The sequence below is a fragment of the Zea mays genome, chromosome 5, assembly GCF_902167145.1.
Source record: "Zea mays cultivar B73 chromosome 5, Zm-B73-REFERENCE-NAM-5.0, whole genome shotgun sequence".
Taxonomy (NCBI): domain Eukaryota; kingdom Viridiplantae; phylum Streptophyta; class Magnoliopsida; order Poales; family Poaceae; genus Zea; species Zea mays.
In genome coordinates this window covers 98,570,706-98,641,060 of record NC_050100.1, presented here as the reverse complement: position 1 = coordinate 98,641,060, position 70,355 = coordinate 98,570,706, and the positions used below count along the sequence as shown (strand labels likewise).

Below are 70,355 nucleotides of genomic sequence, written 5' to 3'. Positions count from 1 at the left end.
TGGCTGCCACCCAAGAGGTCGACCCCTTTTTAAAGGCGACTCACCCCACTCACGTTCTCAGGCGTCGCGGACTAAGTCTTCACCAACGCGCTCTAGGGTCCTCCCCCTACGACACGGGGGCTGGGTCCCACACGACGTGCAAGCTGGCCCAGCACAGAAGAAGCCAAACTGCCGCGCGCGAAGCGTGTAACCGCCCAGCGGTTACAAGCACTCCTCCATCTTCGCCTAAACCAGCGGGTGAAAGGGAGGACCACCATGCAGGCGGCATGCAACCGCACCACGGGGAGGCACCCTTTCGACTTTGACGCGTCCAGCATGGAGTCCCAGGCCCACACGTCATGTAACCGGCGCTCCGGTTACTACGTGCGAAAAACTGCACCGCCACTTACGCCAATGCTGAGCCTTCTCGACTGCAGAACCGGTGCCGCGATTCGAGGCAACCCTGCACATGGACCAACAGTGCCAGCCAAGCACAACGTTCACGGGTCAGTCAGCCGCGGGAGAAGGCGCGACGGTCGATATGGCCAGAAGTGGGCCGACAATAATGGCGGCAACAGGCGAGCGGAAGTGGCGGTCAAATCGTCTGCAGGCTCACGTCCCCTCTTGGAGCAGCAGGAGAGCCCTCTCCCACGGTGTGAAGACGAAACGCCCGTTCCTCAAATGGCTCGCGCAACGGCTGCCCCGCGAACCACTCGTCCTGTCGCTTTAACTCCGCGGCAGGGCAGGCGACTCCTTTGGCAGGCGAGGCGGGCGACGCTTCACCTCCGCCATAATGACCACGTCAAAAAAGGTGCGCCACATCGTTCAATTTTGTATCCTTTTCCTCTTCCCCTTTCTCTCTCTTGCTACAGGGACCGGGAAAGGGGATACTCCGAAAGGGATCCTTCTCTGCGAAGGAAGCGGACCCCAAGCCCTCCTACTGATCAGGGGTTCGAAGGCTGGCCCCTCGGAAGGGTTCGACAGCCACCTCAGAGCACTCGGGCTCTGCGCCCACTACTGATCAGAGGCTCGGAGGCTAGCCCCTCGGAAGGGTTCGACAGCCGCCTCAGAGCACTCGGGCTCCGCGCCCACTACTGATCAGAGGTTCGAAGGCTGGCCCCTCGGAAGGGTTCGACAACCGCCTTAGGCCACTCGGGCTCCGCGCCCACTACTGATCAGGGGTTCGAAGGCTGGCCGCCCGAAGGGTTCGACAGCCGCCTCAGAACACGCAGAGCGAGGGATGACTCTAGGTACGTTCGATACATGGCCGAGGCTCGGGCTACGCTCCCGAGGTACCCTAGGACATTTCCAAGACCAGCAGGAGCGATTCTGTAACGGAATCCCATCAGAGGGAGGCATCGAGCCCTTGGACCCTATCAAATGGGACCGGGTCCGACAAATCACCTGCAGGTACTTTTGGAGCGCGCCTCTGGGCCACTAGCCGACCCTTATCGAACGGGGCACGGGCGTCCACTCGGATCACCCGTTAGCAACTCACTGGAGACACCATGTTCGGCGCCCTCCGAGGGCAACAAGGCGCTCTCCCCCCCTCCTTGCGGAAAGGCGACTAAGGGGCGTATGAAAAAAGTCGAGTCAGTCCTTGACCGTCCTCTCACCCTGTGCAGAGGCTTGGGGGCTACTCTCGCAAACCCGGCTCCGGCCAAACCGTTGACAGCGTCAACATACCAGCCCGAGAACTCGGAACCTGACTATGCACCTAGGCTACGACCAGTTCGCATGAGGGAACAACCAGACCGGCTGAGGCATCATGAAAGGCATTAAGACCTCGAAGGAGTCAAACCACTCCTCCGAGGCCTCAGGGGCTACTCCCGACAGGTGCGCTCGCGCGCACCCACCGGAACAAAATGTTACCGAGAAAGGCCGGTCCCCTTGCAAAAAAGTGCGACAAAGCCTCCAAGCGAGTACCAACACTCCCTTTGAGGCTCGGGGGCTACTGTCGGGGACCATAATTAGGGGTACCCCCAAGACTCCTAAACTCGGCTGGTAAACACCATCAGCACAAAGCTGCAAAGGCCTGATGGGCGCAATGCAGGTCAAAGCTCCATCCGCTCAAGGGACACGATCTCGCCTCGCCCGAGCCCGGCCTCGGGCAGGAACAGTAGACCCAGGCAGATTCACGCCTCGCCCGAGGGCCTCCTCAAGCAACGGGCGCACCTTCGACTCGCCCGAGCCCCAGCTCGGGCAGGCTTCGCAGTGAAGCAACCTTGGCCAGATTGCCTCGCCAACCGACCAAATCGCAGGACCATTCAATGCAAGGATCGCCTGACACCTTATCCTGTCGCACGTTCTTCAGTCGATAGGGCCGAAGTGACCGCCGTCACTTCGCCCCTCCACTGACTGACCTGACAGAAAAAAAAAGTGCCGCTTGCGCTGCTCCGACTGCTGCGCCACCCGCCAGGGTGAGGCTGACAGCCGCCAAGTCCGGCCTCAGGCGCCATAGGAAGCTCCGCCTCGCCCGACCCTAGGGCTCGGACTCAACCTCGACCTCGGACGACGGTCTCCGCCTCACCCGACCCCAGGGCTCGGACTCAACCTCGACCTCGGACGACGGTCTCCGCCTCACTCGACCCCCGGGCTCGGACTCAACCTCGACCTCAGACGACGGTCTCCGCCTCGCCCGACCCCAGGGCTCGGACTCAACCACGACCTCGGAGCAGTCTCCGCCTCGCCTGACCTTGGGCTCGGACCGACCACGTCGCAGGGGGGTACATCATTACCCTACCCCTAGCTAGCTCAAGCTACGGGGAACAAGACCGGCGTCCCATCTGTCTCGCCCCGGTAAAACAAGTAATGATGGCACCCCGCATGCTCCTATGACTACGGCGGTTCTCAGCCCCCTACGAAAGCAAGGAGACGTCAGCAAGGTCCCGACAACCCTGACAGCTGTGCTTCTACAGGGATCAAGTGCTCCTGCGACGGCCACGACGCCACATGCACAGGGCACTAACACCTCTCCGACAGCCACGTCGGCATGTACAAAGGACTCCGGCTCCTCTCTGCCGGACACGTTAGCACACTACTACACCCCCCATTGTACACCTGGGCCCTCTCCTTACGTCTATAAAAGGAAGGTCCAGGGCCCTCGTACGAGAAGGTGGCCGCGCGGGAGGACGGGCTGACGGACAGGCTCTCTCTCTCTCTCTCCCTCGCGAACGCTTGTAACCCCCTACTGCAAGCGCATCCGCCCTGGGCGCAGGACAACATGAGTTGCGGTTCCCCTTATTTTTCCCCCTTGTGTTCCGTCTCGCGCCGACCCATCTGGGCTGGGACACGCAGCGACAATTTACTCGTCGGTCTAGGGACCCCCCGGGGTCGAAATGCCGACACCATCATAAAGTTAAAGTTGTAGCAATAGCATAGCTACTAGATTCAATCATAAACCCAGGTGAAACAAGGAATAAGGTTGGAAATGTTAGGAGTATCTGAATAGGTAACCCATCAAATTATGCATATATATCAAAGAATAAACTTTATTAAATGTATTATTTGGGATCAAACATAATATGCAGAGGGAGAAGTCCACTTGCCTTGCTTATTGAAAATTTGAGGTTCTTCCACGGAATAGCACTTGATTATCAACTATTAGATCAATCACTGAATATCACACAAACAAACAAGAAGAAACAAACACCACTCAATAACATACAACATTCACTATACGTAAAGCTAAAAGAAAGCCTAACGAAAAGAGTGTTCGCTTTTCAAAAACATTACACGCAAGGGTTATAAAAAAAGTATTCTTTTTCAAAAATGTGTGATCTATACTTTATAAAACAAGACATGAGCTTAAAAGTATATTAATTAAAATATACAAATATTAGGTTCACCAAATTGATCTTTTATAAAACGTCATATGTGATATGTCTTAGATTAAGGGTTTATAAGATGATAAAACATGTTATAACAATATTAAACCTTTTTAGAAAAGATATAGGTTATATATCTAGGATTAATGCGTTATGAAATACATTGTTAATTTATGAAGCATTATGGAACATATAATTCATTGTTAAACCTATCACTTATGATAAATTAAGATATAAGTCTAAGTAGGTTTTATGTGAAAAGGTCATTATTATTATTAAACACCTATTTATGGAAAGTTATGATATATGCCTTAAATGAACTTTTATTTAAAAAACAATGAACAAACAACTATCTTTTAATTTCATTTGAAAACACATAGCCTATATTATTATATTCGAAGTCAATATATAGAGTAACATTTTAAGTTATAAAAGAACTTAAACTCTTATTACTTTATTTTATCCTTTAGGAAAAACTAAGTGATCCGTATATAATGTGAACTAAATTCTATGGAAACATTAATCATGCCATAAATCTAATTAAGAACAAATTAACTATAGGTTTAATTAATACATTATGATAAAGGATAATCTCTACTACTTATTAAGTAAGCAATAGTAGTCTGCCTCTGACTGTTCTGCCTTTGACCTGTTCTGCCACCGATCCGTTCTGCCATCAACGGACAGTCCCGCGCCGCCAAAAAATCTGAGTAACATACAACACACTAACGCTATTAGTCTGAGCAACAGAAAACACACACTAACGCTTATAAGCCATGTTTCGACGCTCTCCGTGGCCGGTATGGCACTAATAAAAAAACCCCATAGCAGCGTCGCGGTTTATACAGCCCAGTGGTTTGTGCGGCCCAACAGTTGGTGCGGCCCATTGTGCAGCCCAGCCTATAGCGCCTGCCATCCTCTTCTGTGTGGGTGGTGCCCTCCATTCCACGACGGCGCGCTGCACTCCTCGACCTCCTCCCCACGAGCACAACCTCAACCGCTCCGTCAGCTCCACCACTTACGCACGCACGACCTGCACTACACCACGCGGCGAGGATGGATGGAAGAGGATAAAGCGGACGTGCAGCAACGAAAACCACCTCGGAGAGAGCGATTCCGATTCAGTCCACAGAGAGGAGGGAGAATACTACAACGGGACAGTTCATCGCGAGCGCGCGGTGCCGGAGTCGACGCCCACACACCACCTCGGCGTCGTGGCCGCCGCCGCCGCTGTAGTTGTTTGATTCCCCTGAGGATATGTTTCCGCTGGTGGTGCCGCTGTCGTAGCTAGAGAGCAAGGCGCCGTTTGATGCGGCCCCGCCGTCGCCGACGCCGAGCTCCCTGGTGAACGCGAGCGCCGCGTCGAGAAGGCCCGCGTCGAAGACGTCCCCCGTCCCCGCGCTCAAGAACGCGAGCGGGTCAGCGTCCATTCCGGTGCTGCCTTCGACGGCACCCGCATTCGAGCTCACCAGCTGGTAGTTCTATTCAGTTCTAGCATTTGAGAATTTAGCCTCTTGCTCCTAGGCCTTCACAATACTTGGTCTGTTCTGCTCCTACCCCCAATTTTCAGACTTTTAGTGCTATAGAACAATGAAGATATTCAATTAGTATTCACTATGAATTTTAGTGCTACAGGCTTTTAGTGTTTGAGACATGCTGCGAGTCCTCGTAATCACTATGAATTTCAGAGTTTCAGACTTTTTATAGGTTGTCAAAGTTACATTTTCTCTAAAACAAAATACAGTCTGCCAACAAATTCATGCCCTGTCACCTATTTAGAGCCACAAAACCATGAAGTGATCAGCTTCCATATTCTTGTTTCTGTGAATGTGATTCTGTCTCTACATATTTTGATGCAGATGAATTGTGCGCACCTTGAAAACTGTTTACATGAAGCAAGAGAAGAGGCCCGAACAAACAAATGTTCAGCTGACAGAAGGGTTGTTGAGTATGATGCTCTGCGGTCGTCTGCTTTGAGGATACATGGTTTGTTCGAAAGGCTAAATAACTGCATCACTGCACCAGGTGTGACTGGCTTTGCAGAGTCACTGCATTCTTTGGCTGCCTCCTTGGCAAGGTGTGTTACTGCCATTCACATTTTTATTGTTCATAGTAAATAGTCTTGAGGGGACAGCTATGATAAAATATCCTCTATTTCATTCCAGCTCTGTAAAGAAGGATGAAGCTCATACCACTGTTCAGTTTCAACAATGCATCAAGATCCTGGCGGACAAAGTTTATTTACTGACACGACAGAGTGCTGAGCTGCTAGAACGCTATTCAGCTATGCAGGCAGTACATGGAGGTATCACAAAAGAGCTGGATGAGAAGAAAGAGCTGATTAAGAATCTCTACAATAAACTTCAACAAGAAAAATAGGTTTGTCTTTTAGCATATGTATCCATAAATCCAGTACCAGTTACTGTTCTTCATCAGATGAACAACACAAGGCAAAATTTTCATCGTGAATATGGTAAAAAATGAATTCGTCAAAATCATGATCTGATTGGACATCAATATACTCATGAGTTTTGTTACCTCAATTTCTGCATATTGAGTTGTTACTACAATTTCTGCATCTGAAGTTTTGTTACATTAATTTCTGCATCTGGCAATGAATTTCCATGGCTGATGGGTAGAACCTTTTACAATTTTGCTAATTGTGCTAACGAGCAAATTTGCTATGGGTGTCTCTTGGAAAACTGTTTTAATAGGCCAGCAAAGAGAAGATATCATTTGGTCAGTTTGAAGTCCATGAGCTTGCTGTCTTTTTCTGAAACCCTGCTGGGCACTATGAGGCGATCAACCGGAACTGCTCAAACTATTATCTGTCTGAGGAATCTGTCGCCTTGTTCACAGAGCAACACTCGCAGCACCCAGTGTACATAATCGGGCAAATCGTTCATATTGAGCGGCGCATAGCGCGCCCAGACCAGATGGGAGGAGCTCCACGCCCTGATAGCAGTGGCGGCCATCGGTCGTCCGCATCCATGCTCAACCCCTACAACCTACCTGGGAGCTGTGAGTACTTCGTGGTGACTGTTTCCATGCTGCCTGATGCTGCCAGTTAAAACAAAACACCTTCCTGATCCTGCCTAACAATTGGCTGTTAAAATGAAGGGAGAAAACTGTCAAAGTGTCAACTGTATATATACTGAAATTTATTGCCATTTGACTCTCAATTCTCAGTTGCTTCCTCAAGTGTTGTTTGTATATATGGTCATATTCACTATGTAAATAAACTCGGCTACTAATGCTAGGCATCTCTTCGTTCAAACTATTTATTCTCCTCAGTGCCAAATCACATACTGATTTTATTAAGAGTCTCTTCAACGGGGCATTAAAATAGATTTCAGTCACACGGTTTGGTACCCTGATAACTGCTGGCTTTTTAGCACTCACTTCATCAGGTATGTCATCTATTACTTCGACAACACCATCTAGGCTCCTCACGAATTTATCCACATTGTACATGTCTTAGAATTTTCTGTAAACAAAACTTATGTCATCAGTTGAGATGGGCAAGAATTGTGACATTTACGAGAACATTTTTGAATTCCTAGAGGTAAAGGCCCATACTGTATGGACAAACATTTGCATTATTTATGTATCTACAACAAGGTTCATCTTAAGGAAATTGAAAATTGTCTTCTTGTCAAAGAAGCATACCGCTTATTTCCTAATTCATTTCCTCTGATGTCTAGGAGTACAAATGTTGCACCTAGATACCTCGCAACAACCACAGCATCTGTGATCTGCAGATACAAATTGGGAAATGGTGTTCCAAGTATTCAATCAAATAGAATATGTAGGTGTGTAGCTTGATTTTTGCTTACACAATCAATGATGCCAAAAAAGTCCAGAGTTACAGGCTCACCCGTGAGATGTGATATTCAGGGCCCATAGTCAAGGAGAATGTAACAAAACCATTAGATGGCTGATTTTCTGCAGTAATCAGTAATATCAGTAACCACATTGTTCAGGTTAAAGGTTCAGATCTGAAAATTTTGTAGGTTTTAAAATGCGGAGTTACTTGGACTTGGTTTGGTCCAGCAAGGTTTAACTTCCTCGATAGTGTCCATCAGGTCCTCCACTCCAGCCGTATCGACACTGTTCATTTCAGCATTGTTATCAAGCTTCATTGTGTTCGATCGTGCACCTGTTGCCTTCAAGCCCATCTCCTGCAAACATGGATTTTGGTTATGGCATGCCTGAACCAGTTGGAAAAATGAAACTTTGCTTGTATGTTGTATGCTGCTCGTGCGTTTTGCTCATGGGCTCCATGTTTTTACTCGGAATGTTGTCTGCTGAGGTGCGAGGGTTCAAGATTAGTCCATGCAGTTTTAGGGAGCAGTGGGAATTGGTGCTCTGGTGGGTGCTGCACAAGTGCACAATTATTTTGTGCTGTGAATTGTTTCAGGAGACTGATGCTACGAGAGATTTCACAGATTCAGGGGCGATCACCGAGTAGTTGGTGCCTCCATTAGAGGAATACCAATGGATTGAAAGTTTCGTGTTGTGGGTTGGAGAATGAGTGAACTGTGAGTTCATATGATAGGGTAAGGTGACTTACTGGAATTGGTTATGCCATGGAAAGGGAAGCATGCGTTGCAAAATGGTATATGTGACCTTTAGCAATAAAACACGTCATAAAAGTGTATGTAGTAATTGCAGACCTATTAGTTTAGTTAGTTACCTTAATCTCATAGATGTTGTTTTATTTCTCTTCATTTTGTTGATTTCCTTCCAAATTTCATCCCATCAGTTGCTTCTTAACCTACTGATTTCAGGAACAAGCTTTGTGACTTATTTTGGATTTGAGCAGCACGGTCATAACATTGCTGGTAAGAGATCTCTTGGTCTTGATTGAAATGGCAGTCATTATTGTCTGCGTAATTGATTATGTTTGCATTATTTTCATAGCCACACGAGAACTCTTTAATTCTTCATGCTCTTACGAATCTATTTCATTCATATGTCCAGTGAATCTTTTCTCTAGCAAGGTAACTATGTTCTTAATCTTCATTATATTTAAAATATGTTGCTACTCTAAATAGTTGTTTCTCTCTTTTACCAAAATAATGTCATGCTTGAGCTTCTGTTTGCAGATGCCAAGAAAGATGATCCTCTAGGTTTACAACATCTTGCACTGTGTCATGCGCGTTACAGGCCAAACGACAATGCCGTGGAGTACGGCGACAACAAGAACTACCTCTGCAGGAACCGGTTCAACGAGTACTTTGACGACGCGTGGGTGGAGCAGACCTGGTGGGCGGACAACTGCGACTGCGTCATCGTCCAGCACAAGCACCCCTCGCGCGACGTCGACTACGACGATGAAGATCTGGCGGCGCCCGTACTTCATGCCAATCCAAGGACGACGAGCACCAACGAGACCAAGTTAAAGCATCCTCTTCATTCTGATTCGATTGTGCTGGGCTTTCCTACTATTTCTGAATTCTGGGGCGCGGCGTCGGTTTTGTTCCGTTCCTGATACAGGCGAGCGGCGACCAGGGGACGACTGCAGGCCTCCCCCTCTTTCTCGCCTCCACTCACCCACCACCACCACCAACGGCGGGGGAGTGAGAGATCGACAGCATCTCAGGGCCTGGCAGGGCAACTGCATTGCGCTATGGCGGCCATGGCCGATCTGTACGACGAGGATAAGGGCCCATCGCTAAAGAGCCAGCAGTCGTGCCCTGGCCTCCGCCTCAAGCTCGCCATTGAGATCTTTAATTATTAGGTCTTCATGCTTATTTTGATTATACACTACCTTGGTTAATTTTTGATCATCTCCATGGGTACACTTTTTCTTAGTTGCTTAAACTAGCACTATTTCGCACAAATTGTATTAGTACAAGGTTTGATGTAAAATTCTAGGCAAAAATGTATACTGCAAGGGTGGCATTAGTGGTGAACTGGTGATTGCATGCAGGCAAAGGTCACCAAGGAGATGCAAGGTTCGAAATCCTCCCTCCCTCATGTGTGCAGCTTTCCCTGTGTCAAGTAGAGTTAGTACACAAAACATTGTGTTGGCTTGCAGCTGCTTAGCAGTAGTTGGGAATAGTTTCTCCCAACTACTATCAAATCAATAATTCCATCAACAACTTTGAATGGTAGATAATAGTTTCTCCTCAAGTTTGCTAATATAGCTGAGAAGGTAATGCTGGTAGATAACATTTCCTTTTATTTTGATATTTTTGGTGAACTTTGAATGATAATTCATCCCTTTTTCCCTCTTTTGTTGCAAATCCTAATCTTTTATAGCCATGACAGTTTATTATTTGTAGAGTATGTTTTATCATTGTTGGGGGCCTTCGGCTTCCGAAGGTCCTCAAAAACAGGATTTAACAGTATTTCTGGAGTATAATGTGTGAACAGGTATCTTCGGACTCAAGTCGGCATCACAACAGACCAGAATAATACGAAGGTTGATACAGCGCCGAAGGTGTGAGCAGGAAAGCTTCGGCGTGGCAGCAAAAAGTGAAACCGACTTAAAGATGAAAAGGCTATTCAGACCTCGATAGATTACTATAGAATTATTATCAAATGTAAAGGGCATGAATGTAATTTTGTATGGGTTGTGTCCCGTGCCTATAAATAGGTGAACAGTACCCCCCGTACTGTTTACGCGGATTTGGCATTCGCTTTTTGCGTCACGCTTGTACTTTCATCTCCTTCAAGTTGAAGGTACATTTGTAATTCATCGTTATTTCTGTTTATACATGATAGTAATATATAATTGTTTGTGTTGTCCTTTATATTCCTTACAATTCATCCTTCGTCACTGTATAGTGAATTTATGAAGGTACGCCCTTCATAACCTTCGTCCGAAAACCATTATATCCTAAGGGGAATAATGCTTCGAAGGACGAAGGACTTTACCGATTAATATTTTCTATGTTGCCTTGTTCTTGACTCATAGCATTTGAGAACAAGTCCCCAACATTGGCGCCCACCTCCGGTGAACTCACTTCCACACTCTGAGTTTTCTGAACACCTTCGGCGATCATAAACCTTCGTTATGGCGCCGAAGAAAGCTTCAGCAACTGGCACTGCAGCTCTTCAACTGCTGGACCACAATCAGGAGACTGTCTCTCTTCGGGAGGCCCGAAGCCAGAAAAGGAAGGCTGTCAGCCCGACACCACCAGAGGACGAGATAGATCAAGAAATCAGAGACATGGAAATGCTTCATCAACAGGTGCAGAGGAAGAAAGAAAAGATGGCCAGGCTAGCTGAACTGCAAAGGCAGATAGACGAAGCCTCTGAAGAAGTTCGTCATCTTGCTCAGGATGAGCAGCACCGAAGGCCTCAGCACCAAGACCTTCATCAGGAGGGTTTCCTCAACGAAGATGACTGGTATGATAATTTCCATCATCATGGGAATTTTGTTTTCGATGATGCTTCTCCTTTGTCCGCTGAGCTGCAGGCTACACCTTGGCCTCCGTCTTACAAGCCGCCTCAGCTTCCCGTATTCGATGGCCACTCAGACCCGAAGCAGTTTTTGATGAGCTACGAAGCAACAGTATCTTCGTATGGTGGCAATGCTGCAGTCATGGCCAAATCTTTTGTTATGGCTGTCAGGAGTGTTGCTCAAACCTGGTATTCCTCCCTTCGACCAGGAACGATCACTTCATGGCAGAAGCTGAAGGACTTGTTGTTAACTAGCTTCCAAGGGTTTCAGACGAAGCCGGTCACTGCTCAAGCTCTATTCCAGTGCACCCAGGACCACGAAGAATACCTTCAGGCGTATGTCCGGAGGTTCTTGCGTTTGAGGGCACAGGCACCAACGGTGCCCAATGAAATTGTCATTGAGGCCATGATCAAGGGGCTTCGGCCAGGACCGTCAGCTCAGTACTTCGCTAGGAAGCCTCCTCAAACTTTGGAGAAGCTGCTCCAGAAGATGGACGAGTACATTCGGGCCGATAATGATTTTCGCCAAAGAAGGGAGGAGGCTTTCAGGTTTTCTGAAATGACCAGGGGCTTTGGAGGAAGGTTCTATCCGAGGCACGTTAGATCAATTCATAACTCTACCCAAAATGATGATCGAGGGAGCCAACAGTAAAGGCCACAGTGTTCCTCACAGGCTTCGGGGCAACAGCAAGGCTCCTTCCGACCACCAGCTCCAAGAGGCAGAAGCGCTAGGGGCTTCGGCGGAAGATTTGGAGATCAACCAAGAAAAATCTTTTGCTTGTTTTGCGGTGAGAACAAAGGCCATACCACCAGGATGTGCCATGTTACCATCCAGAAGCAAAAGGAAATAGCCGAAGCCGCAGCACAACAAGCTCAGCCGAAGCAGGTCATGCATACTGCTTCGTATCATTCGCCCTACATCCCAGAATATGTGGGCAATCACCCTGCAGTTTCTGTTGCTTCGGCGAGTCAATCTCAAGCTTCCTGGCAACAGCCTCCGCCTCCACCTCCGCTGCAACAAGGCCAGCAGCCAGAAGGGAGCCAGTATGCTCCACACCAAAGGGACTTCAGAGAGCAGTCCGAAGCTCGTACAGTCAACAGCACTGTGCCAGAGTCAAAGCACATCTATTGACAAATATCCTACCTTAATAGCAGTCTTTCTTATTCAGTCTTATTTTCTGTGTAATAAAGGACATTGTTTAGATTTCATGTAAACAGTTTCGTTGTTTGCCACAAGGAAAATATATTTTCTTCACAGGCTTAAGTTGTTGAAGTTTAAAGATTTGTGATAACAAAGAGGACCTTCGAATTATCGAAACTTCTTCGAAGCAACAAAAAGTCGTTCTAAGGAACGCAGAGTAAGTTTGTCGAAGTCACAAAAAGCCGTTCCAAAGGGAGCGCAGTGTAACTTTTCTGCTCCAAAGTCGTTCCAAAGGGAATGCAGAGCATACAGCGAAAAGTCAAGGCTGATACCGCCTAAGTAAAAGGCGAAGCGCAAAAAGTCAACGCGAATACCGCTGAAAGTAAAAGGCGAAGAAGCTCCTAAGGGAGGCTTACAGCGAAAAATAAACGCTGATTCCGCTGAAGTAAAAGGCAAAGAAGCTCCTAAGGGAGGCTTATAAAAGATTGTGTTTTATTGCAGGGATGCGTGTGTATCTTCGGAATAAACATCACCTCACATAACATAACATCATCGCATCATTTCGCATAGCATAAGCATCATACATCATGTTGCATATGGCACAAGAGGTGGACACAATATCGATCTACAGAAGAATGTTTTGAAAAAAGGGAAAAATCATGATGTCACAAGGAGATACATTATTGATCTTCGGAAGTATAGCTTCGGAAAATATCTTCACGAAGCCTGGATATTATTCAGCAGAACACTGAATATTGTTGGGATAAAGAAAAATTCTTCTTCACGAAGCATGAAAAGAAGGGAAGGTGTTTTTTCGTCAAAGACTCAAAAGCGGTACGTGTAAAGTTTCATGCATCGTAAAGAATTGAACAATAAAAACAGGTATATTACATTCAGGATTACAAAATGTTACAATATATCACATTTCAGAAGTTTTTACAATAATACTTAATCTTCTCTCAAGACGACTTCTGCAGCCTCGTTCAGGAGCCGATTGACAACTTCATCCATGATAACTTCAGCCATCTTTTTAATTTCGTCGTCTCCTTTCGGGGGAGGTCCCGAAGACGCTTTAGTAGGATCTGAAGGAGGACAGGATACGGCTACATTGCTATTACAAATTGCGAACGAAGTTTAAAATCGAAAATTACAACACAATAAAACCATTAGTCGATACCTATTTGCCCTTCGGGCTCTGCTTTTTTTTCAGCAGCCTCAGCCACTTCTCTAGCATCGTGAATGCCCTTTTCACTTTTTCGAATAATTTCTCCGGCCATTTCTCGGCCACCATTACCCCAGATATCGGTGAAAAATTTTCCACCAATCATGCTAGCTTCGGCCGAAGGATCTCTTGCATCTTCGAAGGACAAAGCAGCTTCGGATTGCGCTAGAATCTTTACGTGTTCGCAGCCCTTTTTCTCTAAAATAGTGGCAATTCCTCTGGCACCCGAGAAAGCACATATATCCCCACGGCTATTTAAAATTTCCTCGAAGGCCTCAGCTTCGTGATCGATCCATTCGATGGGACCTTCGGGATTGCCTCGTGTAAAGTTTTCTTCGCTTGAGAATGCGCCGACTCTGGCGAAGCTAGCTTTTAACTTCTTAACACACTCTATAGATTTGTTATAGCATCTCTTCTTGGACGAACGAAGCTCTTCAACAGTTCCTTCTAAGTGATCTGCCCATTGGTCGCTGAGTTCTCGCTTTGTTTCTTCAAGTATGCGTTCTTCCTTGGCTCTGGCCAGTTGTTTCCGAAGATCTTCAATTTCGCGCTTCTGAGCTTCAGCTTGACCTTTAAAAGCAACTTCGTCTTCCTTTATTTTATTTATCAATGAGTGTAATATTTTATCTTTTTCGAGACCTTCGTTCCTCAGTTCAATTACTTCGGAACGAAGGTTGCCCAGGGCTATAGCACACCCTTCGTCTTCAGCATCCTTCTGTGCCCTGAGGGCATTGCTAAGTATCAGGCCCTGCAAAGAGAAATATGTGTGCGTCAATAGATTTAAACAAACGAAAAATTTTGGTCTCAACAAAAAATACAAAGATCCCATTTGTTGCACCTTTAAGCTATTATAGGCCAGGCTGTCGGCCAGATCGTTCTTCGACAGCACCGAGAGCCCGTCTTCTAATGTTGGGAATCCGAAGCTCTTGCTCATCTCCCGATAGACAGAAATCTCCTTGCTGTCAGGGAGACAATACAAAAAGTCTTCTTCTCCACTGCCATTGAATATTAACGCCCCCTTTGGATACTTCAGTTTTTGGGCGTAGCGCTGGGCCTCTTGCTCTTCTTTTTCTGATAGTTTTTTCCCCGAAGCATGACGAACAATATAATCACGGACTTTGGAGGATGCTTCGGGGGCAATGACACCGATTTCTTCAACAAAAGTTGGCTCTGTTATTTTTTCTTCTTCAGTTTCCAAGGATTTTATCTTTGCGGGCTCTGAGGACCCAGCTTCGGCTTCAGTTTCTTGCTCCGGAGCTTTAGTATCAGAAATTTCAGTTGTTGCTTCAGGAATGGCAGCAGTCTTCTTCGGAGGTGTGCTTGAAGATTTAATTGTTTCCAGTACATCTAGCACATTAGCCATTCTCTTTCTTTTCGGAGTTACTGTTGGCACTTTTTGATTTTTTACTGTCTCAACATTTGCTGCAGGACTCAAAACTTCTGATGTTTTTTCTTCAGTTGGTTTTTTCACTTCTTCCATTTTTTCTGTGGATGGCGCTTCGGCCATCTCTTTGGTTTCTGGTAGCAAAATCTTCGGTTCTTCCAATTCTATCCTCTTTGGCGCTTCGGCCATTTCTGCAACTTCTGGCAGCAAGGTTGGTTTGGTTGGCTTTTCAGCCTCGGTGGCCGAAGAAGTTTCTCCGGTAAACTCAGGCACCGAAGCTGGTTCAATATAGCGCGGCCGATGTGTGAGGACCTTTATCCTCTTTCTTTTCGGTTCTGGCTCGCTGGGAGCGATTGCAGCTTCTTCTTTCGCAGAGCTTGTGTTTTTTCTTTTCTGCCCTCGAATGGGATAACGATAGTCAGGGTAGACAAACCCGATTGCATCAAATACCCGATTCAGCCTCTTCTTTTTTCGGCCTCCGAAGGCTGCTGACAGTGCAGTATCTTCGGCCTTCGAATAAGCCCCAAGCAGTTCATCACTTAAATTTTCAATACTTTTTAACCAATCATCATCTGGCTCAACGAATTTATCTCCGAACTTAAAAGTGTACTTCAGCCTGATAAGTCCACCTTCGTCGGCCTCTTTTATGGTTTCTTGCGGCATTTCCCATTTCTCCGCGAGCGGCCATACCCTGAAGGCAATATGCTCTTGTACTAAATCTCTCGTTCCAATAAAAGAACAGATAACGCCGAAGGCTCTCCAGCATTCTTTGCCAGCTTCATTCATTTCAACCTTCAGCCTCCGAAGGCCGAAGCTTTGCCAAATAGGGTGCATAATTATACCTTTGATATCTTCTCGTGCTTTCAAATCATTTTTCACATAAAACCATTCTGTCATCCAGTCGCCGGGCCATCTCTTCCGAAAGGTTGGCACGGGGCAGCTTGACCCGGACCAAGAAACGAAATTGTAGCAGCCAAAATTATTGTGATACTGTTCCTTACCCCAAGGTTTTGTTTCGTATGATAGTTCGTGTATATTGCAGAAACTTTTGGCATCAGGCTTCAGACCTTGGCTTCTCACGGCCCACACGAAGATATTCAGCCTTATGATTGCCTCGGGGGTAAGTTGGTTGTAACGCCCCGAATTTTGCAGTTGAATTTTTTTTCTTTTCTTTACTCGCCAAAATTCGGGCGTTACCTTTTCCTTTTCTTTTTCCCTTCGCTAAACCTTGACCTTTTCCAAAGTTCTAAGCGGGATTCGGTTTGGAATTCCCGTGTAAGAAAAAAAACCCTAAATACTTTATGTTGTTTGATGCACCATGCCGAACCTTGCATTTCTTTTGATTGTTTTGAAAGCGCAATTGCATTCATGTAGAAAGATCGGATTTCGAAAACAGGGAAGTAATCTTTCCTTTTTTCTTTCTCTCTCTTTCTCTCTTCTCTTCTCTTTTTCTCTCTCTCCCGCGCCGTGGGCCGACCCCGGCCGACCCAGGCCCCTGCGCGCCCCCCCCTTGGGCCCAATAGGCCCAGCCGCCCCCCCCCCCTCTTTCCCTTATTCCCTAACCCTCTCCCTCTCCCCCCTCATTTTCTCCCTCCCCACCTAAGCCGCCGCCCCCTACCCCCTACCCGCCCCCTGCCCTAGGTCGCCGCGCCGCCCCCTGCCGCCGGCCGCCCCTCGCCGTCGATCCCCGACACCGGTGAGCCCCCCCCCTCCTCCCTCTCTCCCTCCTCCCTCTCTCCCCTCTCCTCCCTCCCCTTCCCCTCGCCGCTCGGCCCCATGGCCGGTTCGGCCGCCCGCCCCACCCCGCCGGCTCGGCCGCTCGGCCGCCCCGCGCCCTGCCCCGCGCCCCTGCGCGCCCTGCGGCTCGGCCGCCCCGCCCCCTGCTCGGCCGGCTCGGCCGCCCCCTGCGCCGCCCGCCCTCCCCAGCCCGACCCCCCCCCCGCGCGCCCGCCTGGCCGCCGGTTCAACCGGCCGGCTCAGCGGCTCAGCCGCCCGGCCAGCCCCGCCCGCGCCCGCGCCCCGCCTAGGGCCGGTTCAACCGCCCTAGGGCCGGTTCAACCGCCCCCCCCCTTCTGTTTTTTATTTTTTTTATTTTATTTTATTTACTTTCTGTGATCATAATTACTGTATTTTAAGTAGGCTAATCACTGTTCATGCTATGGGAAAATAGGAAGTTTAATTTAAAATTCCGTTATGTTATTGATTCACGTAGTTAATTGTTTACCCTGTGCAATGTTGATCAACTAAAAGTGATTAGGTTTCCATCAGTATATATAAATATATATAACAGAATTATTTTGTTAAAAAACCAATTGTGTCATTAGTGCATAAGATTTAACCCCCTGCGAGACCTTTCCCGTTTCTTTCTAACCATAACAAATGCGTTATCGAATGTCATATTTGATGCATATTCGCTTTATTTGTTATCTTGTATGGTGTACTGTTCTTTTGTATTGAATATGTGGATGTATGTATGTATGTTTGCGCTCGCATAGAGAACGATCCGGTCGAAGAGCCCGAGGAATTCGCAGGAGAAGCCCCTGAGCAGCAGTCGTTTGGTGGAGGCAAGTGTCCTTTGACCTATCCATGTCCTATTCATTCTTTAATTCACCTCCCGCATTACACATTTATACCTAAGGATTGACTAGCTTTTGTTATCCATGTCCTTGTTTACCTATTTGGGTTGGATTATTACTGTTTAGCTTTATGCTATTGCTCAACTCTAATCAATGAACATGATGTGATTATCTATGATACGCTGTTTTCCCGTTCTTCTTTATGATTATACTTGTGGTTTTCAAGGGGACTCGAGCGGTTTCTCGAGTGCCTCTCCGTAAGGACCTGTTCTATGGATGACCGCCCGGGAAAACAGTGCAACCATGAGGGTGGAATGGGGTGCCCTTAGCTGAATAATTAGAGGATCCGGGATGTAGTTCACTTAGCCGTCGTGCCGTCAATGGGGCTCGGTGTATGCGGCTCGCTCTGCCAAGTTTGGGTTCGCCCCTTGGGGAGGAGTGCGGTGCATTTAGGAAACCTAACGGGTGGCTACAGCCCCGGGGAATCTTTGTAAAGGCTACGTAGTGAAACCCTGCCTATTCACCTTGGTAGTGTTTAAGGGTTTGATCGGCCCGAGGCAAGAGGGAATCACGGCTTGTGGGTAAAGTGCACAACCTCTGCAGAGTGTTATGAAACTGATATATCAGCCGTGCTCGCGGTTATGAGCGGCCAAGGGAGCTCCAGTGATTAGTGATACTTGAATCAGAGACATTGTGGTACAGGTGGCAATGAGATTGATGGTTCTGGTTATGATTATGGTGCTGGTAAGCGGTATTCTTTCCGTTTGGAAAGGGTACATCGGGTTAATAACTTGGGTTAATGCTAAAACTTGGCTTTCTACTAGTAAATAATAATCTGACCAACTAAAAGCAACTGCTTGACTTATCCCCACATAAAGCTAGTCCACTACAGCCAAACAGGATACTTGCTGAGTATGTTGATGTGTACTCACCCTTGCTCTACACACCAAACCCCCCCCCCAGGTTGTCAGCATTGCAACCACTGCTCAGGCGAAGATGAAGCTGTGGAAGGAGACTTCCAGGAGTTCCAAGACTACGACGAGTTCTAGGAGTGGGTTAGCGGCAAACCCCCAGTCGGCTGCCTGTGAAGGCCGCGTTATCTACGTTTCTTTTCCGCACTTTGATTTATTGTAAGAACTATATGGACGTCTCAGACGTATGATGTAATCGACTATTTCCCTTATTAATACTATTTTGAGCACTGTGTGATGATGTCCATATTATGTAACTGCTGTGTACGTGAATAACTGATCCTGGCACGTACATGGTTCGCATTCGGTTTGCCTTCTAAAACCGGGTGTGACATAAGTGGTATCAAAGCCGTGCTGACTGTAGGACCGCTAACCTAGAGTAGAATGGTCGTTCTAAGGACTATAGACCTCTGTCTCTGCCTTGACTTTGATATCCCTTCAAAAGTTGGTCATACCGACCAAACCTATGTTCTACTATATATTATACCTTGCTGAAAATCATGTTTTATTCTAATCCTTCATCTATTTATGATTCATTACTTGCTGGTCATATTAATTCTGTTCTCACCCTTTTGCTTGCGATGTCTTTTGTAGATGGCTCGACTTAGACACACTGCACGAAAGTCAGTCATCCCCTTCTTACCCTCCCGTCTTGCTGAGCGTCCGCTTCGCCGTCCCGTGGCCGGACAGTCCAGCCACTTGGAGAGACTACACCACCGCCTGCGTGAGGAGCAGGAGCGTCGACGACAGGAGCAGCAGAGCTCTTCCTTCTCGCTCCACCAGGAGATAGAGTCTGTGAGGAGCTGCTCCCCTGTGCTTCCTCTGGAGCCGCCCCCTGCACCACCACTGGGCGCCCCAGCTTCTGGAGTAGCTGCTGGAGGAGACCCAGACGACGGAGATGGCGACGACAGCTCGAGCCACGACACCGACTTCTCTGCTAACCCTGAGCCGGAAGGATGGGTTGCTCGACCCATCACTCGCGACGCTGCTCGCGGGTGTCACTTCCACGATGCGCTCGACACCCTGCTACGTCGGGCATTTGACCGGCATACTTGGTCCGTCGAGTATCGCTGTGTGGTCTACCAGCATAGTCGCGGGGTCTACCCGGACCGCTGGGAGGCGACTTGCTTGGTGCGCTGCCCGGAGGACAGTCTCCAGGGTGCAGAGGCCTGTTCAGAGCACTATTCTATCTCTGAGCGGGACTCAGCTGAGGCAGCCATGCAAGATGCTGCACGGCGTGCGCTTTCGCACTACTGCTCGGTTTTCGGTGGGGCAGCTGACGGTCTTGACCTGAAGTATTACCCCCGCCGTTCATCTGGCAGCACAGGAGGCGTGATTGTCTCACCTGTCGGTGAGGGCAATCCTAGGTTGAGCAGCACAGTCAACCTAGCCGCCGTGCTAAACACGGAGCTGGACCATGCATTAGACGAGCTGAGTAGGGCTCGTGCTGAGATCGCCCAGCTGCGGGCTGAGCGCGCGGAACGTCGTTATCTGGACGGTGGTTCCCCCGCTCCCGTCGGGACTCAGCACCCGTACCGCTCACCTCAGCGTGGACACCAGTCTTATGGCAATCCCGCCTGCAAGACCAAGATAAACCTAGAACCATAGATCGTTAGAGTTGGATCTTGTAATTAATACGAAATAAACATATACATGGAAGCTTCAGTCTTAGCGTTAGTCTCGGTCTTAGTTAGTTTTAGTTAGACAGGGTAGTTTGCTATATCCTGTGCATTTACGTTTGTCATGATGAACTATGTTTGGTTTGGATCTTTGTAATGATTGTCACCAGAGTGTGGGTATCCCCTGCATTTTGGTTTACATACTATGTCAATAAAGTTAGTTATATAGTTGGGAAAACCTTTATTCTACTTTCCTCTTTATCTGAGAAGCTGCGTGGTCTGTGTTGGAGATCAGTGAAGATGCTCATCTGTTCAGTGCTGTTGGAGAATTCTATACTCTTTTCTTATGCTGCAAGCTTTGCCAGATCAGTTCTGATGTGTGGTTGCGTTCTGCAGATGTCAGAGAACAGGCGTAGAGGAGGAAGGCGTGCTCAGCAGGAGCGAGCCGCTCCGCAGGATGAGGTGCCCCAGCAGCAGCACCTGCCGCCCCCGCCCCCGATGTCGATCGAGCAGATGTTTCTGATGCAGACTCAGGCAGTTCAAGCCATCGGTCAGACTCTGGCCGCCATTCAGCAGCAGCAGCAGCAGCAACAGCAGCAAGCACCACCCCAGCCTCAGATGCCTCAGATGCCTAGAGACAAGCGTGCTGAATTCATGAGAGGTCATCCACCAACGTTCGCTCACTCTTCTGACCCCATGGATGCTGAAGATTGGCTGCGCACTGTGGAGCGGGAGTTGCATACCGCTCAGTGCGATGACCGGGAGAAAGTCTTGTATGGTCCCCGTCTGTTGAAAGGAGCAGCCCAATCGTGGTGGGAGTCTTACCTCGCCACCCATGCCAACCCCGACACCATCACCTGGGAAGAATTCAGAGGTAGCTTTCGTCAGTACCATGTCCCTGCGGGTCTGATGACAGTGAAGAAGGAGGAGTTCCTGGCCCTTAAGCAAGGGTCATCGTCTGTCAGTGAGTATCGAGACAGGTTTCTGCAATTGTCTCGCTATGCTCCTGAAGATGTCAACACCGACGCCAAGCGACAGTACCGTTTTCTGAGAGGCTTGGTTGACCCTCTGCAGTATCAGCTGATGAATCACACCTTCCCGACATTCCAGCACCTGATTGACAGAGCAATCATGACAGAAAGGAAGCGTAAGGAGATGGAAGATCGTAAGCGCAAGATCAGTGGACCCCAGCCTGGAAGCAGCAGCCGTCCCCGTTTCTCAGGCAATCAACCTCAGCAGTTCAGGCAGAACCAGCGTCCACCTCAGCAGCATCAGCAGCGTCAGCAGTATCAGCAGTTCCAAAGGCAGTATCCTCAGCATCAGTACCAGAACCGTCAGAGCAATCAGTCAGGAGGTCAGTTTCAAAAGCAGAATCAGCAAGCACCTCGTCTTCCTGCCCCAGCAAATCAGCAGAACAGTCAGGCAGCACCAGCTCAAGTTGGAAACAGAGCGTGTTTCCACTGTGGAGAGCAAGGCCACTGGGTGATGCAATGTCCGAAGAAGGCAGCCCAGCAGCAGTCAGGCCCCAATGCCCCAGCAAAGCAGAATGTGTCTCAGCCTGGAGCAGGCAACCGCTCTCAGCAGCGCTATAATCATGGAAGACTGAATCACTTGGAAGCTGAAGCAGTTCAGGAGACCCCCGACATGATAGTAGGTATGTTCCCAGTCGACTCCCATATTGCAGAAGTGTTATTTGATACTGGAGCAACGCATTCTTTCATTACTGCATCATGGGTAGAAGCACATAATCTTCCAACTACTACCATGTTAACCCCCATTCAAATTGACTCAGCCGGTGGTAGAATTCGAGCCGATAGCATTTGTTTGAATATAAGTGTGGAAATAAGGGGGATAGCGTTTCCCGCCAACCTTATAGTAATGGGTACTCAGGGAATAGATGTCATCCTAGGGATGAATTGGTTAGATAAGTATCAGGCAGTTATCAGTTGTGATAAAAGGACAATCAAGTTGGTGTCCCCACTAGGAGAGGAAGTGGTGACCGAGTTAGTCCCGCCTGAGCCAAAGAAAGGAAGTTGTTATCAGATGGCTGTCGATAGCAGTGAAGCAGACCCAATTGAGAGTATCAAGGTTGTGTCTGAATTCCCAGATGTGTTTCCAAAGGATTTACCGGGTATGCCACCAGAGCGGAAAGTTGAATTTGCTATAGAGCTTCTTCCTGGAACCGCCCCCATCTCTAAGAGAGCTTACAGAATATCTGGACCAGAGTTGGATGAACTTAAGAAGCAAATTGATGAGCTGTCAGAGAAAGGTTACATCCGGCCAAGCACCTCGCCTTGGGCCGCCCCTGTCTTGTTTGTGGAGAAGAAAGATGGCACCAAGAGGATGTGTATTGATTATCGAGCTTTGAATGAGGTCACGATAAAGAACAAGTATCCTTTGCCCAGAATAGAAGATCTGTTCGACCAGTTGAGAGGAGCCAGTGTGTTCTCCAAGATCGATCTGAGGTCAGGTTATCATCAGCTCAGGATCCGACCTTCGGACATTCCGAAGACGGCATTCATTACCAAGTATGGTTTATATGAGTTCACAGTGATGTCTTTTGGTTTGACCAATGCGCCAGCATTCTTCATGAACTTGATGAACAGTGTATTCATGGATTATCTTGATAAGTTCGTGGTGGTATTCATTGATGACATTCTGGTTTATTCTCAAAGTGAAGAAAAGCATGCAGATCATTTGAGGATGGTATTGCAGAGATTGCGAGAGCACCAGTTGTATGCAAAGTTGAGCAAGTGTGAGTTCTGGATCAGTGAGGTCCTGTTCTTGGGTCACATAATCAACAAAGAAGGATTGGCTGTGGATCCGAAGAAAGTGGCAGACATTCTAAACTGGAAAGCGCCAACGGATGCTCGAGGAATCAAGAGCTTCATTGGAATGGCCGGATATTATCGGCGATTCATTGAAGGGTTTTCGAAGATTGCGAAGCCAATGACAGCGTTGCTAGGTAACAAGGTTGAGTTCAAGTGGACCCAGAAATGCCAAGAGGCCTTTGAAGCGCTGAAAGAGAAGTTGACAACAGCGCCTGTCCTAGTCTTGCCTGATGTGCACAAGCCCTTCTCGGTGTATTGCGATGCTTGTTACACAGGTTTGGGATGTGTGTTGATGCAAGAGGGAAGAGTTGTGGCTTACTCGTCCCGACAGCTGAAGGTTCATGAGAAGAACTACCCAATCCATGATCTAGAGTTGGCAGCAGTGGTTCACGCACTGAAGTCATGGAGGCACTATCTGTATGGACAGAAATGCGATGTTTACACAGATCACAAGAGTCTGAAGTACATATTCACTCAGTCAGAATTGAACATGAGGCAACGAAGATGGTTAGAATTGATCAAAGACTATGAGTTGGAGATTCATTACCATCCAGGCAAAGCAAACGTAGTGGCAGATGCTCTGAGCAGAAAGAGTCAAGTCAATCTGATGGTCGCTCGTCCGATGCCTTATGAGTTGGCCAAAGAGTTTGACAGGTTGAGTCTCGGATTTCTGAACAGTTCGCGAGGAGTCACAGTTGAATTGGAACCTACCTTGGAGCGCGAAATCAAAGAAGCGCAGAAAAATGATGAGAAGATCAGTGAGATTCGGCGATTGATTCTAGATGGCAGAGGCAAAGACTTTCGAGAAGATGCAGAAGGCGTGATATGGTTCAAAGACCGCTTATGTGTTCCCAATGTCCAGTCTATTCGGGAGTTGATTCTTAAGGAAGCTCATGAGACAGCCTATTCGATTCACCCTGGCAGTGAGAAGATGTATCAGGATCTGAAGAAGAAATTCTGGTGGTACGGAATGAAAAGAGAAATCGCAGAGCATGTGGCTATGTGCGATAGTTGTCGAAGAATTAAGGCAGAACACCAGAGACCAGCTGGATTGTTGCAACCGTTGCAGATCCCTCAGTGGAAATGGGATGAAATTGGTATGGATTTCATAGTCGGATTGCCTCGCACTCGAGCCGGCTACGATTCCATTTGGGTAGTAGTGGACCGCTTGACCAAGTCAGCCCACTTCATACCTGTCAAGACCAACTACAACAGTGCAGTATTGGCAGAATTGTATATGTCTCGGATCGTTTGTCTTCATGGTGTGCCAAAGAAGATAGTGTCAGACAGAGGAACGCAGTTCACCTCTCATTTCTGGCAGCAGTTGCATGAAGCCTTGGGCACGCATCTGAATTTCAGTTCAGCTTATCACCCGCAGACAGATGGTCAGACTGAAAGAACCAATCAAATTCTTGAAGACATGTTGAGAGCCTGTGCGTTGCAAGATCAGTCCGGATGGGATAAGAGATTGCCTTATGCAGAGTTTTCCTATAACAACAGTTACCAGGCCAGTTTGAAGATGTCACCGTTTCAAGCGCTCTATGGAAGGAGTTGCAGAACTCCGTTGCAATGGGATCAGCCTGGAGAAAAGCAAGTGTTTGGGCCAGACATTTTGCTCGAAGCCGAAGAGAACATCAAGATGGTTCGAGAGAATCTGAAGATAGCGCAATCGAGGCAGCGAAGCTATGCAGACACAAGAAGAAGAGAGCTGAGTTTCGAAGTCGGAGACTTTGTCTATCTGAAAGTGTCACCGATCAGAGGAGTCAGAAGATTCGGAGTGAAAGGCAAGCTAGCACCCCGCTACATTGGTCCGTATCAGATTCTTGCAAAGCGAGGAGAAGTGGCTTATCAGCTCAGTTTGCCAGAGAATTTGTCTGCTGTGCATAATGTCTTTCATGTGTCTCAGTTGAAGAAGTGCTTGCGTATGCCGGAAGAGCAGTTGCCAGTGGAAGGTCTTGAGGTCCAGGAGGACTTGACCTATGTTGAGAAGCCAGCTCAGATCCTTGAGGTTGCAGATAGAGTCCCCCGAAGGAAGACCGTCAGAATGTGCAAAGTCAGATGGAGTCACCACTCTGAAGAAGAAGCAACCTGGGAGCGTGAAGATGATCTGATGGCCAAGTACCCGGAGCTCTTTGCTAGCCAGCCCTGAATCTCGAGGGCGAGATTCTTTTAAGGGGGATAGGTTTGTAACGCCCCGAATTTTGCAGTTGAATTTTTTTTCTTTTCTTTACTCGCCAAAATTCGGGCGTTACCTTTTCCTTTTCTTTTTCCCTTCGCTAAACCTTGACCTTTTCCAAAGTTCTAAGCGGGATTCGGTTTGGAATTCCCGTGTAAGAAAAAAAACCCTAAATACTTTATGTTGTTTGATGCACCATGCCGAACCTTGCATTTCTTTTGATTGTTTTGAAAGCGCAATTGCATTCATGTAGAAAGATCGGATTTCGAAAACAGGGAAGTAATCTTTCCTTTTTTCTTTCTCTCTCTTTCTCTCTTCTCTTCTCTTTTTCTCTCTCTCCCGCGCCGTGGGCCGACCCCGGCCGACCCAGGCCCCTGCGCGCCCCCCCCTTGGGCCCAATAGGCCCAGCCGCCCCCCCCTCTTTCCCTTATTCCCTAACCCTCTCCCTCTCCCCCCTCATTTTCTCCCTCCCCACCTAAGCCGCCGCCCCCTACCCCCTACCCGCCCCCTGCCCTAGGTCGCCGCGCCGCCCCCTGCCGCCGGCCGCCCCTCGCCGTCGATCCCCGACACCGGTGAGCCCCCCCCCCTCCTCCCTCTCTCCCTCCTCCCTCTCTCCCCTCTCCTCCCTCCCCTTCCCCTCGCCGCTCGGCCCCATGGCCGGTTCGGCCGCCCGCCCCACCCCGCCGGCTCGGCCGCTCGGCCGCCCCGCGCCCTGCCCCGCGCCCTGCCCCGCGCCCCTGCGCGCCCTGCGGCTCGGCCGCCCCGCCCCCTGCTCGGCCGGCTCGGCCGCCCCCTGCGCCGCCCGCCCTCCCCAGCCCGACCCCCCCCCCCCCCCCCCCCCCGCGCGCCCGCCTGGTCGCCGGTTCAACCGGCCGGCTCAGCGGCTCAGCCGCCCGGCCAGCCCCGCCCGCGCCCGCGCCCCGCCTAGGGCCGGTTCAACCGCCCTAGGGCCGGTTCAACCGCCCCCCCCCCTTCTGTTTTTTATTTTTTTTATTTTATTTTATTTACTTTCTGTGATCATAATTACTGTATTTTAAGTAGGCTAATCACTGTTCATGCTATGGGAAAATAGGAAGTTTAATTTAAAATTCCGTTATGTTATTGATTCACGTAGTTAATTGTTTACCCTGTGCAATGTTGATCAACTAAAAGTGATTAGGTTTCCATCAGTATATATAAATATATATAACAGAATTATTTTGTTAAAAAACCAATTGTGTCATTAGTGCATAAGATTTAACCCCCTGCGAGACCTTTCCCGTTTCTTTCTAACCATAACAAATGCGTTATCGAATGTCATATTTGATGCATATTCGCTTTATTTGTTATCTTGTATGGTGTACTGTTCTTTTGTATTGAATATGTGGATGTATGTATGTATGTTTGCGCTCGCATAGAGAACGATCCAGTCGAAGAGCCCGAGGAATTCGCAGGAGAAGCCCCTGAGCAGCAGTCGTTTGGTGGAGGCAAGTGTCCTTTGACCTATCCATGTCCTATTCATTCTTTAATTCACCTCCCGCATTACACATTTATACCTAAGGATTGACTAGCTTTTGTTATCCATGTCCTTGTTTACCTATTTGGGTTGGATTATTACTGTTTAGCTTTATGCTATTGCTCAACTCTAATCAATGAACATGATGTGATTATCTATGATACGCTGTTTTCCCGTTCTTCTTTATGATTATACTTGTGGTTTTCAAGGGGACTCGAGCGGTTTCTCGAGTGCCTCTCCGTAAGGACCTGTTCTATGGATGACCGCCCGGGAAAACAGTGCAACCATGAGGGTGGAATGGGGTGCCCTTAGCTGAATAATTAGAGGATCCGGGATGTAGTTCACTTAGCCGTCGTGCCGTCAATGGGGCTCGGTGTATGCGGCTCGCTCTGCCAAGTTTGGGTTCGCCCCTTGGGGAGGAGTGCGGTGCATTTAGGAAACCTAACGGGTGGCTACAGCCCCGGGGAATCTTTGTAAAGGCTACGTAGTGAAACCCTGCCTATTCACCTTGGTAGTGTTTAAGGGTTTGATCGGCCCGAGGCAAGAGGGAATCACGGCTTGTGGGTAAAGTGCACAACCTCTGCAGAGTGTTATGAAACTGATATATCAGCCGTGCTCGCGGTTATGAGCGGCCAAGGGAGCTCCAGTGATTAGTGATACTTGAATCAGAGACATTGTGGTACAGGTGGCAATGAGATTGATGGTTCTGGTTATGATTATGGTGCTGGTAAGCGGTATTCTTTCCGTTTGGAAAGGGTACATCGGGTTAATAACTTGGGTTAATGCTAAAACTTGGCTTTCTACTAGTAAATAATAATCTGACCAACTAAAAGCAACTGCTTGACTTATCCCCACATAAAGCTAGTCCACTACAGCCAAACAGGATACTTGCTGAGTATGTTGATGTGTACTCACCCTTGCTCTACACACCAAACCCCCCCCCCCCAGGTTGTCAGCATTGCAACCACTGCTCAGGCGAAGATGAAGCTGTGGAAGGAGACTTCCAGGAGTTCCAAGACTACGACGAGTTCTAGGAGTGGGTTAGCGGCAAACCCCCAGTCGGCTGCCTGTGAAGGCCGCGTTATCTACGTTTCTTTTCCGCACTTTGATTTATTGTAAGAACTATATGGACGTCTCAGACGTATGATGTAATCGACTATTTCCCTTATTAATACTATTTTGAGCACTGTGTGATGATGTCCATATTATGTAACTGCTGTGTACGTGAATAACTGATCCTGGCACGTACATGGTTCGCATTCGGTTTGCCTTCTAAAACCGGGTGTGACATTGGTGAAGATAGACTTCGAATATTTTCAGCACCTCTACGACGAAGCTGCTCAAGGGAAATCGCAGCCCAGCTTTCAAAAAGCTTCGGTACACTACGACTTCATTCTCTTCAGGATGTGGACAAGATGATTCTCTTTGATAGTTGATTTACCATAAACTGAATGGCTTGGTCGCCAGGGACGATCTTCGGAGTCTTCACCACCGTTGTCCACATCATAACTGTCGCTGTCACCAGTATCCTCAGACAACCCTTCTAGAATCTCCTTGGTGATTTTTTCTGTGTTGGTCTTCGACATTGCTATAAGAAACCCCAGATTTTTCTCTTCATCGAGACTCAGTTTCATCTCGGTAACAGCCTTCTTATCTTCAGACATCTTCGGAGACACTAAAAAACTGTTTTCAAAGCCGAAGCTTCAAAACTAAGAACTCAGCAAATCTTAGTGCACAAGAGCTAAAAATTGAGTGAGCGGGAGCAGATAGCCAGAGAGCGTGCCAAATGAGTTTGCGGTATGACCGTATTTATACGCCCAGTGCGTTGGAAATTGAAAGACCCCGCTTGCCAGTGAATGTTGCTATTCTAGCAAAGGGAAGGTGTTTTTTCAGACCTTCGGCGTAAAGCCTTCGTCCATGTCGCAATCTAAATTTATTATTTTAAACAAATTAATATTGCGAGGGCTACTGTTGGGGGCCTTCGGCTTCCGAAGGTCCTCAAAAACAGGATTTAACAGTATTTCTGGAGTATAATGTGTGAACAGGTATCTTCGGACTCAAGTCGGCATCACAGCAGACCAGAATAATACGAAGGTTGATACAGCGCCGAAGGTGTGAGCAGGAAAGCTTCGGCGTGGCAGCAAAAAGTGAAACCGACTTAAAGATGAAAAGGCTATTCAGACCTCGATAGATTACTATAGAATTATTATCAAATGTAAAGGGCATGAATGTAATTTTGTATGGGTTGTGTCTCGTGCCTATAAATAGGTGAACAGTACCCCCTGTACTGTTTACGCGGATTTGGCATTCGCTTTTTGCGTCACGCTTGTACTTTCATCTCCTTCAAGTTGATGTATTAGTACAAGGTTTGATGTAAAATTATAGGCAAAAATGTATACTGCAAGGGTGGCATTAGTGGTGAACTGGTGATTGCATGCAGGCAAAGGTCACCAAGGAGATGCAAGGTTCGAAATCCTCCCTCCCTCATGTGTGCAGCTTTCCCTGTGTCAAGTAGAGTTAGTACACAAAACATTGTGTTGGCTTGCAGCTGCTTAGCAGTAGTTGGGAATAGTTTCTCCCAACTACTATCAAATCAATAATTCCATCAACAACTTTGAATGGTAGATAATAGTTTCTCCTCAAGTTTGCTAATATAGCTGAGAAGGTAATGCTGGTAGATAACATTTCCTTTTATTTTGATATTTTTGGTGAACTTTGAATGATAATTCATCCCTTTTTCCCTCTTTTGTTGCAAATCCTAATCTTTTATAGCCATGACAGTTTATTATTTGTAGAGTATGTTTTATCATTGTTGGGGGCCTTCGGCTTCCGAAGGTCCTCAAAAACAGGATTTAACAGTATTTCTGGAGTATAATGTGTGAACAGGTATCTTCGGACTCAAGTCGGCATCACAGCAGACCAGAATAATACGAAGGTTGATACAGCGCCGAAGGTGTGAGCAGGAAAGCTTCGGCGTGGCAGCAAAAAGTGAAACCGACTTAAAGATGAAAAGGCTATTCAGACCTCGATAGATTACTATAGAATTATTATCAAATGTAAAGGGCATGAATGTAATTTTGTATGGGTTGTGTCCCGTGCCTATAAATAGGTGAACAGTACCCCCGTACTGTTTACGCGGATTTGGCATTCGCTTTTTGCGTCACGCTTGTACTTTCATCTCCTTCAAGTTGAAGGTACATTTGTAATTCATCGTTATTTCTGTTTATACATGATAGTAATATATAATTGTTTGTGGTGTCCTTTATATTCCTTACAATTCATCCTTCGTCACTGTATAGTGAATTTATGAAGGTACGCCCTTCATAACCTTCGTCCGAAAACCATTATATCCTAAGGGGAATAATGCTTCGAAGGACGAAGGACTTTACCGATTAATATTTTCTATGTTGCCTTGTTCTTGACTCATAGCATTTGAGAACAAGTCCCCAACAATCATGATTTGAGATACACTCATCTTTTGTAGCCATGATATTTCTGGTGAACTTATGATTTGAGATACAACACGGTTTCTAATTTACAGTGTAACGAACTGGTGGACACCATCTCAACACTCTTTATATTCAATCTGCAGAACTATCAGAAACTGCATAGCTTGAAATTTCCAGCCATGTTCTGTCACCTATCGTCTTCCTCAAGCTGAAGAAATCGACTGGTTCTCCTACCACTGATCTAGACCTTCTTGAAAGTATTGCTGACAAGGTAAGTTCGAATCAATTTCTAATACAATTTCAAGGTGCGGTTATGACAAGGTAAGTTCGAACCAATAGGCCTTGAAAGAAGATTCAATTTTCATTATGACATCAAAGAAATCAATCTAGATAGGTGCAAACTTCCTATTGGAATCTGCCTGTTTGTATTAGCTTATTGCAAACTCTTCAAGTAACTCTCTGCTCTGCTTTAACTTTTTTTATGTTTACCTATAAAAGGAGTATTAAAGCAAGCCCTTTATCACACTTGTTCATTCATGTTCTCAGCTCTATTGTTATTATTCTTTTGAATGTCTGTGGTGTTGTGGCGATTGTGAAACATTGAACTCTTCTGCTCAGTACGGTTAAACTATGCATCCTCCGAGGTTCAGCTTCTACGACGCTAACAAACCAACATACATATCACGGAGAAACCTACCACCATCTATTGTCAACAATAGTAAGGTCTTATCCCCTCTGTCTGCACTAAATGGGTCATTGTGTTTTCCTTTTTGCACTATATTAAATTATTTATTTCACGTTTTTTATTAATTAATTAGTATTGCGCTTACCTGCCTTTGCTATCCTTATTTTGACATTTGGGGCATCCATTTACTATTCCTTGAAGGCCTATCCGGCTGATGTGCCCCCTTCTAACACGTTGGTGTTAGTGCAGATCACTGATTCAATCATTTCCCACGGATGTTTCTTGGATTACTGTGGTGTAAAATATAGTGTTGTTGGAGTTCGTTCTTAGATAGGCACCAATATGCACCTCAAGGTTAGATCTCTTCCTTTGTTGCCTGAAGTGTTTCATTGTACAAACATAGAGAAACAAGTATAAAGCGTCATAGATTTGTTCCAATGTTCTGTAATTAGCGACTAATGTATCTCTTCATCTTCTCATCTTTGACATCATCTTTTACTATTCAATCCTAATATCTCCCCTTTTGCTCTCTGTAGAAAGTGTATCATAGACAAGAATGTGAGGATAGGGAAGAATGTGATGATCTCCAACTCTGAAGTAAAGTTAATCTCTACACAGTTATTCAATATATAGCAGTACCATGAATGCAAGGCCATCTGAAATCAGCCAAATCACTTTGCCACTTTGCCAGCATAGCTCTTTTCCTTTTTCTAATGCATATGTACTTCTCCATAGAATGTATCATCAACTCTAAAACAAATCCGGCTGGGTGTAACATTTCACAGGGTGTAGAGGAAGCTGATAGGACCTCCGAAGGCTTCTACATCCTATCCGGCATCACTATCGTACTGAAGAACTCGAAAAGGTCTCACAAGGCTAAATGGTATTTGCGGGCAGAAACAATGATAGGAGTTCTTTGTAGTTTTACAATAAGATGTCGTACAGCAGTCAAGAGGTTCTGCTTGTCTCTCCATGTTGTATTCGACTCGAACAATGTTGCAAATCATGAACATTGTCCGTTTCAATTTTTGTTCCTTGGACATTTACACAGACCTTTTAAAAATTTCTTTCTTACTGAACACCAAATGCCTTTATTCTAATCAGTTCGTAACCAAGTTTCAAGTTTCTTGTGCCTCGTGTGCTTGATCATGTATTCACATTATAGGTTGCATGTTTCAAATTGCATTACCGATAATTTTGGAAGTAGAAAGTAGAGGTAGCCTGCCTGGTCCTGATACTTTGCTTCAAACGTGCCATATATAAAACTTAAGTCAGATAAGTGCTCGTGGACAATGCAAGGAATAAGTAACTAGGTGTGTGCCCGTGCGTTGCAACGGAAACATATAATACCATTGGTAACTTATGTAAGCTGGGGATGAGCATCGACGCATATTTGACCGGATCTTTTTCTTCCTTGGAGATCTGGGAGTGTTGCAACGGAAACATATAATACCATTGGTAACTTATTTATCGATTTAGGTGGGGCAGCAGGCTGCTGCGCTCTTGGGAGAGCATCCCATCTACCACGTCGTACAGCGTACCATTGGCTGTGGGGCCGCCATGTCCCTAGTGGCACTGCCCGGTAAGGAGGGTGGGTATTTGGGGGAGTATCGGCAAAGTATTACTCAGATCATCTAACCAACTCAGCTAATTTGAAGTTCCAGTGAACACAACTGAAGCCGCGTGTATTCCGTTTCATCATCGATTATATGCATTATTATATACAAGTTAATGCAGCATAGATACTGCTTTCTACCCACCCAATTCTTCTAATAATATGCATTCACAGTAAATACAACAATCTCCTAGCAACAAAAACCTTAAAAATAGTTGTATTCCTGAGCGCGTCACTTGTAGGCGTGGATGTAGTCTTGGAAGTAGAAGTTCTGGATGAAGTTGGCAAGCCAGCGGGAGGCAGCGAAGCACAGCACGGCCGCCGACACGACCGCGGCCCTCTGAACAGTCGACGTGAGGACCGTTCCCTTGGCGACGGCAAGGAACCCGACGACACCGACCGAGGCCACCTGCAGGGCAGCCTCGAGCGCCTTCATGGCCTTGAGCGCCGCGTTGCAGCTCTTGCACTGCACCACGTGCGACCATTACCTGCCATGAGCGTCCACAGTTATATGTTTCCGTTGCAAGCACGGGCACACACCTAGTTAACCTATTAATTATCTTTAATTCTATTGTAGGAACAAATGATCTAATTCATTAGAAAGGAAATTATGTATAAACTATCATTTTAGTTATGACGGTGTGAGCACTTAATTAAACCATTTTATTATTATAAAATTCTATTCTTTCTGTTTTCTCCTTTCTTTTCTAAATAGAAATTATACGTATAACTAAAAATTATTTATTTATAATTCTTCTAACATTTATATTCTAAGAATTAATTGTAAATTACTAATTGGACTTTTAATAACATATTCATGGTTATTATGACATAAACAAGTATTTTACTAATTCTAAGTAATTAAGTGTTATGCTTATATTTATCATAACTAGAAAAATCTATATTTTTATTTGGCCAAGAATACATGGCCTACGTGTAATGACTTAACCAATTCTATAGAAATAAACTAATTATTACCTAATTATTTATACTATGAATAGTGATCTCCTTTTAGATTTATCTTTTCTTTCTAAAAGAAAAATGCCATTATAATAATTAGAGATCAAATACATTAAACCACTGTTTATACTATAATATTTGTATTGTTATGAATTCTATACCGCTTACTCAATATATGTTAAGAGAAGCTTTTATTATCTATTTAGTGGGTTTAAATGCACTTATGAATATAAACTTTTAGATAAATTCTAAAATTCGTCATAAACAAAATTAACTAAGATATTATTTATCTAGTGTTTTCATCACTAACACATGGTCTACCAAAATCTGTCATTCCTCTTTCCAATCCCAAATTCTAAAGAAATCGTAAACCAATATCACGTCTAAAAACCATTCACTAATTCATCACACAAAATCAATCGTTTACACATATGAATTCCAAATCACAATGAATAATTACCAAATTCATGAATTAATTTAAAACATGATTTTGGAGTTATAAAAATATTCGGGTTGTCTTCAACCTTGTGGTGAATGGAGGGATTCGGTCGCGGTGCGGACGAGGCTCGACGTTGGACGCGGATTCCGGTGAGGCTCCACGGATGGCGGACGATCGACGAACGGCGTGAGCACGGTCGAGGTGCTACACAGACGAGCTCCGGTGACGGCGTTCGAATAGCGAGGCGCGGAAGGTCCAGTTGGGGTGCTACGCGGACGGTCCGGCGACGAACTGGGCATGGCGTGGGCAGGGGTTTGACAGCGTGTGCGCGCGTGACGTTGCTGCGGTAGCCGGGGTGCTGCGCGGACGCGGTGGGCACGAGCTCCGGTGACGGCGTGGTTCGATGAGCGAGCACATGAGATGGGTGAGGGAGAGAGGTGAGGGAGAGAGTGAGCTCGACAGGGAGGAGCAAAGGGCTCAACGACTTTTATAGAAGAGAGGAGGGAGAGGAGAGGGCGGTCGTCCATGGCTTCAAGACGCCATCAATGGTGTTCATGGAGGAGAGGGAGTAATGAGGGAGGGAGAGGAACGGACGCATTGAAGCTTCTAATAACGCAGAGAAGAACGGTCTGCACGAGGCGTGGTTGGGCTTCGGTGGTCGGCGCTGCTCAAGGACCTGGCGCGGGGCCGGGATCGGGTTGCGCAGATGGGCGCGTGTAGGGGCGTCGGGTCCTCCTGGTGCCGGGGCGAGTGGCTGCGGGCGCGAGCGGCTGCGGTGTCGCGGGTCTGGGCGCCGGCTTGCTCGGCTCTGGCGGCTCGTGCTGCAGCTGGGAAGGGGAGGGGAGAGGGAAAGGCCGGGTGGGGCCCACGCGGCAGGGAAGAAGGGGATTTCCCCCTGGCGGCGGCTGGAGAAGCAGGATGGGAGGGGGCGGTGGCTGTTGCGTAGGGCCAAGGACTATGGGTGTGTGCGTTCCAATTTTTGGTCTGGGGAAGATGAAGTCTCTTACAAGTAGGGCCCACCTGCCATAGAAATATGAGAGTGGAAAGAAGAGAGTGACATGGGAGGCATACACCATACAGGGAGATGGGCCGAACGATCGTGTGTTTTGTCTTTCTTTTTTTTGTTTTCTTCTTTTTCTTCTATTTTTAATTAAGAAGATATATAAAATTATATATTTAGATATTTAAAAAAACTATAATAAATTTAAAAATAATATTACATAAATAAAACACTCAATCTGAAAAATAATTTATTTCAGGATTAATCCACTAATCAAATAAAATGGACATCAATTAAATCAATAAAAAGGAAACTTTTGTAAATACTTACAAACAAATGATCAATTATGTAAAAAATACATATTTTCTTAGTTATATATTTTAACAATTCATTATTATTTTATAAAATGAACTTTTCTCATAAAGTTAATCTAAAATTTGGATTTGCGAAATCAAGTCAAATAAAATGTGTGCTTCAACATGAATGCATCACACACTTGGTAAAATTTTATCTATCGAAAAAATTGTTCAATTCATTTTATATCAATGTTTCCTTATTTAAAAACATAAATATGTTCATTTCTACTGAAAATTTATAATATAAATTGGTTACTTTTAGGTGATGGATTTAGGGTGTTACAGTACGTGAGTTTTTGATCTTGGCACATACATGGTTCGTATTCGGTTTGCCTTCCAAAACCGGGTGTGACATTGCATCAACCACGTCCTGCGGCGCTTGAGAAGAGCGGCATCACCAATGTGTAAGGAACTGAGGATAGGGAGGCAAAGTTTTGGTGGTGGAAACCCTCGCCACCAGCCGGCAAACCTTTTAGGCTTTCTGCAGCGGTGCGTGCCACGAGTCCCCTTCCCTGCATTTAGCACGTACAGGACCACGCTACGCCCGCATCGGTACGCGCTAAAGCTAGTACAGTGCAAGCGCGCTCTACAGGGACTCGCTAGATCTAACGGGTGGAAGCCGCCCCCTACCCTCAAGTATCGTGCGCTCTACAGGGATCCGCTAAAGCTGGCGGGTGGAAGCCGCCCCCTACCCTCGTGCACGTTAGTGTTTTTTTAGTGGACGAAAAAATGGTAATGAATAGTGAATAGGGTTAGATAATAATATTTTATAGTTGTAGATGGATATAGAGGTAGAATATAGGGATAATCGATGCGAGAGATAAAAAAAGTAGGGATGAAATGTTGGTGATGTGATAAAAAAAGTGATATATGGGGGAAAATTTAGAGGGAACCGCTGCGGATAGTCTTAGAAAGCGAGAGAAGCAGCACACACCAAATCTCAAGCGAGGCGAAGAGGGTTCCTCACCTGATGCAGCAACCTCATCCGGCGGCACCTAAGAAGGATGACGTCCCTGATGCGTGAGAAAAGGGAGGGAAAGTTACAGCTGTGGAGACCCTCACCGCTAGTAGCCAAACCTTTGATGATACAACACAAGAGCAGTAAGGAGCGCATGCAAAATCTCAAGGCGAAGTGGGTTCCTCATCTACTGCAGCAACCCCTTGTGATGGCGCCTAAGGGCATGAAGTCATCTCTCCGTGAAGGGACCTCTGGCTTATAATCCAAGTAGCAACAGACGATTTCCATCGGTCAAATATTTCTCCCACGGTTATAGAAACCACAGACCTATCTCCCTCTAAATATACTATTTACTTTATTTTAATACCTCCCTCTAAAAGATTATCCCCCTATGTTTAGTGTCTCTCCAACAATTCCCTCCACCCATCTCCCCCTATTCTAACTACCTAAGATTTTATCTATATCTATACTACTTCTTAAGACACTACTGTAGGCGTCCACAATCTATACTGGTGCACGGTTCTGCCGAGTGCTCCCCGCCATCAACGCCGATCCGCCATCAACGCCCGTCATGGAAGGTTGCCACGGATCCCCCATTCTCCTCCCCCATCTGCTCCGCGATTACGGGGATCCGAGGCCGCCATCAATGCGCACCTCCTCCCCACGACGTCGCATGGAAGGTTTCCACGACGCCGATCCGCCCCCACCCACCGCCCGTCATGGAAGGTTGCCGCGGATCCCCCACCCTCCTCCCCCTCTGCTCCATGATTACGGGGATCCGAGGCTGCCATCAACGCGCACCAGCTCCCCGGAGAAGTAGCCTGTCATCCCACGCGCTCGGCCGCCTGGAGTTACGGTGCGGTAGGCCGCCGCTCACGCACTCGGCCGCTGGGAGGCGGCGTGCGTGCGGGAGTGGGCCTGCATTGGATTCTCCGAGCAGATGCTTCGCAGTGTCGTGCTTCCTCTTGGCGGCTTTCGGCGCCTACACGAGATGTACATCCGTCCAGTCCAGCAACGTGCTGCTGGAGCGCCGCGCGGGCAGCAAAGGCTGCAGTTGCCGGTGAGGATGGGCCGGGATCAGGTCCAAGTCTCACTATCTCTGCTCTCGACCTCATTCTTTCTGAAGACGCAGAATACTCCAACTCCTCCTAAGGACAAGGATAAAGATGGAGATAATAATGGAGGTGGCCAGTGTGGGTGATCACTGATCAAGTTTGTGAAAAATAGGAGCTTACCTCCCATGCAGCATCACCACAAGCTGCTTATGTTATGTAGGTGATTAGATTGTGGTTCTTCACTGTATTTGTGACAGTAAAGAGGTGATCAAGTCATTTGGATTGGTGGGCAGAGAAGACTATTCAGATAGGTGCAGATTATGTAGGTGATTAGATTGTGGTTCTTCACTGTATTTGTGGCAGTAAAGAGGTGATCAAGTCATTTGGATTGGTGGGCAGAGAAGACTATTCAGATAGGTGCGGATGTACTGATCGGGAGGCAAATAAGGTGAGCGAGATTGTGTGGAATTGATTGCAATAGCGTATTGGATGACTACCAAATCTGTGTGTTGTACCTAAATTACACACGAAATGAGTTCATCTGTAAAGTTTCCATGCCATATATGTGAATATGCGAGGTGCCAAGAGAGATGCAGCATGCTCTTTGTGCTGTTGTGCCATGGGAATAAGGGTGAGCCTCTTAGGGCTTCAGCATGCTCTTTGTGCCATGGGATTCTTCGTTTTAACTTAAAACATAGAACACATGATTTTTCTAGATTGTATAGAAATAGCAAAGTTTCATAAAAGATGTGATGCGATGTGTTTGTTGTGTGCATATTAGTCTTAGTTTCTTCCAGTTGCTTTTGCAAGCTTAAATTTTTATCCTGTGTTTCTTCATTCGCTTGCTGGATAACTGAAATTTGGTTCTGTTGCTATTCCAAGTCACTCTGAAGATTCTTGATTTGAGCCTCAGATTCTTGTAACTAAGTCAGTACTTAGATTGTGGTTCTTCACTGTATTTGTTTTTTTATTATTTAGTTTATTATATTGTTTTTACAAAATCGCATTGTTGCATACATCTATTTTTTATTTAGCATATTATATTGTTGGATGCAGTTATGCCAATACAAAACTAAATTTAATTTTTTGTGTCAGTAAATTTTTTATTTAGCATATTATATTGGCAGAGAGCCCTCGGCAGAACCGTGCACCAGTATAGATTGTGGACGCCTACAGTAGTATCTTAAGAAGTAGTATAGATTTTTTAAGGTATGTAAACCTCTTTATCATCTAAAGATGCTAACGAGAGCATAGAATGACAATTAGTATTTCTGTATCTCAATGTATCTTAATATAACATGTTGACTTCGTAGCAACGTACGGGTATATACCTAGTTACAATATACATACGCTAGCTACTCTGTCCTGCTCGTCAACGAGATCTCCTGCTGTCGCGCCTCCTAGGGAAGCCTCCTTCCCACGGTCGTTGCTACGACACGGTGGATCATGGGAATGGAAATCCCTGCATACATCCGGGGAAGAGGCAGAGCCCTCATGTCTGGCGGTGGTTTACGGGTGCCTGTTGGAGGAGTCTGGTTGCTACCGTGTTCATTTAGGGCTTATTTGTTTTCATCTCAGTTCATATGGATTGGATAGGATTGAGTAGGTTTAAATACCAAGTAAGTCAAAATTCTTTTCAATTTTTTTAATCCCATCTAATCCATATAGGTTGAAAATAACCGAACAAGGTCTTACTAGGAATAATTTTAAAACATCCTAATTATATTACAAATCTAACATTTCAACATAGATGTGCATAAAATTTTATGCTAATTTTTAGTCATATTGTTAAATATTATTGAAGACATGAATAATTTTTATATAATTTTTTGTGCATTATTTCTTCCCTACAAGAAAAAAAAGGTGAAAAAACATATGAATCCGAATAGTATCCGTATCTTTTGTATCGATTATTTAAATGATATAGAATGAATTTGAGATTAACTATTTATGAATCTTAATAAACTTAATGTTAAAAATAAGAATATAAATTTACATACCAAATTATATATCCTATTTTTTTAATATTCGTCCCGCGTCATCTTTTTACAAATAACCCCTCACAACTATTTCAAATTAATCCATAGCACGCCTATAAGGGCCAAACGACGATCCGGCATGGGCCAGACGCCCGCGGGCCACAACTCTGGCCTAGGCACGTCATGTCTGCCGGGCCAGCCCGTTAGACCGTCGACTCATTTGATTAAATCGACGTAAAATATTAAAAAACAGTGCAGGATGTGGGTTTGAACCCATGCCCTGATGCCTGATGGAAGAAGGGCGGGAAACACTAGATTAAGTTGTCTAACCAGTAGAACATCATGCTCAGATATTTTTAATATTAAATATAAATTGTATATATATGTATATACGTTTTTTGTAAAATAAAAAATATAATCGTGTCGGGTCGGGTCGGGCCAGCACTACGGGTCGAGGCTACAACTCAAGCACGACACGACGTTCTTGGCTCTTGCAAGCATTAGATCGTTTCGGAGACCACATTGACGCAATAGACTCCATAGTGTTTGAGGTTGTTGAATTAGATAGAGCAACAATAATTGTCACACTAACAGTAAAATGAAAGGTTATTTGTTAGTTTTAAACGTTAGTAATTGCTACAAAATAGCATAATTTATATGCAGCGCATCTAGTTTTTATTGATGTCTGACTTTAGCAATCACTCCGTATTTTGATGTATCTTTTTTATAAGTTTGACTTCATGTGACTTATTTTAGAAACTTGAGCTCACAAACTTTCTTTTATTTGGTTTCTATATGGTGGAATTATGTCATTTTATAATCTCTGTTCGTTTAATCAGTCGTTGTTAACACTCATCTAATAGATCACTTTATTGGTCGTGTTGCACCAAGACATATTGCATGGAGTAAACAATAACATCAGTTAGCCAAATAAAAAAATATTATATAGAGAGTGAAGACCATCAATAAAAAATCTTGAATTTTTTTATGGATAGTTTACATGGGTATTGTTGTAAGTTGTCGCAACGCACATGCAACCGACTAGTTATATTACAAATCTAACATTTCAACATAGATGTGCATAAAATTTTATGCTAATTTTTAGTCATATTGTTAAATATTATTGAAGACATGAATAATTTTTATATAACTTTTTGTGCATTATTTCTTCCCTACAAGAAAAAAAGTGAAAAAAACATATGAATCCGAATAGTATCGTATCCGAATTTTTGTATCGATTATTTAAATGATGTAGAATAAATTTAAGATTAACTATTTATGAATCTTAATAAACTCAATGTTAAAAATAAGAATATAATTTACATACCAAATTATATATCCTAATTTTTCTAATCGAAAAAAGAACAAAAAATTAACATCAAATAAGTATTTGGATACATCTCTAACCTTCCTACAGCTACGGTTCGGAGAGGTTTGCGGTTGACTGTTGGAGTCTTAGGGCATGTTTGGTTTGTTACCTCAATTGCCACACTTTGCCTAACTTTTCTGTCTAAGGTTAGTTATTCAATTCGAACGACTAACCTTAGGCAAAGTGTGGCACATTTAGGCACAAACCAAACATGCCCCCTCTGCTCGCCTAAGTGTGTTTTTTATTTTTTAAATTAAACGAAGAGAGTAAAAGAAGAAAAAATTGCCACCGCTGAACAAGGATCATACGGGTCGACGTGGCCCCCTCTGCTCGCTTCTAGGTGCAGAGCCTTCCTTATGTAAACTAGTAACTTACGCACGGCTTCGCGCGCGCGTTGAGATGAAGCTTATCGGTGTCACATGTGTTGAAATGGCATAATATAATACTCCTTCCGTCCCATTTTGGTGGTCTCGGGTCGCGTGAACCCGTCCTAGTCTTGAAAAAACCCAAAGGCAAGTTGACATATGCAAAGGTTGTGATGAGAGATCCTCAGTTGGGTATTAATCGATTTAGATTGTCGTTACTTCGAAATAAAGACTGGATCACTGCTATGCATCGTAGTTAAAAAGTGAAACTAAAGTTGGTAAATGAAAGCTAGATTAGGCCAAGTGACTACTCAGAGTTTTATTCTTATGTTTTTGCAGGAGAGGTCATCGATACTTTTTACTTTTGTTAGTTGAAAATTGTTGCAGCTTTTGGAGGATGGGATGTTTATGTATGAACTTTTGGGAATGTTTCTACCTTCCAAGTTTTGTAATAAGTTATGTTGCGCGCGTTGAGATGAAGCTTGTCGTAACATGTGTTGCCGCACATATAGGCCCTGTTTGTTTCGGCTTCTGGCAGCTTCTGGCCACCAAAAGCTGTTGCGGACTGCCAAACGCTCAGCTTTTTAGCCAGCTTCTATAAAAATTGTTGGGGCAAAAACCATCAAAAATCAACATAGACAAATAATCGGTTGAGTCGTTCTAATAGTAGGAATCCATCACTTTCTAGATCCTGAGCCCTATGAACAACTTTATCTTCCTCCACACGTAATCGTAATTATACTCAGATTTTCCCCACAGTCAGATTCTCCCCACAGCCAGATTTTCAGAAAAGCTGGTCAGAAAAAAGCTGAACCAAACAGGCCCATATATATATGCTTCATGAAATAGCATAATATAATACTTCCTCCGTCCCATTTTATTGTTCATTTTAGTACCATATTTTTTGTGTCCATATTTAAATAGATGACAATAAATCTAGACATATATAAAACACATACACCAAATATTGTAGGTGGACCTGATTGACCATGGGTTGGCACAACATCCCCGTGACAGTACTGATGAAGTGATGAGCACCTTTGCTTGCAGTTTCCGTATGCGAAGGAGGTTTGGTTGTAGATTAGAAATTGAGCTGGATAGGGGATCCGGTTGCAACAGAAGATTGGTGGTTGGTCTCATTGCAAGGTCACAATGCTAGACAAAGGAGGAGACCAATTGCAACATTGGTTATGCATACTGCTTTGGAGCATTTGGAAGAAGAGGTATAGAAGAATCTTTGATGGCGAAGTGAACTCACCGGTGCAAGTTTTCAATCTAGCAAGAAGAAATTAAATGGCATTGCAGGACATAATGAGATATTATCTTATATAGTCCTCTATTAGCCAAACTACATGCTGCAAGAAACTCTCGTGTCGTCACTCGTCAACTTGTCAAGTTTGCACTAACCACTCTTCTATACAACTGGTTGCATTCTGGTTTTGGTTCCTAGATGATGGCTCCAATAAGTGGATCAAAGTAAAAGAAGGAAAAAACACTTCAGAAGGTGTTGCAGAATAAAGGCTATAATGTTCCTGCAATTCCTGGTCTGTCCCTTCAACCCTTATATAGTTCATGCAGCATTTTTAGTATCCAATGGAGGATAATACCGTCACCCCGCATGCAGTGTTCTTTGTTGTTTCAAGTAAGTCCACATTCTATAAAGACTTCAAGGTGGGAAATTGGTCTCGGCCATAAAACAGAATTTGGACACTAACAGGGTGTTTGGTTTAACAACGAGTACATTCATCATCTTCTCGCTCCTCAAATTTTTTTGTTTGATTTATGGAATGGAATGAGTTTTTCATCACCGTCTCATTCCTAATAGTTAGTTAGTACTAATATGAGGAATGTGTTTATCCCACCAAACTTAAGGAATAGACTCATGAACCACCTCATTTTAAATAGATTGAATCCTCAAACCAAACATCCCCTAAAATTCAGCTTAAATGGATGGAGACGACAACCGATATGGCAAGAAAGCAGAAAATGGTCTATTGATCATGGTCCTTTGGTTTTAAAGGAACGTGCTTCTTTCAGTATCCGCAGACTGACCGTCTTTTGTTTCCCAATGTTTTTCATATATTGTATTTTTAAAAGGTAAAAGAACACTTTTGACCACTGTGAATTAACTTGGAAAGGGAAATGGGCCATCAATTTGCAGCAATTGCTCAGCCGGTGAATCGATTCGCTGCAGGCCAGTAGTTGCTCGGCCGCGAGGCTCCTATTGAGCGACAAGACTCCTGCACACCGGTGGCCGACCGGGTCGTGGCTCCGCGCACCTGCGTGGGGCGTTGCGGCAAGCAGTGCGTCGGCGCCGTGGCCGTGCGCCCGTCCGCTGCGGGCCCGCGGCGAGGCGCAGCACCGCACATGGGCTTCTCGTACCTTGCCGCCTTCTACAACTATCCCCCTTGCCGCCCTGCTCGGATTCACCATCGCATATACGCACAACACAGCGTCACACACATTGTCCGTGCCCGATTCCCTACTCCTCTTGTTCTGCTTTCCATGTCGATGGGCGGCGCCGAAGAAGAGCGAGGAGGGCACGACGGAGAGGTGGACTATGCGACAGAACAACACGAGATCCCTCTGTCTCGTCGGCGTCCGGGATGGCCAAGAGCATGCGTGGAGGGATGAGGCGCGGCGCGAGAAAGAAGACAGCTGGGTCGGAGAGCACCAGCCGGGAAGTGTCGAGGATACCGAGGTGCACGATAGGATGTGGAGGAGAACGTACCTTCGCCGTGGCTGTGGGGACTGTGGACCTGCGGTCGCCGAGAAGATGCCGGAGAGTATCTGCTGTCCGTCATATATTTTTTTTTCTTTTTTGTTTCCTCCAGCAGGACGGATCTATCGAAACACTCGACGCTTTTAGACCTGTGTCCTTGGAAACGCAGCATGCCAGCATAGAACGAACGGAGAAAAAATGGTGGTTAGGTACTGTTGATGCCGGATCCAACAACGCAGATTTAAAAAGCGACGTGGACCACCTCAGCGTCGACCTTTGCGTCAGCGTTTATTATGCTTTCCATGTCGATGGGCGGCGCAGAAGAAGAGCGAGGAGGGCACGACGGAGAGGTCGACTATGCGACAGAACAACACGAGATCCCTCTGTCTCGTCGGCGTCCGGGATGGCCAAGAGCATGCGTGGAGGGATGAGACGCGGCGCGAGAAAGAAGACAGCTGGGTCGGAGAGCACCAGCCGGGAAGTGTCGAGGATACTGAGGTGCACGATAGGATGTGGAGGAGAACGTACCTTCGCCGTGGCTGTGGGGACTGTGGACCTGCGGTCGCCGAGAAGATGCCGGAGAGTATCTGCTGTCCGTCATATATTTTTTTCTTTTTTGTTTCCTCCAGCAGGACGGATCTATCGAAACACTCGACGCTTCTAGACCTGTGTCCTTGGAAACGCAGCATGCCAGCATAGAACGAACGGAGAAAAAATGGTGGTTAGGTACCGTTGATGCCGGATCCAACAACGCAGATTTAAAAAGAGACGTGGACCACCTCAGCGTCGACCTTTGCGTCAGCGTTTATTATATAGAATAGAATTGCTAAGAGCAGAGAGATCCTAGGGTTCTAATAAAGCGAACAAGTTCTACAAGCATAATCGTGCTTCAGCATGGACTGTGGGTGCAGATGTCTCATTATAAATAAAAATAAATCATTCCGGCTTAGCGTGTGCAAAGATTAATTTAAACATTGTTTTGTTTTTAGTGTGTTAAGCTTACGATATATATCAGTTCTCACACTTCAAACGCATACAGCCAATATTACTTCATCCGAGCTTCCCCTGCAAGATCCATTATTACAACAAGTATGCAAGGACCAGTGCACTGCCAACCCTAACATGCTATTTCATCTCAGCTTCCAGGTAGTTGGACCTTAGTGTTGTCGACTCCAATGATGGGGTACGATCGTATATGCAGCATTTGAGTCGAACTTGAGGTCCTGAGTCTACTTATCTTAATAGGTACTACCTCGATTTTTTTTATTTGACACTGCTTAGTTCAAAATCCAACTGTACAGCATCAAATATTAACGAACGTCCATGCATAATTATTCTGTTGAGCCATGGCAGACATTAGAAGACGTCAGGCGGGAAACGTCCATGCATAGAATTGCCCTGCTGAGCCTGCTTCAAATGCACTCTAAGTGCGTAATTATTTATCTGCATAAAACCATGTATCACAATTTACCTTTTTGTTGAATAAACAAAGGATCAAAATCACAAGGGTGGTGAACGGGGGTACCTCAAGAGTTTTTATCTGCTCCTGATATTGCAGTACCAACTGTTTAAGGCTGTCGACTTCCTGAGTCCTCACATCAAACTCTTTTTGGCGTTCGTGTTGTATCGCAACGCCCCGCTTCAGAACAGCATTCTCTCGGAGAATTATTGCAAGTTGCTCCTTTAGCATCACATTTTCCTATCGAAGGTAAGAAAACATAACTGCTTTAAGCTTCCCAAGGTGAAAAAATCCTACGATCAAAATGGCATGTGATGCATGCTATAGTACCCTATGCAAATTCTGCACTGCTTCAGGTCCAACTCGATCCATGATGGACTTTTCAAACACCTCCAAAGCCCTGGATGCACGAGCTCGCGCATCATCTATGTCAGAGGAGCTCATCATCTCTTTGACAAATAGGTCAACCCATTCAGAGCTATGATGACTTGTCTGAGAGTTATCAATTGCAGGTGGATTTTCAGTAGCTATGTCTAAATGGCCATTACTGGTGGTACCTGTCCAAGATGGAGAACCATAAAGTCAGTATTTCAAATTTGATTCACAAAACAGAGAATTCATGAAGATATACAATATAAGTTGGTCACAAAACAGAGAATTCATGGAGATATACAATATAAATTTGATTCAAAAAACAAGTAAATACGCCTCCTTGATGGCATTGCTCGACATTGTTTATACACCATCAGGTAAATGTTGACATGTGTAGCAACAGTAATATAAAAATACTTACCAATAATAGAAAACTTAATATATGCTATATTTTATTTGGCACACAACTATTCCCTGAAGAAATCTAACATACATACCTTCAGCCAATAAGTTATGAGCTGATGATATGTCCTTCTCAGATTCACAAACAGTGGCAGATAGGATAGCCCCAGCTGACTCCAGTCGCAGCTCGTTTAATCTCTTTATTGCAGAGTCCAAGTCATCTCCAGAGGCCTCAAGAGCTTTTTCAAGTAACTGATATAATTTTGAAAATGAGAATCATAACAATGAAAATCAAGAACGTCGAGCTACGATAGATATATCCAGCTCTATTCGCTACCAAGACGAGCTAAATATGCAACAAGAATTTATGGTTAGCAACAAGACATCTCAAACAATATTTATCTAGATACATAGTTGCATTGGACTTACGTAACTGAAAGCAACATTTTAATTTTTAAAATAGATAATGCAGTGAGACTTCAATTGCACAGCGAATGATACCATAGAACACTGCTAAGTGCAGAGCAAAAGTGACAAGAATATGAAAAAGGTCTTCATGAAACCTGTGAACCCATCAGAGCTTCAAACTAATAGAGTAAACAAAAAGGCATCAGCTAATCTAATACCTACTGAGAACTGGACCACTTCTAAGTAGGTGCAAGGTTTTAAAAATATAAAATGTTGACACGCTCATGGGTGAAGTTTTGACTTTTAAACGTTTAAACTTTGCTTAAACGTAATTTTAAACAACATAGAAAAAATACCAATATATCATAATTTCAGACAATAACATGAAGTTAAATACCAAAACAGAGAGTTTAGTAGCTTACCAAAACTTCACCCATGAGCCGGATTGGACCCCAAAAGTAACTAACAGATTGGGCTCAAAAGTAGCTAATGGTCTAAAACGCATGAAACACTTTGTGTTACAGTTTAGAACGTCAAAACGCTAAAACACGGTTTCAACCTCTAATTAGAGTTTTAACGTTTAAATGTAGTTTTAATAACACTGGGTAGGTGACTTATGCAACATGCTGAAATGCTCAGAAGTCAGAACAAGATTTTTAGTCAGTATTCCAAAGACCAGATGCAGATTGATATGATCCTGCCGTATAGGTGAATATAAGCAAATAGCATGCGCTCGAAATGAAATTTTCCAGCTTGGCTATAACAGAGGCGGAACAAGCTGCATGCACTACAACCTTCACATGTCAGTATTCTTACAGTTGCTGCTTCATAAATGCCCAAATCCATCCTTCATCTATGTGAAAAACATGAGTGCAACAGGTTCACTATATGATGTGTCGCTTAGTTGGTTAGGTGGTCTGAGTAACACTCCTTAGCCCTCAGGTTCTGAGTTCGACACCATGTGGTAGCGATTTTAGGCTAGGGTTAAAAAATTCCTTCTCACATAGACTACGGTGCCGCTGTGTATGGGTGGGGCAAGGATTCAGGAGTTTTCTTGATCCACATGAGAAGATCCTCTTCTTAATACAATACCTAGGAGTTGTCTTACCCCCTGTTGTGAACCCGGCTGCGATGCGCAGGGCGGGGAGGAGTGCACCACGAAGGGTGGGATATCAAGGTGGATTGAGTAGAAGAACGCAGGGAATAGGGTATCCTGTGTGGCGGCTGGGAGCTAAGATCACCAGATGGCGTAGGTTCTGCCAGGGTGATCAAGCAGCCGCACCCACAGGCACAACTTCTTTGATAATCTCCTAGTACAATCTAAGGCCACCTTTATAGCTTAGGTGCCTAACCATATTACAGATTTTCTAGGGGATAAGATAACTCTCCCGGGAGGATAAGCCTCCTTAATTATTGCCTAACTTTTAGTACTTCTTAACAAACTAAATTTGGCGCCTAGCATAATGCCTTCCCACAAAAGAATCTACAACACTTCCCCCCTCCCCAACAAACAGCTCGTCCGTGAGCGCCACATGTGGATATTGGCGTTTAAATGCCTCAATTTCTTCCCATGACGTATCTGCTTCTGAGCGCCCTACCCATTTTACCAACAGCTCCCAGACTCCTCTATTCAGCCTTGCTCGGAGGACCTTCTCAGGAGATGGAATAACCCGCCCATGTAACAAGGGTGGTAAGGGAACCAGCTGTGTTGGCACGGTGCCTTCGAACTTCTTCAGGAGAGCAACATGGAAAACGTCATGAATGTGTGCATTTGGTGGTAGTTGCAGCTTATAGGACACGTCCCCTATCTTTTGTGTGATTTGATATGGACCATAAAATTTTGGTCCCAACTTGGAGGGAGAAGCTGTAGTGACCCCTACAGTCGTTCGCTGTTGTAGCCGTAGCCAGACCCAATCTCCCACACTGAATTCCACTTCTCTGCGACGCTGATCCTGGTAGCTTTTCATAGTGACTTGAGCTTGCACTAGACGTGCTTTGATTTCCTCAAGAAATGCATCTCTGTCCTGCAGCTGGACATCAACGGCTGCTACCTTGGAGTTCCCTGGCTGGTAGGAAACCATAGGAGGAGGGTCCCTGCCATACACTACTTTGAATGGCGAGCACTTTAGAGCCGACTGATATGATGAATTATAGCAATATTCAGCCCATGGAAGCCACTTCAACCACGATTTAGGCCGATCCCCAGCAAGACAGCGGAGGTACATAGTTATAATCTGGTTCACCACTTCTGATTGACCATCTGATTGTGGGTGAAAGGCTGAGCTCATCTGTAACTTAACCCCGGCCATGTGAAACGGTTCAGTCCAAAACTGGCTAGTGAAAACTGTGTCCCGATCACTTACAATGGAACATGGTAGACTATGGAGTTTGACAATATCATCGAAGAAAGCCTTCGCCACTGAGACTGCCGTGTAGGGGTGGCCCAAGGCAATGAAATGGCCATACTTTGAGAATCGGTCTACAACTGTCAGCACTACTGACTTGCCACCAACCTTTGGAAAGCCCTCAATAAAGTCCATTGATATGTCAGCCCAAACCATAGAAGGAATGGGCAAGGGTTGCAGCAAACCAGCTGGATGAAGGTGCTGAGTCTTGTTGCGTTGGCAAACTGCACAACTGCGCACGAACTCACGTACCCGGTGGAGTGCTTTTGGACTGTAAAAAGATGTTCTCCACCTGTGAATTGTCTTTTGCACGCCTTCATGACCAGATTCATGAGCTTGGGCAAGAAGTACAGACCATAATGACGACGCCTATGGAATGAATACTTTGCCCTTGAACCGTAGCAGACCATCCGTTGTAGTCCAACCCGGACTAGCAGTGCCATCAGCCAACTGCTTGCAGATTGCAGCCACCTGTGAATCAGTTTCAGCTTCTGCCTTTAAAGTAGCAAATAAATCAAAGGAAGGCGAGGAGATGGTGTACATAGTTCCCATATCCTCATCCCGACGGGACAGCGCATCTGCTGCGCCATTGAGTTTGCCTGGCCGGTATTCCACCGTGATGTCATATCCAAAAAGCTTGCTGACCCACGTGTGTTGAGGAATCGTTGACAATCGTTGATCGAGCAGGAACTTCAAGCTATAATGGTCAGTCCGGACTGTGAATGGTCGACTCCATACATATGGTCTCCAATGTCGAACTGCTTTGACCAACCCAATCAATTCCCTCTCATAGGCTGGCAGTTTCTGATGATGGCGAGACACAGGCCTGCTGAAAAATGCTATGGCTCCATCCCCTTGGTGTAGAACTGCCCCAAATCCTAAGCCCGACGCATCACAGTCAATGAAGAATCTTTTGGTGAAATCGGGTAACTGAAGAAGTGGTGTTGTTAATAGTGATTGTTTCAGCTGGCAAAAAGCCTCTGCTGCCTCATCTGTCCATTGGAAGGCATCCCTTTTTAGAAGAGCAGTGAGAGGGCTTGCAACAGACCCATAACCAGCTATGAACTTGCGATAATATCCTGTAAGACCAAGAAAACCGCGGAGAGCTCTGAGTGTACGTGGTATTGGCCACGACTCCACTGCATCCACTTTAGATGGATCCATAGCGACCCCCTGTGCTGATACAATATGTCCAAGATATGACACTGCCGGTTCACCGAAGGAGCATTTGGAACGCTTGAGAACCAGCTTGTTGTCACTCAGCAGCTGGAACACCTGCTTTACATGCCTCAGGTGGTCTGTCTAGGACGAACTATATATCAAGATGTCGTCGAAGAAAACCAGTGTGAACTTTCGGATGAAGGGCTTCAAGATGTCATTCATGAGAGCTTGGAAAGTGGATGGTGCATTGGTAAGGCCGAATGGCATTACAAGAAACTCGAAATGACCACAATGTGTTCGGAAAGCTGTCTTGTGGATGTCGCTGGGATGCATTCGAACTTGATGATATCCACTGCGAAGATCAAGCTTGGTGAAGAAGCATGAACCCCGTAGCTCATCTAGAAGTTCATCAACCACTGGGATTGGAAACTTGTCTTTTACTGTTTTTGCATTCAACTCACGATAGTCTATACAAAACCGCCATGTATTGTCTGCCTTCTTTACCAACAAGACGGGCGATGAAAATGCTGATGTGCACTCACGAATGATCCCCTGCTGCAACATTTGGTCACACTGCCTCTCGATTTCATCCTTCAGAAGTTGGGGGTATCTGTACGGTCGCACTGCCACCGGTTCTGTTCCAGACAGTAACTGAATATGATGATCATGGCGACGCGAAGGCGGCAGACCGTGTGGTTCTTCAAACAAAGCAGCAAATGATTGTAAAAGTTCCTCCATGCATTCTCGGCTTTTGTCAATGGCTGTGCTGCAGAGAATCGGGTCCCCCATGCCTGTCAAGCGGATCAGCCGTCCTTGGCGCCAAAATGCCATAGTGTGGTTGTCAAAATTACATATGACGGGTCCTAAAGACCGCAACCACTCAACCCCCAGAACTAGATCGAAGTCGTCCAATGGTAAGGAGTAGCATGTTGTGGGGAAATCCTCAGTGCCGATGGTGAGCGTGGTAGTGACCCTGCCCCTGCTGGATATGCGCTCACCATTGGCCACTTTTACTAAGAGACCGGGTTGAGGAACCACTTGTAAGCCTAGGCGCGATACTGCAGCGTCACAAAGAAAAGTGTGGGTGGAACCAGAATCAACCAATGCAGTGAGTGTGATGCCATTGATGCTGACCGGAAGTCTGAGGGTGTCAGCGACTCCTATTCTGGTCATAGCCTGCAGTGAAATACCCAAGTCTTCTGGTGAGCCAGTTTCTGTGGTGGTGTCATCTTCCTCCAGTTCTAGCAGGAACACGCAGCGAGCAGTACACTTGTGATCAAGAGAATATTTCTCTTTGCAATGGTAACATTCACCATTGGCTCGCTTAGCAGCAATCTCCTCAGGAGATAGACGCCGGAAGCGAGGCCTGCTGGAGGCCGATGATGTTGGTTGTGCTGCTGCAGTTGTTGGGGATTTGGATGGCGCTGCTGGTGCCTGATATGAGGTGGTGCTGGAGCTGGCAGATAGCAGCAGACGTCTTTCATACACTCGGGCCAAATGCATTGCCCGTTGAAGTGTCTCTGGCATCTCCATCTCCACATCGGTGCGCAGGGGCTCCCCCAATCCTGGTGTGTACATGTTGGTCTGCTGTCGATGAGTCATGTCATCACAGCGGCACAGAATTGTTAAAAACTGTCGAGTGTAGTCTTCGACGGTGCTGGTGCGTTGTAATGCTTTCAAGTCAGCCATGCCATTGAAACGGAGTGGTGGCCCAAAACGCATCTGGAGAAATTCTATAAACCTTGACCAAGTGAGTACGCCACCAATGTCACGCTCCAGGGCATAAAACCACTCCGTTGCGACGCCTTCCAAGTGCAAGGATGCCTGCCGAACCCGCTCATCTTGATGAACGCCCATGCCGCGAAAATATGTGTCGCATTTGTTGATCCAAGACAAGGGTCAGCTTCACCGTCAAAGTGTGGAAAGGTAAAATTTGGTCGCCATGGTCCGCCGTCATCATAGCGATCACGGTGGCTGCTGTGTAGTGGAGCTCGGCGACCACCGCCGAATCCGCCATTGTAAGCGCCAGAACTGGGAAGCTCTGCAGCTGCGTGACTCTCCAGGGCAGGACCCGTGGACAGGGTAGCCGCGGCCAGAGGTGGCGCTAGCGGTGATCCTGTCGGCTGAACAGGTTCCTGTTCTAGGAGAGCGAGCCGTTGAGCGTGGGCGTCCAGGCGGTTGTTCATTGTGGCCAGCTGTCCCAAAATACGGTCCAGCTTCTCGGAGTCAGTCATCTTCCCAGGATCTTCGTCGCTGCCGGACATGGATGTCGCTGCAGCTTTGGAATCTGATACCAAATTGTTGTGAACCCGGCTACGATGCGCAGGGCGGGGAGGAGTGCACCACGAAGGGTGGGATATCAAGGTGGATTGAGTAGAAGAACGCAGGGAATAGGGTATCCTGTGTGGCGGCTGGGAGCTAAGATCACCAGATGGCGTAGGTTCTGCCAGGGTGATCAAGCAGCCGCACCCACAGGCACAACTTCTTTGATAATCTCCTAGTACAATCTAAGGCCACCTTTATAGCTTAGGTGCCTAACCATATTACAGATTTTCTAGGGGATAAAATAACTCTCCCGGGAGGATAAGCCTCCTTAATTATTGCCTAACTTTTAGTACTTCTTAACAAACTAAATTTGGCGCCTAGCATAATGCCTTCCCACAAAAGAATCTACAACACCCCCACATGTCAAGCTATTATTATTATGTGTCACAACAACTCAAACTCGTATGTCAAAACACTTGTGAATCGATCCAACATTACAAACATAACTTTTGAGCAAAAGAAGTCATGTTTCAGCAGAAAAACACCATAACAAGTATAATAATCCTAAATGGATAACATTAATTGATGACTTGTTTGCGACAGCTCCAGCAGCTCCAGATTCGCCGAAAACGGCTCCACTCCGGAAAAAAAAAAATAGTCAAACGGTCTAGATTCACGCAATTCAGATTTACAAAATTGGTGAATCCAGGGGCCAGATTCACCATTTTGGTGGAGCTCCTCAAGGGATGTTTCACCAACTCTAGTTTGGTGGAGTTGGTAAGAATTGCTCACCACTGCCACTAGTTTAAAAAATGATTTATTCTTTTTATTTCTTTCTTCTTCATTCCCGTACAACTCGTCTTCCCATCGCTTCCTCATCCGTCGGCGCCTCATCTCCTCCCACTCCAACCGGCCATCTCCCTCTCCGCCCCGCGCTCGGCCACTCAAGCTTCATTGGACACGCTAGCCCACAACTTCCTCGTTTTTTTGGTGGAAAAAGAAGGAACAAAATATACTGACATGTGAGGTCTACCCCAAGAGTAAATTAGGCAATTTCAACCAAATTGTTTCTACGTGGATCTGGAGTTTCTACATTTGGCAAACAGTTCCACGGTGGATCATATGATCTATCCCAAGAGTAAATTAGACAATTCCAACAAAATTGCCCCTGCATGGATATGTTACAATTGCCAAACAGTTCCACGGTGCTCAGATCCGCTAGTGGAGCTGCTCCATAGTGAATCCAGATCTAGATTCACTTTTTTGGCAGACCTGTCCCAAAGAAACCCCAAATCTTCACATCCAGATATACTACAATCTCAGGTCAAATAGTAATTAGAATTAGAAGGAGCAGCTTGATCTGATCTACACTTCTGAGTAACTGAATCGGTCCCTGTATAATCTAAGTTTTCGGCAAGATGATGAACCGTACAAAAGCGACGTCCCACCAGATATTTCTAATAATAAACAAAAAAACAAATGAGTAAAGCGCAGAGACGAACCTGGGGATCCATGTCGGGGAAGAGGGTGAGGAGGTGGTGGAGTAGACCCTCCCTCCAGCGGGACGGGGAGCAGCGGGCCCTCTTGGCGGGGTGATGGTGGTGGGAAGGGGACGGAGGGGAGGAAGGGGAAGGTACAAGCTCGTCGCCGAAGATGGAGGAGGACCTCTTGCCGCACACTACAGCAGACATGGTGGCCCCCGCTCCGACCGACGCCTCGCCGCGCCGCCGCCAATCCGTTCGTGGCCGCCGACCGCGCTACTCGCCCCCTCCGGCGCCGGACACCATCTGGCCCTCCGGGGTCCGGTCGGTGCGCCCCACCTCACGCGGTGATCCACGGCGGGATGGAGCTCGAGTCTGGGCTCGGAGGAGGCGCGCCCGGGGTGCCCGTGGACAGCGACTGGAGGCGGCGCTGGTCCGGAGATGGGGAATAGCTTGGTTGGTTGGATTTGTCTTGGGTTTGATTGCGTTGCGGTGCTAGGCTTGCTTTGGGCTGTGTGGGATCACGCCAAATTTTTATGGACGTTGCGATGTTGCGTCTTTTGGTGTGTTTTTCACAGGTGTCGTTGCTTAGGGCCTATTTGTTTACTCCAATGGATTATATAATCTGAATTATTTTTGAGGATTATATAATTTGGATTATATAATTTGGATTATATAATCTGAGTAGTCATGTTTGTTTACCCAGATTATCTGACGTGTTTCTGTTGGGCGGCGGGCTTCTCTGATCCGATAGGCGCAAAAACGATTTGGTAGATTATAATGGTAATGATGGGTAATTTCTAGGAAACTTGAAAGGGTAGTGGGGAAGTAGGAAAAAATAATCTGAAATAAGCACCTCCTCACTTGCTTATGGATTATCATAATCTAAGGGGTTAGATTATATAATCTAGATAAATAAGCTAGACTGTTTGTTTGCCTCTTAGGATTATTTAATTCAGATTATATAATCTGGGGGTAAACAAACAGGCTCTTAGTTTTGGGCTTTTTTGCTGTTCGAATGGAATGTCTACGCGGGTGCACTGATAAAGGGTAAGAGCATCTCCAAGAGAATCTTCATTTTTGACTCTCTATTTTACCCTTTATTTATTTTTTTATAAATATTATACTTTATATGTAGAATCTTCATTCCAACAGATTATCTATCTAGTTTGACTAGTCAGATGGCTAGTCAAATTTGGCTAGTGAGAGAGCCAATTTGGAGAGTCGGATAGCTTGACGAGTTAGATAGCTAGTCTGTTGGAGAGTTATTTTGTTGTTGAATATCTAAAATTTAGTTTGGTGAGCCATTTAGCTAGTTTCTTGGAGATGCTCTAACGATGAATTGGTCCAAATATTCTGCAATGTGCCTCAGGGACGAAGCCACATAGGGCTTGCCGAGTGCACTTGAGAAAAAACAATTTCTAGTGATTAAAAACTAAAATTTACCACTCTTGCATATCCTAATTTTTAATTAGAGAAAATTTTTAATACATGTCTATATTGAAATGTCAAGTGTGCACTCGGAATCTTCGCCTCTAGCTTCGCCCTTGATGTGCCTTGGATTTTATAGCAAATTATTTAATCGACAGTTCGAGATGCTGCCAAGTGCACCTTGTAAATTTTTTTTGAGCAATTGTGTCTCTTGGATTGGATTGGTAGAAAAGAAAATGTTTTTGTTCTCGCATATTCAGTTGTTACTTTACTTGTGAGACGTTTGATTCCAGACAACATGATCTCATAATATGGCTGCTACTTGGGTTGCAATATGCTCACTCGGTTTAAACATATAGTTTATTTATATTTATATTAAGTCAGACTTTCTAACTTTAGATAATTTGCATCAGCGTTTATAATATATATCAAATTGGTTCCATTAAATCTTTCTCATAAAATATGTGTTGGTAGTGTATAGATTCTTCCAATATATTATCATCAACACATTAATCTTTTGAACTGAAGGAGTGTCTCTTTTTTTAATTGTGTTGTATTCCCTTTGTCTCATAATAAGAGCTATTTTAGGTTTTGTCGGCGTTTCGACCCCGGGGGTCCCTGGACCGACGAGTAAATTGTCGTCGCGTGCCCCAGCCCAGATGGGTCGGCGCGAGACGGAGCGCGAAGGGGGGAAAACCAGAGGGAGACAGGCGTAAAAAGGGGAAACCCGCGGTGTCGGCGTTTCGAGACCGGGGGGTCCCCGAGCCGACGAGTGAGTGTGCTGCGTGCCCCAGCCCAGATGGGTCGAGCGCGTGGGCGAGCGCGAAGGGGGGAGAGGCGAGGCGGCCGGAGACGGGCGTGAGAGAGGTGGAAGTCCCGCGGCCTTCGTGTTCGTTCCGCGCCCAGGTCGGGTGCGCTTGCAGTAGGGGGGTTACAAGCGTCCACGCGGGTGAGGGAAGCGAGCGGCCCCAAGAGAGCGCCTGTCCCGTCCTCGGTCCCGCGCGGCCAACCTTCTCTAAGAAGGCCCTGCTCCTTCCTTTTATAGTCGTAAGGAGAGGATCCAGGTGTACAATGGGGGGTAGCAGAGTGCTACGTGTCTAGCGGAGAGAGAGAGCTAGCGCCCTGGGTACATGCCAATGTGGCAGCCGGAGAGGTCTTGGCACCTTGCTGGCGTGATGTCGTGGCTGTCGGAGGAGCGACGGAGCCTGGCGGAGGGACAGCTGTTGGAGCGATCGAGTCCTTGCTGACGTTGCCCTGCTTCCGTAAGAGAGTTGAGAGCCGCTGTCGTCACAGAGCTTGTGGGGCGCCATCATTGCCCATCTGGCGGAGCTGGCCAGATGGGACGCCGGTCTTGTTCTCCGCGACCCGAGTCGGCTCGGGGTAGGATGATGATGGCGCTTCCCGTTGACGTGGCGGGCCTGTGCCCTAGGTCGGGCGACGTGGGAGCTCCTCCGAAGCCGAGGTCGAGTCTGTCTTCCATGGCCGAGGCCGAGCCTGAGCCTCCGGGTCGGGCGAGGCGGAGATCGTTCGGCCGAGGCCAGGGCGGAGCCCGAGCCCTGGGGTCGGGCGAGGCGGAGTTTCGTCGTCTTCTGGGGCTGAGCCCGAGTCCGAACCCTGGGGTCGGGCGGAGCGGAGTTCGCCGTCTTCCGGGTCTTAGCCCGAGTCCGAGCCCTGGGGTCGGGCGGAGCGGAGTTCGCCGTCTTCCGGGTCTTAGCCCGAGTCCGAGCCCTGGGGTCGGGCGGAGCGGAGTTCACCGTCTTCCGGGTCTTAGCCCGAGTCCGAGCCCTGGGGTCGGGCGGAGCGGAGTTCGCCGTCTTCCGGGTCTTAGCCCGAGTCCGAGCCCTGGGGTCGGGCGGAGCGGAGTTTCCCGTGGTGCCTTTGGCAAGGCCTGACTGCCTGTCAGACTCACTCTGTCGAGTGGCACTGCAGTCGGAGTGGCGCAGGCGGCGCTGTCCTTCTGTCAGACTGGTCAGTGGGGCGGCGGAGTGACGGCGGTCACTTCGCCTCTGCCGGGGCGCGCGTCAGGATAGAGGTGTCAGGCCACCTTTGCGTTAAATGCTCCTGCAACTTGGTCAGTCGGTGCGGCGATTTAGTCAGGGTTGCTTCTAAGCGAAGCCAAGGCCTCGGGCGAGCCGGAGGTGTGTCCGCCGTTAAAAGGGGGGCCTCGGGCGAGACAGAAGTCTCTCGAGGTCGGCTGCCCTTGGCCGAGGCTAGGCTTGGACGAAGCGTGATCGAGTCACTCGTGTGGACTTGATCCCTGACTCAATCGTACCCATCAGGCCTTTGCAGCTTTATGCTGATGGGGGTTGCCAGCTGAGAATTAGGCGTCTTGAGGGTACCCCTAATTATGGTCCCCGACAGTAGCCCCCGAGCCTCGAAGGGAGTGTTAGCACTCGCTTGGAGGCTTTCGTCGCAATTTTTTGCAAGGGGACCAGCCTTTCTCGGTTGCATTTTGTTCCGGTGGGTGCGCGCGAGCGCACCCGCCGGGTGTAGCCCCCGAGGCCTCGGAGGAGTGGTTACACTCCTTCGAGGTCTTAATGCCTTGCGTAATGTTGTTCCCTCATGCGAACTGGCCGTAGCCCGGGTGCACGGTCGGGGCCCAAGCTCTCGGGCTGGTATGTTGACGCTGTCAACGGTTCGGCCGGAGCCGGGTTTGCGAGAGCAGCCCCCGAGCCTCCGCACAGGGCGAGAGGACGATCAGGGACAGACTCGACTTTTTACATACGCCCCTACGTCGCCTTTCCGCAAGGAGGAGGGGGGGAGTGCGCCATGTTACCCTCGATGGGCACCGAACATGGTGTCTCCGGTGAGCTGCAAGCGGGTAATCCGAGTGGACGTCCGTGCCCCATTCGTTGGGGGTCGGCTAGGGGCCCAGAGGCACGCCCAAAAGTACCTGCGGGTGATTTGCCGGACCCGGTCCCCTGGCGACGGGGTCCGAGGGCTCGATGCCTCCCTTCGATGGGATTCCGTTACAAGATCGTTCCCGCTGGTCTCGGAAATGTCCTAGGGTACCTCGGGAGCGCAGCCCGAGCCTCGGTTATGTATCGAACGTACCCCTGGTCATCCCTCGCTCGGCGTATGAGGCGACTGTGAACCCTTCGGGGGCCAGCCTTCGAACCCCTGATTAGTAATGGGCGCGGAGCCCGAGTAGCCTGAGGTGGCCATGGAGCCCTTCGGGGGGCTGGCCTTCGAACCCCTGACCAGTAGTGGGTGTCGGGCCCACGCGATCTGAGGCGACTGTTGAACCCCTCGGAGGGCCAGTCTTTGAACCTCTGATCAGTAGGGGGGGCTCGGAGCCCGGTTCCTTCGCGGAGAAGGATCCTTTTCGGGGTATCCCCCTTTCCCGGTCCCTGTTGCAAGAGATAGAGAAAAAGGAAAAAGGAAAAGGGTACGAAATCGAACGACGTGGCGTACCTTTTTTGACGCGGTTATTACGGCGAAGGCGAAGCGTCGTCCGCTTCTCCTGCCAGAAGCGCCGCCTGTCCCACCGCGGAGTTAATGCGACGGGGCGAGTGGTTGGCGGGGCGGCCGTTGCGCGTGCGCGAGCCGTTCGAGGAACGGGTCACGGGTGCACCGTCATCACGCCGTGGGAGGAGGCTCCCTCGCTGTCCCCGGACGGGACGTGAGCCTGGCTGACGACGTGACTGCTGCTCCCGCCCGCCTGCCACCGTCATTACTGCCGGCCCACTTTCGGCCGCATTGACCGTCGTGCCAGGCTGGCGCCGCTGGGTCGTGCGCTGGTCGCCTCGAGTCGCGGCATAGGCTCCGCAACCGAAGAGGCGCGACAATGGCACAAGTGGTGGCGCGGTTGCTTGCATGCAGCAACTGGCGCGCTGGTTGCGCGACGCGTGGGCCTGGGCCTCCAAGCTGGCGTGTCAGAAGTCGGAGAAGCGCGTCCACCTGGCGCGGTTGCATGCCGCCTGCATGGCTGCCCGCCCCTTCCGCCCGTTGGTCTGGGCAAAAGTGGGGGGTTGCTTGTAACCGCTGGGCGGTTGTGCGCACCACGCGCGGCGGTTTGGCTTCTTCTGCTCTGAGCCGGTTTGCATGACATGCGGGACCCAGCCCCCAAGTCGCAGGGGAGGGCCTTGGAGCGTGTTGGAGAAGACTCAGCCCGTGGCGTCTGGGGGCGCACGTAGGGAGAGTTGCCTTTAAAAGGAGGGAGACTCCTTTCAGAAGGCAACCATGTCTTCTTCCTCCCTTATGCGTCGTGTCTTTCCATCTTCCAAGCCCCCGGATGGGGGGTATCCGCCGCCTTTCCGCCTCCTCGTTGGAGGAACGCAACTCCATGGGAGTTGGTACCTCTCAGCCATCGTTTGGCTTCAAGGATTTTCATCAGCCGGCCCGGTCGCACCCCCACGCTGGCGGTCACCCAGGATGGTGACCACCAGTTCCTGGGTGGGGAAGAGCAAGCCGGGCTGCGATCTTGGTCCCACCCTCAGCTTCAAGGATGTTCATCATCCTCGCTGGGGTGGGGACCAGGCTGAGCCGGCGCTCTACCTCCCATGCGGGCCTGCGGGTCACCCTCTCCCGCGGCGTTCGGGGGTAGAGGCGCTCACTGGCCCTGTGGGTGGCGCGGACTTAGGCAACGTGGGGCTGATCGACGGCGGGCGTCGTCACCTCCAGCGTGTCAGAGTCGTCGGCCGGGCTCCCGGCGGCCCCCCTGCCGGAGGGCGGCTGCCGCGCCGTGTGCACGGGAGGACCACCCACGGTACCACGCGCTGCTAGGGCGGCGTTCGTGTTCTGGGGTGGCCCTGCTTTTGCACTGGGACGGTGCCCTCGCGCAGAGGCCGGTGCCCCACTCGTCTGGGAGGATTTGAGTGGGGATCTGCCGGGGGGCTGGTGTCCCCTGCCATCGGCGCCGAGGCGGAGGCGGCTCGAGAAGTCCTCGTCGCCGACGGGTTCACTGCCACCATCCGCGCCCCGGGCCTCCGGTTCTTCGTACTTGTCCTCGCCCCTCGAGCGTGGGCGTGGGCGAGGGCAAGATTGCAGCAGAACGGGCGGCGGCGGGCCGCTCGTCAGTCTTCTGTTGCTCCGCAGGCCTTCCCCCTCGGAGTGGGGTTGTTCGTACCTACGGAGGGGGGAACCGGAGTTCCGTTTGTAATGGCACTTCGAATGCCAGTGGTTTTGTTCATTGTGGCTGTCGAGGCCTGAACATGTATGTAATTTCGGCACGGAGCCGTGTTTTTTCCTCATTTTCGAGCAATAAGTCTCGCCTGTTGATTATCTGAACCGCTTCACCAAGCATGAGTCGCCCCGTGTCAAGGTGACGAGTGAGGGATCCGTATCCCGGAGGCGTAGGAATCCCTCGGCTCGATCGGCTTTGTTGTCTGAGGCTCCTTTAGCTTAGTTAAAGAGACCCCTCGGTCGCTCTTTGATGAGCCGAGGCCAGGGGTAGCGATATCAGTACGAACAGAGGCGGAGTTGGCTCGAGAATGGGAACCTAGTTGGCCGGAGCCTAGCCGGGTTGTCCGTCAGCGGGGGTCCACGTCGGAGTCGATCAGCCGAGGCCTCGGGTCGGGCTGGCGCCCTTGTAAGATGCTTGGCCGAGGCCCCAGGGGTAACCGGTCGAGCCGCCTGCTCGGGCCGGATTCCCGGAGAAGTCCCTGGACCGCGTCGCCGTCCAAGGCTGGGTCGGACCTCGCTGAAGGCGTCGTCGATGCCGAGGGTGCTTTGGCTCCCTTCAGCGTGAAGACCCGAGCCTGCAGGATCAGATCGTCTTGTAGTGTGTGCCTTCTGCGGCTGCCGAGGCCAGAAAAACACACCCTCGCTGCGCTTGTGAAGCTGCGTCTTTTTTCCTCTTGTTTCGAGCATCTGGACTTTCCGTCGGTAACGGGGATGTTTGCACGAGCGAGAGTTGCTTCTCGCGGAAGGTGATGAGTGAGGTATCCGTATCCCGGAGGCGTAGGAGTCCCTCGGCTCGGTCGGCCTTGCCGCTTACGCGTACTTTCACCCGTCCATGAAGCCCTGTCCCCGACTTAGTCGAGAAAGCTTGAGGGACCACTTTGGCAGAAGAGCTTCCAAACGTGAAAACTTGTTCGGTCCACGGAGTCGCTTTATCCGAACGCGAGTTACTTATCGCAGAAGGTGATGAGTGAGGTATCCGTATCCCGGAGGCGTAGGAGTCCCTCGGCTCGGTCAGCCTTGGCTGCTTACGTGTACTCCGTCGTTTCCAGGATCCGCTTTCCGAAGTAGTCAAGAAGCACAAAAGAAATTCTGCTAAAAAGAGATCCTTTTTTCGAGGAAAAATTCGACGCAGAGGGGGTCTCCCCCCTTTTAGCCCCCGAGGGAGGGTCGGGCTTTGCCGAGGCGAGGCCGACCCTTCCTTGACGACTAAACTTTGCGTTGGTGCGAGGTATATGAATAACTTGAAAACATCTTAAGGGTAGAAGCGACGTAGCTGTTTGATGTTCCAAGCGTTGTCGTAGATCTCGCCTTGATTGTTGGCCAGCTTGTATGTTCCGGGCTTCAGAACTTTGGCGATGACGAATGGCCCCTCCCAGGGGGGGCGTGAGCTTGTGCCTCCCTCGGGCGTCTTGCCGCAGCCGAAGCACCAGATCGCCCACCCGGAGGTCTCGGGACTGGACCCCTCGGGCGTGGTAGCGTCGCAGGGACTGCTGGTACCGCGCCGAGTGTAGTAAGGCCCTGTCCCGAGCCTCTTCCAGCTGGTCCAGCGATTCTTCTCGGCTAGCTTGGTTGCTTTGATCGTTGTATGCCCTCGTCCTCGGGGAGCCGTATTCCAGGTCGGTGGGCAAGATGGCCTCGGCCCCGTAGACCAGGAAGAACGGCGTGAAACCCGTGGCACGACTCGGCGTCGTCCTTAGGCTCCAGACCACCGAGGGGAGTTCCTTCATCCATCGCTTGCCGAACTTGTTGAGGTCGTTGTAGATTCGAGGCTTGAGCCCTTGTAGAATCATGTCGTTGGCACGCTCTACTTGCCCATTCGACATGGGATGAGCCACGGCGGCCCAGTCCACCCGGATGTGGTGATCCTCGCAAAAATCCAAGAATTTTTTGCCGGTGAACTGGGTACCGTTGTCGGTGATGATGGAGTTTGGGACCCCGAAGCGATGGATGATGTTGGTGAAGAACGCCACCGCCTGCTCGGACCTGATGCTGTTCAGGGGTCGGACCTCGATCCACTTGGAGAATTTGTCGATGGCGACCAGCAGGTGCGTGTAGCCCCCGGGCGCCTTCTGCAAGGGACCGACGAGGTCCAGACCCCATACGGCAAAGGGCCAGGTGATGAGAATGGTCTGCAGAGCCTGAGCGGGCAGGTGGGTCTGCTTCGCATAGAATTGGCACCCTTCGCAGGTGCGGACAATTCTAGTGGCGTCAGCCACCGCCGTTGGCCAGTAGAAGCCTTGCCGGAAAGCATTCCCGACAAGGGCTCGGGGTGCCGCGTGATGGCCGCAAGCCCCTGAGTGTATTTCTTGCAGTAGTTCCTGTCCTTCGGCGATGGAGATGCATCGCTGGAGGATGCCCGAGGGGCTGCGATGGTAGAGCTCCTCTTCATCGCCCAGCAAGACGAACGACTTGGCGCGTCGTGCTACCCGCCGAGCCTCGGCTTGGTCGGGGGTAGCTCTCCTCGGCTGAGATATTGCAGGTACGGGGCCTGCCAATCTCGATCAGGCGTGGCCCCGCTCTGCTCCTCCTCGACGTCTAGTGCCTCGCCCTCGGGGGCCGAGGGTACCTCGGGCTGAGCCGAGGGTGCCTCGGGCTGAGCCGAGGGTGCCTCGGGCTGCGCCGAGGGCGCCTCGGGCTGTGCCGAGGGTGCCTCGGGCTCGGGAGCGTCGTCGATCTTGACGGAGGGTTGATACAGATCCCGGGAGAAGACGTCCGGGGGAACCGTTGTTCGCCCCGAGGCTATTTTAGCCAGCTCGTCCGCAGTCTCGTTGAAGCGCCGAGCAATGTGGTTGAGCTCGAGCCCGTAGAACTTGTCTTCCAGGCGTCGAACCTCATCGCAGTAGGCCTCCATCTTCGGGTCACGGCAGTGAGAGTTCTTCATGACTTGGTCAATGACGAGCTGCGAGTCACCGCGAGCGTCGAGGCGTCTGACCCCCAGCTCGATGGCGATCCGCAACCCGTTGACCAGAGCCTCGTACTCAGCCACATTGTTGGACGCCGGAAAATGGAGGCGTAGCACGTAGCGTAGGTGCTTCCCGAGGGGCGAGATGAAGAGCAGGCCCGCGCCGGCCCCCGTCTTCATCAGCGACCCGTCGAAAAACATGGTCCAGAGCTCCGGTTGGATCGGAGCCGTCGGCAGCTGGGTGTCGACCCATTCGGCCACAAAGTTCGCCAACACCTAGGACTTGATGGCCTTCCGAGGGGCGAACGAGATTGTTTCGCCCATGATTTCCACCGCCCACTTTGCGATCCTGCCGGAGGCCTCTCGGCACTGGATGATCTCCCCCAGGGGGAAGGATGACACCACAGTTACCGGATGAGACTCGAAGTAGTGTCGTAACTTCCGTCTTGTCAGGATCACAGCATACAGCAGCTTCTGAACTTGTGGGTAGCAGATCTTGGTTTCGGACAGTACTTCGCTAACGAAGTAGACTGGCCTCTGAACGGGCAATGCATGCCCTTCCTCTTGCCTCTCGACCACAATCGCGGCGCTAACCACCTGAGTGGTCGCGGCGACGTAGACCAAGAGGGCTTCTCCATCAGCTGGGGGCACCAAGACAGACGCCTTTGTAAGGAGCGCCTTCAGGTTCCCGAGGGCTTCCTCGGCCTCAGGGGTCCAAGCGAAACACTCGGCCTTCCTTAAGAGGCGGTACAGAGGCAGACCTCTTTCGCCGAGGCGTGAGATGAAGCGGCTCATGGCCGCGAGGCATCCCATGACCCTCTGTACGCCTTTTAAGTCCTTGATGGGTCCCATGCTGGTGATGGCTGCGATCTTCTCCGGGTTGGCTTCGATGCCTCGCTCGGAGACGATGAACCCCAGGAGCATGCCCCGGGGCACCCCGAAGACACACATCTCAGGATTGAGCTTGACTCCTTTCGCCTTGAGACATCGGAATGTCGCTTTAAGGTCGGAGAGGAGGTCGGAGGCCTTCCTTGTCTTGACTACGATGTCATCGATGTAGGCCTCGACTGTGCGTCCGATGTGTTCGCCGAACACATGGTTCATGCACCGCTGGTACGTCGCGCCCGCATTCCTCAAACCGAACGGCATGGTGACATAGCAGTACATGCCGAACGGCGTGATGAAAGAAGTCGCGAGCTGGTCGGACTCTTTCATCCGGATTTGGTGATACCCTGAGTAGGCATCGAGGAAGGACAGGGTTTCGCACCCAGCAGTGGAATCCACGATTTGATCGATGCGAGGCAGAGGGTAGGGAACCTTCGGACATGCTTTGTTGAGACTAGTGTAGTCTACGCACATCCGCCATTTGCCCCCTTTCTTCCTCACAAGCACAGGGTTGGCAAGCCATTCGGGATGGAATACCTCTTTGATGAACCCTGCCGCCATTAGCTTGTGGATCTCTTCGCCAATCACTCTGCGCTTCTCCTCGTCGAATCGGCGCAGAGGCTGCCTGACGGGTCGGGCTCCGGCCCGGATATCCAGCGAGTGCTCGGCGACATCCCTCGGTATGCCGGGCATGTCCGAGGGACTCCACGCAAAGACGTCGGCGTTTGCGCGGAGAAAGTCGACGAGCACTGCTTCCTATTTGGGGTCGAGCCCGGAACCGATCCGGATCTGCTTGGAGGTGTCGCCACTGGGGTCGAGTGGGACGGCCTTAACCGTCTCCGCTGGCTCGAAGTTGCCGGCATGGCGCTTCACATCTGGCACCTCCTTGGAGAGGTTCTCCAGGTCGGCGATGAGGGCCTCGGACTCGGCGAGGGCCTCGGCGTACTCCACGCACTCCACGTCGCATTCGAACGCGTGTTTGTACGTGGGGCCGACGGTGATGACCCCGTTGGGGCCCGGCATCTTGAGCTTCAGGTAGGTGTAGTTGGGGACGACCATGAACTTCGCGTAGCATGGCCTCCCCAGTACAGCGTGGTAGGTTCCTCGGAACCTGACCACCTCGAACGTCAAGGTCTCCCTTCGGAAGTTGGAGGGCGTCCCGAAGCAGACGGGGAGGTCGAGTCGTCCGAGGGGCTGGACGCGCTTCCCAGGGATGATCCCGTGGAAGGGCGCAGCGCCTGCTCGGACGGAGGACAGATCGACGCGCAGGAGCTTGAGGGTCTCGGCGTAGATGATGTTGAGGCAGCTGCCCCCATCCATCAGGACCTTGGTGAGCCTGACGTTGCCGACGACGGGGTCGACGACGAGCGGGTATTTTCCCGGGCTCGGCACATGGTCGGGGTGGTCGGCCTGGTCGAAGGTGATGGGCTTGTCGGACCAGTCTAGGTAGACTAGCGCCGCCACCTTCATCGAGCAGACCTCCCGGCGCTCTTGCTTGCGATGCCGAGCCGAGACATTCACCGCATGCCCTCCATAGATCATGAAGCAGTCGCGGAGCTCGGGGAACTCTCCTGCTTGGTGATCTTCGTTCTTGTCGTCGTCGCGGGCCCTGCCACCCTCGGCGGGTGGCCCGACCCTGTGGAAGTGGCGCCGAAGCATGACGCACTCCTCGAGAGTGTGCTTGACGGGCCCCTGATGGTAGGGGCACGGCTCCTTGAGCATCTTGTCGAAAAGGTTTGCACCTCCGGGGGGCTTCCGAGGGTTCTTGTACTCGGCGGCGGCGACAAGGTCCACGTCGGCGGCGTCGCGTTTCGATTGCGACTTCTTCTTGCCTTTCTTCTTGGCGCCGCGCGGAGTAGACGCCTCGGGAGCCTCTTCCGATGGGCGGCCCTGGGGCCGCTTGTCCTTTCGGAAGATAGCCTCGACCGCCTCCTGGCCAGAGGCGAACTTGGTGGCGATGTCCATCAGCTCGCTCGCCCTGTTGGGGGTCTTGCGACCCAGCTTGCTCACCAGGTCGCGGCAGGTGGTGCCAGCGAGGAACGGGTCGATGACATCCGAGTCGGTGATGTTGGGCAGCTCGGTGTGCTGCTTTGAGAATCGCCGATGTAGTCCCGGAGCGACTCCCCCGGCTGTTGCCGGCAGCTTCGAAGGTCCCAGGAATTCCCGGGGCGCACGTATGTGCCCTGGAAATTGCTAGCGAAGGCTTGGACCAAGTCGTCCCAGTTGGAGATCTGCCCCGGAGGCAGGTGCTCCAACCAGGCGCGAGCAGTGTCGGAGAGGAACAGGGGGAGGTTACGGATGATGAGGTTGTCGTCGTCCGTCCCACCCAGTTGGCAGGCAAGGCGGTAGTCCGCGAGCCACAGTTCCGGTCTCGTTTCCCCCGAGTACTTCGTGATAGTAGTCGGGGGTCGGAACCGGGTCGGGAATGGCGCCCGTCGGATGGCCTGACTGAAGGCCTGCGGACCGGGTGGTTCGGGCGAGGGACTCCGATCCTCCCCGCTGTCGTAGCGCCCCCCACGCCTGGGGTGGTAGCCTCGGCGCACCCTTTCGTCGAGGTGGGCCCCGACGGTCACGTCGATGGTGCTCATTGCCGAGGTGGCCCGGGGCCGCAGGCGCGGTGTTGCGCGTGCGCCCGGTGTAGACCGAGGCTTCCCGCATGAATCGGGAAGTCGCGGCATGAGGTTCCGAGGGATATCCCTGCCTTCGGGAGGCAGTGCTCTCAGCCCGTCGGGCCGCAGCGCCTTCCAGGAGATTCTTGAGCTCTCCCTGGATTCGCCGACCCTCGGTGGTTGATGGCTCCGGCATCGCGCGGAGGAGCATCGCTGCGGCTACCAGATTCTGGCCAACCCCGCTGGATGCGGGCGGCGGCCTGACCCTGACATCGTTGGCGACGCGATGCTGGAGACCTTGGGGCAGGTGACGTATTTCTCTGGCCGGGGGTTGGCCCGCCCATACCTGCCCGACGTCCCGACGGATCGGCTCAAGCGCTCCTGTTCCCTCGTTGAGCCTGGCCTGCGCCTCGCGGACTTGCTCGAGTTGTGGGTCGTAACCCCCCGCCGGAGCGGGGACCACAGCTAGCTCCCGCGGGATGTCGGCGCGAGGCACCGGCCTAGGAAGATCACCGTCCTCCGGCATGCCGAGATGGTTGCCTTCAGAGGGATCCCCTAGCTCGATGTGGAAACATTCGCGGCTTAGGCCGCAGCCCTCGTCGTCAAGGCTGCGGCTTCCGTCGGAACAGTCGGAGAGGCAGTAGTCACATGCGGTCATGAAGTCCCGCATGGCACTGGGGTTGCCAAGTCCGGAGAAATCCCAACAGATGCTGGGATCGTCATCTTCCTCGGACCCAGAGGGCCCGTAGGTTGAGACGTCCGTCAACCGGTCCCAAGGCGACCGCATACGAAACCCCAGTGGGGTTGCACTCGCCTCGATGAGAGCGCCCGCCAAAGCGAGGTCGCTTGGCGGGTTGAGGCCGAGTCGAAATGACGTAAGATGGGAGTTAGTCGGTACCTTTTGGTCGACGAGGAGCGACGTAGTCACATCGGGGACTGGTTGCACCGTCATCCCAGGTACGAGGGCGACGTCCTGCAGGCTTTCTGCGAGCGCGCTGGCGTCGTCTTCTTGCTCGGGGTCAGCGTGTCGCGGGGGGACGGCGCTTGCCTTCGTCTCGAACGCGAGGTCGACGTCCGGCGTGCCTTCCGTCGGGGCGTCGGGGGCGTCGATTCGCTCGACGGCCAACGAAGCGTGGCCTCCCGCTTGGCCTTGATGGCCCCGCCTCCTCCTCCGTTGGCGGGGGAGAGAACGGAGCGAGCTCGAATGTTGTTCTTCCACCACGCGGGGAAGGTGTCGTCGATTCCGCCGCCGGCGGGCGGGTTGTCAGCCGCCATTGTCGCTGTCGCGCGGCGGTGGAAGAAGTATCATGTCGTAGCTGCCGTCGAAGGACATGAACTCAAGACTCCCGAAACGAAGCACCGTCCCGGGCCGGAGAGGTTGCTGGAGACTGCCCATCTGGAGCTTGACGGGAAGCTGTTCGTCAGCACGCAGCAGGCCCCCTACCTGGCGCGCCAACTGTCGGCGTTTCGAGACCGGGGGGTCCCCGAGCCGACGAGTGAGTGTGCTGCGTGCCCCAGCCCAGATGGGTCGAGCGCGAAGGGGGGAGAGGCGAGGCGGCCGGAGACGGGCGTGAGAGAGGTGGAAGTCCCGCGGCCTTCGTGTTCGTCCAGCGCCCAGGTCGGGTGCGCTTGCAGTAGGGGGGTTACAAGCGTCCATGCGGGTGAGGGAAGCGAGCGGCCCCAAGAGAGCGCCTGTCCCGTCCTCGGTCCCGCGCGGCCAACCTTCTCTAAGAAGGCCCTGGTCCTTCCTTTTATAGTCGTAAGGAGAGGATCCAGGTGTACAATGGGGGGTAGTAGAGTGCTACGTGTCTAGCGGAGAGAGAGAGCTAGCGCCCTGGGTACATGCCAATGTGGCAGCCGGAGAGGTCTTGGCACCTTGCTGGCGTGATGTCGTGGCTATCGGAGGAGCGACGGAGCCTGGCGGAGGGACAGCTGTTGGAGCGGTCGAGTCCTTGCTGACGTTGCCCTGCTTCCGTAAGAGAGCTGAGAGCCGCCGTCGTCACAGAGCTTGTGGGGCGCCATCATTGCCCATCTGGCGGAGCTGGCCAGATGGGACGCCGGTCTTGTTCTCCGCGACCCGAGTCGGCTCGGGGTAGGATGATGATGGCGCTTCCCGTTGACGTGGTGGGCCTGTGCCCTAGGTCGGGCGACGTGGGAGCTCCTCCGAAGCCGAGGTCGAGTCTGTCTTCCGTGGCCGAGGCCGAGCCCGAGCCTCCGGGTCGGGCGAGGCGGAGATCGTTCGGCCGAGGCCAGGGCAGAGCCTGAGCCCTGGGGTCGGGCGAGGCGGAGTTTCGTCGTCTTCTGGGGCTGAGCCCGAGTCCGAACCCTGGGGTCGGGCGGAGCGGAGTTCGCCGTCTTCCGGGTCTTAGCCCGAGTCCGAGCCCTGGGGTCGGGCGGAGCGGAGTTCGTCGTCTTCCGGGTCTTAGCCTGAGTCCGAGCCCTGGGGTCGGGCGGAGCGGAGTTCGCCGTCTTCTGGGTCTTAGCCCGAGTCCGAGCCCTGGGATCGGGCGGAGCGGAGTTCGCCGTCTTCCGGGTCTTAGCCCGAGTCCGAGCCCTGGGGTCGGGCGGAGCGGAGTTCGCCGTCTTCCGGGTCTTAGCCCGAGTCCGAGCCCTGGGCTCGGGCGGAGCGGAGTTTCCCGTGGTGCCTTTGGCAAGGCCTGACTGCCTGTCAGACTCACTCTGTCGAGTGGCACTGCAGTCGGAGTGGCGTAGGTGGCGCTGTCCTTCTGTCAGACTGGTCAGTGGGGCGGCGGAGTGACGGCGGTCACTTCGGCTCTGCCGGGGCGCACGTCAGGATAGAGGTGTCAGGCCACCTTTGCGTTAAATGCTCCTGCAACTTGGTCAGTCGGTGCGGCGATTTAGTCAGGGTTGCTTCTAAGCGAAGCCAAGGCCTCGGGCGAGCCGGAGGTGTGTCCGCCGTTAAAAGGGGGGCCTCGGGCGAGACGGAAGTCTCTCAAGGTCGGCTGCCCTTGGCCGAGGCTAGGCTCGGACGAAGCGTGATCGAGTCACTCGTGTGGACTTGATCCCTGACTCAATCGTACCCATCAGGCCTTTGCAGCTTTATGCTGATGGGGGTTACCAGCTGAGAATTAGGCGTCTTGAGGGTACCCCTAATTATGGTCCCCGACACGCGGCCTTCGTGTTTGTCCCGCGCCCAGGTCGGGTGCGCTTGCAGTAGGGGGTTACAAGCGTCCGCGTGGGAGGGAGCGAGAGGCCTGCACGCGCTGTCCCGTCCTCCCCCGCGCAGCCAAACCCTCTGTAAGAGGGCCCTGTACCTTCCTTTTATAGGCGTAAGGAGAGGGTCCAGGTGTACAATGGGAGATGTAGCAGTGTGCTAACGTGTCTAGCAGAGAGGAGCTAGTGCCCTAAGTACATGTCGTCGTGGCAGCCGGAGAGGTTTTGGCACCCTGTTCGTGTGATGTCGTGGCCGTCAGAGGAGCGCTGGAGCCTGGCGGAAGGACAATTGTCGGGGCTGTCGAGTCCTTGCTGACGTCTCCTTGCTTCCGTAAGGGGGCTGAGAGCCGCCGTCGTCATGGAGCATGCGGGGCGCCATCATTACTTGTTTACCGGGGCGAGCCAGATGGGACGCCGGTCTTGTTCCCCGTAGCCTGAGCTAGCTAGGGGTAGGGTAATGATGGCCCCTCCTGTGATGTGGTCGGTCCGAGCCCTGGGTTGGGCGAGGCGGAGGCTCCTCCGAGGTCGAGGTCGAATCTGTCTTCCGAGCCCGAGGTCAAGTCCGAGCCCCTGGGTCGGGCGAGGCGGAGACCGTCGGCTGAGGCCAGGGCTGAGTCCGAGCCCTAGGGTCGGACGAGGCGGAGTTCGTCGTCTTCCGGGGCCGAGGTCGAGTCTGAGCCCTGGGGTCGGG

The 70,355-nt window shown here is 49.4% G+C and overlaps 4 protein-coding genes across 4 annotated transcripts; 2 read left to right on the top strand and 2 right to left on the bottom strand.

Moving 5' to 3' along the window:
- The first annotated feature begins 5,459 nt into the window (after positions 1-5,459).
- LOC103628354 (autophagy-related protein 11) lies at positions 5,460-6,200 on the top strand. Its single transcript, XM_008648570.2, has 3 exons — positions 5,460-5,474; positions 5,666-5,883; positions 5,972-6,200. Exons 1-3 carry the CDS (start codon positions 5,460-5,462, stop codon positions 6,183-6,185), a joined length of 447 nt encoding a protein of 148 aa, XP_008646792.1. The 3' UTR covers positions 6,186-6,200.
- A 963-nt stretch (positions 6,201-7,163) lies between these two features.
- On the bottom strand, positions 7,164-7,981 carry LOC111589279 (protein MANNAN SYNTHESIS-RELATED 2). Its single transcript, XM_023300071.2, has 4 exons — positions 7,840-7,981; positions 7,684-7,751; positions 7,476-7,561; positions 7,164-7,293 (listed from the first exon to the last, which is right to left on the bottom strand). The coding sequence occupies exons 1-4, from the start codon at positions 7,946-7,948 to the stop codon at positions 7,284-7,286; spliced, it is 273 nt and encodes a 90-aa protein (XP_023155839.1). The 5' UTR covers positions 7,949-7,981; the 3' UTR covers positions 7,164-7,283.
- A 28,399-nt stretch (positions 7,982-36,380) lies between these two features.
- On the top strand, positions 36,381-37,671 carry LOC100382026 (uncharacterized). Its single transcript, NM_001174791.1, has one exon. It carries the CDS (start codon positions 36,816-36,818, stop codon positions 37,158-37,160), a length of 345 nt encoding a protein of 114 aa, NP_001168262.1. The 5' UTR covers positions 36,381-36,815; the 3' UTR covers positions 37,161-37,671.
- A 6,950-nt stretch (positions 37,672-44,621) lies between these two features.
- Positions 44,622-54,032, bottom strand: LOC100282112 (uncharacterized). Its single transcript, NM_001155025.2, has 5 exons — positions 53,561-54,032; positions 45,915-46,071; positions 45,376-45,602; positions 45,112-45,285; positions 44,622-45,029 (listed from the first exon to the last, which is right to left on the bottom strand). The coding sequence occupies exons 1-5, from the start codon at positions 53,747-53,749 to the stop codon at positions 44,943-44,945; spliced, it is 834 nt and encodes a 277-aa protein (NP_001148497.2). The 5' UTR covers positions 53,750-54,032; the 3' UTR covers positions 44,622-44,942.
- Positions 54,033-70,355: the final 16,323 nt, after the last annotated feature.

Coding starts and splice junctions, on each gene's coding strand:
- LOC103628354 (XM_008648570.2), top strand. Junction 5,884..5,971: donor TTGGCTGCCTCCTTGGCAAG/GTGTGTTACTGC, acceptor ATTTCATTCCAG/CTCTGTAAAGAAGGATGAAG.
- LOC111589279 (XM_023300071.2), bottom strand. CDS start 7,948: ATGAAGCTTGATAACAATGCTGAAATGAACAGTGTCGATACGGCTGGA. Junction 7,752..7,839: donor CTGGACCAAACCAAGTCCAA/GTAACTCCGCAT, acceptor TGATTACTGCAG/AAAATCAGCCATCTAATGGT. Junction 7,562..7,683: donor CTGAATATCACATCTCACGG/GTGAGCCTGTAA, acceptor TTGTATCTGCAG/ATCACAGATGCTGTGGTTGT.
- LOC100382026 (NM_001174791.1), top strand. CDS start 36,816: ATGGAAGGTTGCCGCGGATCCCCCACCCTCCTCCCCCTCTGCTCCATG.
- LOC100282112 (NM_001155025.2), bottom strand. CDS start 53,749: ATGTCTGCTGTAGTGTGCGGCAAGAGGTCCTCCTCCATCTTCGGCGAC. Junction 45,286..45,375: donor CAGTGCAGAATTTGCATAGG/GTACTATAGCAT, acceptor TACCTTCGATAG/GAAAATGTGATGCTAAAGGA. Junction 45,030..45,111: donor AGCAGATAAAAACTCTTGAG/GTACCCCCGTTC, acceptor GGTTTTATGCAG/ATAAATAATTACGCACTTAG.